Source organism: Gossypium hirsutum, chromosome D07, assembly GCF_007990345.1.
Source record: "Gossypium hirsutum isolate 1008001.06 chromosome D07, Gossypium_hirsutum_v2.1, whole genome shotgun sequence".
In the NCBI taxonomy this organism is placed as follows: domain Eukaryota; kingdom Viridiplantae; phylum Streptophyta; class Magnoliopsida; order Malvales; family Malvaceae; genus Gossypium; species Gossypium hirsutum.
In genome coordinates, this window is record NC_053443.1 from 16,257,936 (window position 1) to 16,330,024 (window position 72,089).

The 72,089-nt window shown below is 31.5% G+C and overlaps 5 protein-coding genes and 1 long non-coding RNA gene across 7 annotated transcripts; 3 read left to right on the forward strand and 3 right to left on the reverse strand.

Annotated features, from left to right (window-relative positions):
• Window positions 1-4,979: 4,979 nt before the first annotated feature.
• LOC121219430 (uncharacterized) lies at window positions 4,980-9,414 on the reverse strand. Its single transcript, XR_005916169.1, has 3 exons — window positions 6,903-9,414; window positions 6,343-6,427; window positions 4,980-5,781 (listed from the first exon to the last, which is right to left on the reverse strand). It is a non-coding gene; the product is annotated as an uncharacterized lncRNA (long non-coding RNA).
• Window positions 9,415-21,185: 11,771 nt separating this feature from the next.
• On the forward strand, window positions 21,186-24,432 carry LOC107954133 (glucan endo-1,3-beta-glucosidase 14). Of its 2 annotated transcripts, none has more exons than XM_016889604.2 (4): window positions 21,186-21,409; window positions 21,515-22,548; window positions 22,654-22,780; window positions 24,153-24,432. In XM_016889604.2, the coding sequence occupies exons 1-3, from the start codon at window positions 21,361-21,363 to the stop codon at window positions 22,711-22,713; spliced, it is 1,143 nt and encodes a 380-aa protein (XP_016745093.1). In that variant the 5' UTR covers window positions 21,186-21,360; the 3' UTR covers window positions 22,714-22,780; window positions 24,153-24,432. The 2 variants fall into 2 exon arrangements, with proteins under 2 accessions (XP_016745093.1, XP_016745094.1); XM_016889605.2 differs by lacking the exon at window positions 24,153-24,432 and adding an exon at window positions 22,901-23,765 and having other exon boundaries at window positions 21,206-21,409.
• Window positions 24,433-24,928: 496 nt separating this feature from the next.
• On the reverse strand, window positions 24,929-28,550 carry LOC107954134 (cytochrome c oxidase assembly protein COX11, mitochondrial). The gene is made up of 8 exons (XM_016889606.2): window positions 28,333-28,550; window positions 27,690-27,791; window positions 27,039-27,387; window positions 26,875-26,927; window positions 25,983-26,055; window positions 25,795-25,899; window positions 25,387-25,467; window positions 24,929-25,315 (listed from the first exon to the last, which is right to left on the reverse strand). Exons 2-8 carry the CDS (start codon window positions 27,767-27,769, stop codon window positions 25,214-25,216), a joined length of 843 nt encoding a protein of 280 aa, XP_016745095.2. The 5' UTR covers window positions 27,770-27,791; window positions 28,333-28,550; the 3' UTR covers window positions 24,929-25,213.
• Window positions 28,551-30,596: 2,046 nt separating this feature from the next.
• On the forward strand, window positions 30,597-33,040 carry LOC107954132 (rho GTPase-activating protein 5). Its single transcript, XM_016889603.2, has 6 exons — window positions 30,597-31,013; window positions 31,089-31,353; window positions 31,422-31,542; window positions 31,638-31,757; window positions 32,070-32,300; window positions 32,378-33,040. Exons 1-6 carry the CDS (start codon window positions 30,905-30,907, stop codon window positions 32,819-32,821), a joined length of 1,290 nt encoding a protein of 429 aa, XP_016745092.1. The 5' UTR covers window positions 30,597-30,904; the 3' UTR covers window positions 32,822-33,040.
• A 2,269-nt stretch (window positions 33,041-35,309) lies between these two features.
• On the forward strand, window positions 35,310-36,396 carry LOC107954131 (protein FANTASTIC FOUR 1). Its single transcript, XM_041097598.1, has one exon. It carries the CDS (start codon window positions 35,497-35,499, stop codon window positions 36,277-36,279), a length of 783 nt encoding a protein of 260 aa, XP_040953532.1. The 5' UTR covers window positions 35,310-35,496; the 3' UTR covers window positions 36,280-36,396.
• Window positions 36,397-63,141: 26,745 nt separating this feature from the next.
• LOC107954130 (uncharacterized) lies at window positions 63,142-64,112 on the reverse strand. Its single transcript, XM_016889602.2, has one exon. It carries the CDS (start codon window positions 63,801-63,803, stop codon window positions 63,228-63,230), a length of 576 nt encoding a protein of 191 aa, XP_016745091.1. The 5' UTR covers window positions 63,804-64,112; the 3' UTR covers window positions 63,142-63,227.
• Window positions 64,113-72,089: the final 7,977 nt, after the last annotated feature.

Consider the following 72,089-nt stretch of genomic DNA (forward strand, 5'->3'; position numbering starts at 1 on the left):
TCTCCAAATTGTACGTGGATGACTCGAAATGGCACACACACACTTTTTCCTTCCCTTATTCATTTGCAGAAACAATGCACCATACCCCAATGTCTTATGACCGTTATCTTTTATTTGATATTTTTCTTTTATGCTTTATTAAAAAAATATTAATTTTTTTAAAAGAAAGTAGTATGTATTCAAATCTAAAGTTGAAAACTTTTTGAATTTAAAATAGGTTATATGTTTTTACTAATAGGTAACATTTTTTTTAAAGAGCATTATGCCTACAAATAATGGGCTTAAATCACAATTATTTGTACATGTAAATACAATACTAGATTTCAATATTTTTCAATCATAATTGCAAATACAATACTGTTAATAATAACTTGTACATGTAAATGAGATAAAAGTTATATATTTTTTTACAAAATGAAATTACCATTTAAAATGTTATAAAAGTTTTAAAACTTCAATTTCATTATTAAACCAAATCTTCATTCTTCATTTTATTTATTTTGAAATTAGAAAACCTTAATTAAACTAATCATCAATAAAAAAATTAATCAATGATCAAACTTTGAACATGCTTTATTAGATCTTAAATTTCATTATACGAAATTATATTTAAATTTAAATTTAAATGTCCAAACTATCAATGTTCAAACATTGAACATGCTTTAATTAACTAACCAATATATTTATACGAAATGAAATGTTCAAACTAATCAATGTTCAAACATTGAACATGCTTTATAATTTAAAATTATAATGAGTTTAGTTATAATCTAACAAATACCAACCTTCAAATTTTAGGTCAATTAATTTTAGGTCAAATATACATAATATATTAAATTTTAATATATTTAAAATGTAATTAAATATATTCTCTTTCATTATTATTTGGGTGATTGATAAAGAAATAAAATTAAAGTTGCAACGATATCATTTAATAGATATTTTTTTGCTTCGTGTGTTCTAAATTCGTGAGTTTAGTTATAATGTGTGTTCTAAATGTTGCAGTAATGGCTCGTCTGCCTTTAATTGCACAAAGTGTGAGGCGTAAAAGAATTGGTATTGCTGTGACAATATGGTTGGAAATCTGTAGAATTGCGATTTGGTTCTTATTTAGAATGGGTGCCAGCCTTAGCCTACATAGACCAAGGATTAGGTCCTATACCTTAGATTTTTATGCAAAACGAGATTATGTGAAAAGGCTTGTATATGCTAGTGACGAGACCTGTATTGAACAAGTTAGGATGAATAGAACTGCCTTTTTTAAACTATGTGAGATGTTAGAATCGATAGGGGGATTGAAGTCGTCAAGGTTCATGCTTGTTGACGAGCAAGTAGCAATGTTTTTACATATCATCTCCCATCACCTGAAAAATCGAGTTATCAAGCATCACTTTAGAAGGTCCGGGGAAACTGTTAGCAGAGCATTTCATAGTGTTTTAAATGCTGTCATATGCTTAGAAGATGTGTTATTTAAAAAGCCGGAGCTAATTACAGCCAATTCTTCTGACAGAAGGTGGAAATGGTTTAAGGTATTGGACTGAGTTTTATATATAGCTTCAACAACATTTAGTTGATTTAGATTTAAATTAGTATTCTAACTCAAGGTTTTATATCATGTGTTATAGAATTTTTTAGGTGCTCTTGATGGAACCCACATCAAGATTAGGGTTCCAACAGTTGATAAACCTAGATATCGAACGCGAAAAGGTGACATAGCAACAAATATGCTAGGTGTTTGTACACCTGAGATGCAATTTGTTTATGTTCTTCCTGGTTGGGAAGGTTCAGTTGCCGATGGAAGGGTTCTTCGAGATGCTATTAGTAGAAGACATGGATTAAAAGTTCCTCATGGTAAAGTGTATAGTTAGAGGACTTTGAATTATTCATTAAGATCAAACTTTGTGTGCTGAATTAATCATTTTTAAAAAAAATTATTTTATAGGTTGTTATTATCTAGTTGATGTTGGATACACAAATTGTGAGGGATTTCTTACACCATTTAGAGGACAGCGATATCATTTGAACGAGTGGCGTCAAGGTTATCAGCCAAGTTCTCCGCAAGAGTTTTTTAATATGAAACATGCCTCAGCACGTAATGTTATTGAAAGATGCTTTGGCTTATTAAAACTTAGATGGGGAATACTTAGGAGTCCATCGTTCTATCCTGTAAGGGTGCATAATAGAATTATTATTGCATGTTGTTTGCTCCATAATTTTATTCGAACCCATATGAGTATTGATCCTATTGAAGCGGAGGTGGGAGAAGGATTAACTAGTAATGTGGTGGATGACGATGAACCGAATATCACAAATATTCATCCATCGGATGCTTGGGCTACTTGGAGGATGGAACTAGCCAACCAAATGTTCGATGAATGGCAAGCATCTAGAAATTAGTTTGTGAAACTTTTGTGAAACTTTTGTATTGATTTTTGTATTGTACTAAACTTGTTGAATTATAATATAATTTCTTCTCATTCAGCATGTGTTATAATTTTAAATTTTTTGTGGTATGGAGCTTTTGATTCATGATATTGAACTTAATTCCTTAGATTTTATAAAGTGTTCACCTTTTGAATCATGATATTAAAATAGTAATTAATATAATTTGTTTTTTTTTTTGTTCTTAAGATCATTATGTCAGGTGTTCCAGAATCAAATGCTTCTTCTCAAGCTTCTCGAGGAAGCAAAAGAAAATGGGTTCCAGAAGAAAATGCAGCATTAGTTTCCTGCATGGTGGACCTGCACAATGTTGGAACATTTAATGCTGATACCGGGTTCAAAGCCGGTTATTTGAACGAGTTGGAAAGAATGCTACAAACGGTTTTACCAAATGCAATGTTGAAGGCGAAACCTAATATTGAATCAAGGATTAGGTTACTAAAAAGGGAGTGGTCAATCGTCTATGACATGCTTAATGGCCAAAACAATAGCGGTTTTGGTTGGGACGAGCATAGGCAGCTCGTTGTTGCTGAAGATGCGGTTTGGGAGTCCTATTTAAAGGTAAGATTATTTCAAGTCTTTATTATCTTATTTTTACCAAACTTATGACTAATATGATTTCCTCATTTTTTTAGAGTCACAGAGAAGCCGCTCAATTCAGATATCGTACTTTCCCTTACTACGACCAGCTTACTACCATATACGCAAGAGATCGAGCAACTGGGAAAGATGCTCAAACAGCTGCTGATGTTCTTGAAGAAATAAATGCTGAGGATGTTCGTACTACAGGTATGGATGAAGAAAGAAACTCATTCTATGACTGCGAAGCTGACATCCCTTTGGATGACATGGATGTTTCTGCTGCGGAGCCGCAACGAGATAGAGACCAAGGGGGTTCCTCATCTTCAAACAAGAGAAAGAAGAAATCTGATGCTCGTGATATGTCTTCTTCATTTGATGAGGCTGCCACTTTATTGGCCAAAAACATCAAGGCCATTGGCGATCAAATCAGTAGGAGTATTGCCTCCGAGGTGATAGTTCAGCAGAAGTCAGAAGAATATCAAAAGATGGAAGAGAAAGCTTCAAATTTATATTCAGCCCTATGGTCAATTGAAGGTTTAACCGACGATCAGCGGTATGATGCTTTGAGTAAAATTCCAGATCATCCAACTCAAATGATCGCTTTCTTTAGTTTACCTTTTGTTGCCCGATTGGAATGGGTCAGAAGATTTCTTTCTCACCATTAAATATCAGTGTTCAAACTTTTTGATGTTGTAAAACTATATAACATATGGATTATGTAAAACTAGATAACATATGGATTATGATGTAGAATTTCATTTTCATCTAACATTTTCTTAATATAAGTTAATTATGTTTATGCAGAATATAATTCTCAATTTATATATTGATTTTAGTAAATTCATATAAGAACATTTTATTATTAAGAATTTTATGAAATTCTATATCATTATTAAATTATATGTAATAATTATTATTTTAATTTAAAATTTACAGTATCATATATTATGATTTGAGTAAATTCATATAAGAATATTAATTATTAAGAATTTTATTAAATTATATATTTTAATTATAATATATTTAATAATAATTATGTTAATTTAAATTTTATAGTATCATATATTATGATTTGAGTAAATTCATATAAGAATATTAATTATTAAGAATTTTATTAAATTATATATTTTAATTATAATATATTTAATAATAATTATGTTAATTTAAATTTTATAGTATCATATATTATGATTTGAGTAAATTCATATAAGAATATTGATTATTAAGAATTTTATTAAATTATATATTTTAATTATAATATATTTAATAATAATTATGTTTAAATATGATTAAATTATTTATTATTGATAATAATAATCTTATTAAAATTTAAATAACAATAACAATAATCATTTACCAAAACAAATTTATGCTAAGGGTATTCTAGTAATTTTAGTTTTTTCCATTATGCTATTACACCTCTATTCCATTCAACCAAACACAAGATTACTATTACGCCTCTATTCCATTACATTCAACCAAACAGTTGATTTGCTATTACACCTCTATTCCATTACACCTCTAATCCATTACACCTCTATTCCATTACGCCTCTAATCCAATACAGCGAACCAAACGTGAGTGTCTTAAATCGGACAACCAATGATTCACATCACAACATTAGCATATTCATTATCTAAATACCATAATTATGCCCTAATTTGGATAGTCAATGCTTCATAATATAACAGCAGCATATTAATAATTAGCTAATAACTTGTCTTAAGTTCAACTTTAACTCCCTCATGCAGTACAAACCGAACAACATGTAAGTTAACTTCAATTTTTTTATATATCAAAAGCAATAATGAATGAACATCAAACTAAATAAAATTTTAAAGTATAGAGTTCAGCAGATTAAATAACCCTTTATCACAGCTTATACTATAATCAAATATGCATAAATAAAATCTCCATTTTAATGACCTTTAAAACTATATGCATAGACACCAAAATAGGTCAAAACAAAGTAAGCCATTTTCGCATGGTTTTTAATTACATTAATATGTACTTGATCCAAAATCAACTTTCCTAATAAGCTATACATGCCATACACTCAAAATCGACTTAGTGAAATACCGAAGAAAATTGTCGATAGTGTGATAGGCTTTGCTGACGATCCCCGAATACGTAGCGATCATAAAAAAAACTATAAAACAAAGACAAATAAAAGAAAAAAAATACAGAGTAAGCTAACTTAGCTTAGTAAGTCTTTAGCAAAAACATATAAATATACGAATCACATGATTCCTTAGAAAATTTTGCTAAAGCCGCAAACCCCACATATAAACATTATCAAACATCCATTAACCTCAAGACATTTTAATCATGACTATTTAATAATATATATATATATATACTTTTAAACTTATATCTACCATTAACATAAGGCTGAATATACTTATCAATTACATATACACATACAAGTAACTTTTATATAAATATAATCGACCAATGTACTTAGCTAATCATTAAATAAGATATAACATAACACATACCTGATTATTATAATTTTGCAATCCATTTGATATTAGATTAGATTGACAAGGAACTTACGACCAATGTACTTAGCTAATCATTAAATAAGATATAACATAACACATACCTGATTATTATAATTTTGCAATCCATTTGATATTAGATTAGATTGACAAGGAACTTACTAAACACATGTCTTGAGATGATTTACCGGCACGTAGCCTGCTAGGCTTGAAGCCTGATTCAGTACACCGGCATTAAGCCTGCTAGACGTAAAGTCTGAAATATTTCACCAGCATAAAGCCTGATTATCTCAGATACGAAGCTGATTTTTCATATAATTCTTTATGATTTACATAAGTCTTTCTCAATAACCGTATCTCAATAAAAATCGAATTATATTCAATTCTTCATAAAAAACACACATTCAAACCATATATATATATAATTCACAAAATTAAATTCAGCTCACAGAGATTGAAACATATATTCGAACCACATGTATGTATATATAATTCATGACATTAAGTTCAGCTAAAAAAATTTGTAACATACATTCCAACCTCATATATATAATTCATAACATTAAATTCAGCTCAAGGAAATTGAAACATACATTCGAACCACATGTATATATATATATTATACTATTAGTTTCAACTTATTGAACTCAAAGCATACTTTGGTTAACTTACACATAATTTATACAATTAATTTCAACCTACCAAATTCAATAAAGTTTATTTACAGCTTATATACTATTAATTTCAGCTTATTGAATATATAATAGATATATAAATATATTCTGATTTAATAACATTTATTCGCTATTAGACTTACCTCGGACGGTGAAAATCGGAATAAGGCGATTAATCGACGATTTTGGTTTTTCCTCGATCCAGCTCCGATTTCTTTTGTTCTTGATCTAAATATTTTCAAAATAAACTAGTTTAAATATTATTCCATTCAATTTAGTCCAAAAACACATAAATAGGAAAATTACCATTTTGCCCCTAACATTTTACACTTTTTTGCAATTTAGTTCCTATTGCATAAAACAAAAAATACATAAAATTTGCACATACTATGTTTAGGCCGAATGTTCCTTGTCTTTATACAAATCCACACATTTCATTTATTTCATATTTTAACCCCTCAAAATTATTATTTTTGCAATTTAGCCCTAATTACTTAATTTCATAAAAAATTCCAATACAAAACATATTAATCTAAAATATATTTTTCATTATTCATCATCAAACATCACATAACACAAATGTTCATCAATGGAACAACTCAAAATATTCATCAAAATCAAAAATTCAAACATGGGTCGGATAGTATTCGAAGCAACGATCTCAAAAACGTAAAAATTATCAAAAACCGAACAAAGAACTAACCTTAATCAAGCTTCAAAATGGCCGAATATTGCTTGGCTTCTTTTCTTTTTCTTTTGCATGAATTCGGCTAAGGAAGATGATAATAACCTTAATTTTTTTTTATGTTTTTATCTATCATATATTATAATATATTTTAATTTACTAATTTTACCTTATATAAATAAATATAACTTATATATATTTTAAGGTTAATATTGTCCTTAGCCGTCCACTAATATTAGTTATGGCATAATTTCAACATAAGTGCATCATATTATAAAGACAAGTTCAATTAGGCATTCACACATTTAACTCGTTTTATGCGATTAAGCCATTTTCTTTAATCGGTCATTCAAACGATAAAATTTAAACACGAAAATTTCACACAATCAAATTCACACATTATAAACACACAAAATAATATTAAAATATTTTTTTAACTCGGATTTGTGGTCCTGAAACCACTATGTCCGATTAGGGTCGAAATCGAGTTGTTACACATTAACTTTGCGTTTATAAAAATAGTGATCAAAACTGTAAGAATCATTTGCATATCTAAAGCAATCATTAAACGAAACGGTTTGACCACTAGATGTATTTGAAGATGAAGGACCGGAACGAGGATATCTCTTGATAGGCATTATAACTAACTAGCCTAAAGACAACAGTATTTGCACTTAAAAATTTAGTTGGGGAATTTTATCAAACAACTTGTAGGCAAAGGTTTTAAAGAAAATTTTCAAAATTTTGACTAAGTTTAGGTAACCTCCTACAAGAAAATACAATATATAGGTTCCAAATAAACCTAAAAACATAATTTTCAACCAATAATTTGATAAATAGGCAAAGGGTTTAAAGAAAATTTTCAAAATTTTGACTAAGTTTAGGCAACCTCCTACAAGAAAATACAATATATAGGTTCCAAATAAACCTAAAACCATAATTTTAAACCAATAATTTGATAAAAATTCAACAAAAATTCGAAATGAGAAAAATGAATTTTACCTCAAAATTGCTTGGAAATGATGAAAATTGAAAGCAAACTTGTTGAATCCTTATATAAAATGGCAACGTTGGTTGTTTTGTGTCAAGATTTTAAAGAAAAAGTAAAAAAATTGAAGATTTATGAAGTTAGGGTTAGAGGTTTTCAAAAATGAGTTAAGAAATTTGTGGGTTTTCTTAATCTACCGAAAAAATAAGCTACAGGAGTATTTAAAACCCAACGAGTATCGCTACTTTTTAAATGAGTATTAATATTTTTTAAAAAGTATTGATAAAATAGTGCTGGTATCGATACAAAATGTTAAATTTGTTTTCCAAAGTGCAGGAAATTTTCCTAACTTGACTTGTAAGTTCTAATATGCTCTAAAGTAACTTAGAATGACTTTTTAGCAAATTCTAATGATTTCATATGCTTAAATATGTCAGATTTAAGCATGATGTATATGAAACACATAGTATTATAAGGCATGCAAAAATTGAATATTAACATCCAACAAAGTCTAATTTAGCCTATTCAAAGGCATTCTACAATAATGTAAATTAGACCAAATAAGTAAAAAAATAAACTAGTCATGCAATATCAACTCCCCCTAACTTCTTGCTTATGAGAGCCATTGAAATAATTTGTTCATACTTTTTCAAGCAAATTTTAAGACAAAGCATTTTGAAAACATCAAAGTAAAAAGAATTACTTAAACACAAAATCAAGGTAATGTGATTGTAAAAGCCCATTTTTGCCCGGGCCCATACCAACAAATAACCCAAATAATAAAATCCAAAATAAAATCTCAAGCCCAAAATCTGGCCCAAAATTAGGAAAACCCTAACCCACAAAACTTAAAAAAAAATTTCAGCTATCAAAGGAAACCCTAGCCTCCAAGCGCCGCATGTGTGCCGTGCCACCTCCTCGTCTGCCACGCCCACTCGCACGCCTCTGCCACCACTGTCGGCCACGGGCACCTGCAAAGCCAACAAAAGGCACGCAACAACAGAAGAAACAAATAGCAAAAAGACAAAGAAATAGAAATAAAAAGTTGTGTAGATCTGCTATAAAGGCCGAAAATCTCTTCCTTGTAAGGAGGGGGGATCGATAGTATTGTAGGGGGGATTTTTTGATATTTCGATGGAAGAAGGGATTGTATTTTAGGGGGGATTTTTAGAGAGGAATCGATTGTATTTTGGGGGTGATATATATTTTTTTTTCGGAGATAATACAAAGTTCAAGAGTAAATCAAGAATCGGAACTAAGTTTTGAAAGGTGATTTTTCTTTTTTTTTTGGAATTTTCTCTTGATTTGGATTTCGTTTGTTCTGTTTCCTTTTCATTTTTTTTAAAAAAACATTTTTTTTTTAAAAAAAGAGAGGGAGAGAGGGGACTTACCGACGAACTAGCGACCTTGGCTCGCCGATCTCCGATGAGGGTGGCGCAGGCCTAAGAGAAAATTTGGGAGCTTTCTCTCTGTTTTTTTTCTTTAAGGAAAATAAGAGAGGTGATGGGTAATTTTTGTTTTTATTTTTTTTGTTTTGTTCAATGTTTTAAAAATAAAAAAATAAAAAAGTAGGCTTCATTTGTTTTTTTTCCCCTCAAAAGTAGAGCCTTGGGAAGGGAAAAAGCTGACCGTGCATTAAGGGATGGAAATGTGCACATTTCTTAAATGGGAAATTTTCGCGATTAGTCCCTGTCCTGGGTGCCTACGTTCAATCAAGTCCTTTTTTGTTTTCTTTAAATGCTTTCAAATTACCCCGGAAATTTGCGCCCAGACTCCTCCCTCATTACCCACGTCTCCATTTTGGTCCCCTTGTATCCTTTTATTCTGTTTTCACTCCAGAATTTTATTTTTTAATTCAATTAAGCCCTATTTTGTTTATTTTAGACACTTTTATCACAAAATGTTTTTTGGTATTATTATTAATCTAATATTACTATTTTTTATTATCATTTTTAAATTATTTTCCTATTATTTATTATACTATTTTTTTACACTATTATTTATTATACTTATTATATCATTTTCATTATTTCTTTTCATCTAATTTGATCAATTGGAGTTAAGTTTCACATTATTATATTATTTATTTATATATTTGTTATATGCTTCATATATATATTTAAAATAAAATGAATTATTTTATGTATAAATCGTCATTATATGTATCACATTACTTGTTATATTATTTTTGTTTTACTAATAATCATTTTTTTGTACTATTTCTTTTTATATACATATTTTATAATAATTTTAAGTATAGTTTATTATACTTATTATATTTTATTTATCATGAAGACGAGACTCAATATTTGGCAATTCGCGGAATAGTGCCCTATCGTGCTGGGCTGCAATCTCCCGTTTGTCCAAAATAATCGAATATCTCTCCGGAATTTCACTTGTAATTTTCTAAATAAGGCAATATTTCGCGTTTGGAAAATCGAGAAAACGTGCCCTAACGTGCTGGGTTTCGATTTCTCGTTCGACTAAATAGCCAAATATCCTCTTAAAGCTTCAAAGTATGGTTTCATTAAACTATAAGGTGATCTTGGTTTCGATAGTTTAGGGTATCGTGTCCTAACGTGCTGGATGTGATATTCCTTCGGAACAAGAGAATCTTATATTTCAATTCACGTTATCAGAGTTTCTTTTAAGGATCGTACTTTTAAAAACTCTTCAAATTTTCAATTTTCAACACTAAGACACTAATTAATCAACTAGGTACCAATTTTGGGCGTATCGAGGGTGCTAATCCTTCCTCGTGCGTAACCGACTCCCGAACTCATTTTTCTGAATTTCGTAGACCAAAATCGTTGTTTTAATAAAATTAAATCATTTATTAAAAACAACCACTTTTTGAGGTGACCCGATCACACCTCATCAAAAAAGGATTGGTGGCGACTCCCGTTTTCATTCTTTTTTTCAAAATCCAAGTCAGCCCCGTTTTCATCCAAAAAATGGTGTCAACAGTGATAATACCTAACTCTCTTCTAAGGGTCCAAAATCTTTCTTTATCTAATGGTTTTGTAAAAACATTTCCCTTTTGGACTTGATCTCTAATGAAATGATGCCTTATTTCAATGTGCTTAGTCTTAAAATGTTGAATGGGATTTTTAGTGAGACAAATAGCACTAGGCACACTTGATAGGAATAGTATATATATCAATTCCATAGTCCTTAAGTTGTTTCATCCATAAAACTTGAGCACAACAACTATCGACGAAATGTATTCCGCTTCAGTGGTAGACAATGCAATACTATTTTGTTTCTTTGAAAACCATGAAATTAACATGTTGCTTATGAATTAGCAAGTACTGAATGTGCTCTTCCTATCTAGTTTGCAACCTCTAAAATTTGCATCCGAGAAAGCATGCAAGCTAAAGAATGAATCTTTAGGATACCAAAGTCCTAAATTAGGAGTGTCTCTAAGGTACCTAGAAATTCTCTTAGTGGCTTGTAAATGAGATTCCTTATGATAAGATTGATATCTAGCACACAAGCAAACACTAAACATAATGTCAGGTCTACTTGCGATAAGATAGAGTAAAGAACCAATCATTGACCTATATAATTTTATATCTACACATTTACCTTCTTCATCTTTGTCAAGCTTTGTAGAAAAGCTCATGGGTGTAGCTTGTGGTTTGAAATTGTCCATCCCAAACTTCTTGATCATTTCTCTACATAATTAAATATTATTTTTAATTTTTTAAAATAAATAAATTTTTGTTTTTGCTGACATGGCAGTTGAAGTGGCATTATCACGTCAGCAATTATCGCTAATATAGATCATCATTTTAACATCGTTAATGACCACGTCAATGTAATAGGCCAATTTATCCCAGGCTCACAAAAAATTAATAAACCCAAAATAATAAAACAAAGTCTAAAGTCCAGTACAAAATTATATAATTTGGCCCGATCAGAATGGCCCATTACTTGAAAAGGTTGAAGCAATCTTAGATATGATATGCAATCTTAGAAGGTATGATTTTGTAATCTTAGAGATTTAATTTGTAGATACCCTTTAATCTTAGCCGTTGATGTAATTGATCTATACCGTTGGATTTGGGGAGGCTCAACTGTAAATAGAGGCCTCTCCCTTCATTGTAAAACACTGGAGTGGGGAGTAATAATAATTCTTAAAAGTATTCACTCAAATCTCTCTCTCTCTCTTACGTTTTTATTTTCTGTGGCTTGTTCTTATTTTGTTGATTTGTGTATACTTTATTTATTGATTTGTATATTGTTGATTTCAAATCTCTTTTTCCCTTATTAATCATTTTCAAATTCATTATTTTCAAATTTGTTTACATTTTATTTTGCCTTTTTTTTATACTCTTTGTTTTAAATTCATTGATCTTTGATTATTGATGCTATTTAATCATCTATTTGTTATTTTAGTTTTTTTATTATTAAATTAATTATTTTAATATTATTAATACTATTATGTGGCATCATTAATCTTGTATCATTGTTATTTACTTTTTTATGCCTTTAAATTTCAAATTTTGTTATATATATGCATGTATACATACATATATTTTATAATATATACATATACGAACACATTTTTTAATTTTTATAAATATATATATACACATACTTTTATATATTTTCTATGTTTCATAATTTTATATACTTACTTATATTTTTTTTACATATTAAAATATGTATATTTTTATTTTTTATTTTTTTATTTTTTATAATTCACATACATATATATTTTTCTTATACGTACATATATATATTTTTATATTTTATATTTTTTTTCTATTTTCTTTGTTATTATTATTGCTTTATTGATGTTTATTTATTTATTCACATGACCATTATTATCATTATTATATTTTTTAAATGCTTTGGTTTTATTTGTTTATTTACTTGATATTGTGTATACATGATTGATTTGTTTTTTTATTTATCTTTTCATTATTATTATTATTATTGTTCTTGATCATGCTATTTATATTTACATTATCACAATTGTTACTCCATTATATAATTTTTACCCAATTCGTATAAAGAGAAAATTTTGAAAAATAAAGGCAATACTCGGTATTTGGAATCTTTGAGAGGATTGAGCCCTAACGTATTGGGTTCCAACTCTTTCGTTGAATCTGAATAATCGAGAATGCTCTTTAATCAAAACATAAATAAAAAGCTCATTATCGAGAATTCAATACGTTGTGTCCTAACGCATTGATATGACACGTCGTTTTCTCGAGATGAAGATTTTTTTTCTAAAAATAATAAAGGTAATATTCAATGTTTAGAATTTTGAGAAATTGTGCCCTAACGTTTTGGGCTGCGATTTCTTCATCTGACTTAAACAATTGAATATCCTTTTAAATTTTATTGCACGAGTTTTTTTGGACAAGCTCGTTTTTTAGGAAGTGAAATATCATACCCTAACTCATTGGGTGTAACATTTTCTCTTTTCGAAATGAGAGGGTCTTATCGAGTAACTTGTTTTATATAAGTTTTTAAAAAAAAACAAAAGACCATATTTTAAATCTCTTCAAAGTTTTCAATTTTCGATATTAAGACATTAATTAATTAACTAAGTACCAATTTTTGGGCGTTACAAGGGTGCTAATCCTTCCTTGTACGTAACCGACTCCCGAACCCGTTTTTCTGAATTTCGTGGACTAAAATCGTTGTTTTAATAAAGTCAAATCACTTATTAAAAATAACCACTTTTTGAGGTGACCCGATCACACCTAAATAAAAAGGATCGATGGCCACTCCCATTTTCATTTTTTTTCAAAATCTAAGTCGACCTCATTTTTCAAAATAAAAATGATTTTGACGGTCAGCATTATATCAATCAACATTAGTCAAAAGTCTATTTAATTAGTTTTACCAATTGAAAGCTCAATTGGATAAAAAAATTTCAATGGCTTCATTGATTTTTTCAAAAAAATAAAGTGACTTTTAAACCATTAAACTTTCTTTTTGACTTTTCAAATAAAATCATCGTAGCATGTGTTGTTATATTTATATAATAGTAGTATTTGACTCTTAAGGCTGAAGTGTAGAACTTGAAGTACGCTTCTATAGTTTTTTTAAAAAAAAAGCTAAAGATAATATTTTAATTTTGTTTTATGGAAAAATAATTAAAAATTAGGTTAACTTGATTCATATTTCGAAAAATATCTTATACAATTAAGAAATATAAAACATTTTTCGAAAACAGAAAAAAAAATCATCCCTCGTTGAATTAGGATATAGAGATGAAATGATTCATTGGTTAGATTAAATTTGAGTTGTTACTTGTAAGATCAAGGGCAGCAATAATCCTTTGGACTTACTTCAAACTGTAAAATTTATTTTTACGGGAATGGTTTGTTTATATTGATGTAAAATTAAATTTTTTTTAATTTATTTTTATATTATTAATATTTTAATGATTTAACTATTAAATTTCATATTCCATTCATATAGATTATGCATGTCAAATTTGTTATAAATTTAATATTTCTAACTATTTGTTTTATGTAAAAAAAACTTTCAACCTTCGATAAATATTAATATATACATTATTTTAGATCAATATCATAAAGATACTGAATTGGTTTGAAATTTACATGCACAATAAGTGCAATTATATCGATAAATTCAACGGTTTGATTGTTAAAATATTTTTTTGAATAATCAAACTGGGCTATTATAAATCAAACCAAAGAAATACCCAATATGTTTGGGTTATGTTCCTACGGATTACAACCAAAACAAAAGCAGAAATGGGCTGCAAAGTATGCCCAAAAAAGACATATCCTAAAAGCAAAACGGAAGATGAAAAAACAAAAGTAATAAATAAAAGAATAATAAATAAAACCCAGTCAAATCTAACAGCTGGACGCAATTAAATCCCACTTTTCCATACTGAATCGTCACATCTGTTCTGAGGATAACAGTTTCCCAAAAGATTTTCTTCCATCTGTTATCATTTTCAAATCTCTTTTCTTTTGAAAACCCTTCAATCCGGGTTCCTTGCCCATTCCTCTTGCAGAAGTTCTTCATTGCAGATCCTCTCGGTTCCGACCAGGTTCCTCTCTTCCCCTTTTCTAATGTTTCTTTTGCTAGTTTATGGGCTTGATAGTTTTCTGGTTTTTGAATAAACTGAAAAATTATTTCTTGAAATCGAGAACTATGCTTCTGAATATCTCTGATGACTGCTCCAATAATCGACTTGTCCATACCTTTTGCTTGAAATTTCTTTATGACTGTCTTCGAATCTCCCATAATTGTAACTGATCGGAGACCCATTGCTAAGCCTAACTTTACTGCTTGTAGGCATGCATATGCTTCTGCAAGAAACGGAGATGAAATATTGGAGTGGAGGGTTGTTTTCAAGGCTCTTAACTCTCCCCGCCAGTCTCGTACAAAAACTCCCGACGCCGATCTATACCTGTTAGTATCAAAAGCTGTATCAAAGTGTATTGTGTCCTGTGTTCTCGCTTCCCAATGTCTCTGAACTTCAACAGTCTTCAAGGTACGTTTTTCCATTCCCACTGTTTCAATCTCAGCTAAATAAGCCTTTATTCTGTGAACAAGATCCCTTCCTCATACAATCTTCCTCTCATATACCAATTGATTTCGTGAGTTCCATATTGCCCATAAGGCGCAACAAAACACCTTACACTGCTCATTGGTTCCTTTTTCAAAGACCCAAGTAAGCCATGTTCTAGTATTCTGATCTCTGTATGGTGTAACCCAAGTCATACTAATGTTTTGCCAAACTTCATTGCTTTTAGGACACTGCAAAAATACGTGGAGACTGTTTTCTTCCCCTGAACCACATCGAGGACATCTCACGCTTGTGGTTAAATGTTTGCAACGTAGATTGACTAATGTAGGAATGTAGTTCCAAGAAATCCTCCAGATCAAGAGTAGAATTTTTTATGGAAGTTGTAATTGCCATGATTTTCTGTAGAAATCTTTGAATTCGGTCTGTACTAAATTATTAGGGTCCAGATTAGCATCTTGTAATAGTTTGTAAGCACTCCGTACTGAGAATTCTCCAGACGGTTCACCTTTCCAAACAAGCAATTCTTCACTATCTGTAGTTGCAAGTGGGATCTGTAATATTCTTTGTGCAATGGCCAGTTGAAAGGTATGAGTAACAACCTCCACTTTCCACGTCTTATCTATTCCATCAATTAGATCTGATACATTTTCCAGCTCTCCATTTTGATGACTGTTCTGCCATATACTAGGTTCGATCCCTGGGATCCACCGGTCATTCCAAATAGAAATTTTGTTTCCTTTCCCAACTCTCCAACACAGGCCTTGAGTGAGAAGTCCCTTGCAGCCCAGATACTCTTCCAGGTAAGGGAAGGTAAATTCCCCAACTCTGCACTTAGAAAATTCTAATTTGGATAATACTTTGCTTTAAGAACCCTGGCTAAAAGCGAATTCGGATAATTAAAAAGACGCCATCCCTGTTTGGCAAGCAATGCAATATTGAATTGACTGAGATTACGAAAGCCTAAACCTCTATTCTCTTTTAAACTGCATAAATCCTTCCACGAGCTCCAATGAATTCCCCCTTTTCCCTGACCTTTTTTCCACCAAAATCTCGCGATAATTGCTTCCATTTCGTCACATAAGGATTTCGGAAGTAAGAATTGATTGTTAAAATATTAATCATACAAAAATATACGAAAAGATAAAAAATTATTTTAATTTTTATATTAGTGTAAGTGGATTTCTTCCTCTCCTCCTCTTTCTCTCTCTATATAATTTAAAGATTAATAGCATGTTTGGTTGGATGGAATAGCCTATGCATTCCAATTCTATTCAATGGGCCCATTACAAACTGTTGTTTAGTTTAACGTAATAGCCTATTACGGGCCGAATGGAATCAGCCTCTATTACTGGACAACTTGTAATAGCAATTCAGGGGCTGGGGGTCTGAATTGATATTCAAAACCACCCGCAATAACATTTTTCCTTTTTTGGACCAAAATAGCCTGCCTCTCTTCTTCATCGTTTTCACTTTCACTTCAGATTTCTTCCTCTCGACTTTATCCCCAAAGTGAACCCTAGAAATTAGCTCCTTAATCGATGACAAATCAAGCATCCATTCCCATCTTCATCTTTCTTCTAGTTGAACCTCCTTATTTATGGTAAGTGCCATTGATTCTTTTTTTTTTCTCTGAATTTTTTAGTTAAAGTTCTTTCACTTCTTTCAACTATTCTTTTCCTCTTTCGTATTTGGTTATAAACTAGCAAAGAAAATTGTGCCTAAATGAAATGCTCTGTGTATCAATTAGAGTCAATCCCATGTTTGATGCATGAATTGAAGAATCTTGGACTGCCATAATTACCATACAAATCCAAATGATTTCATCCTTTTTCTCCCATTCACTATTTACTAGCTCAAATTTTCCCTTCTTCCTTTAACGTGGTGGTTTCATACAGTTTTTATTTTCTTTTAAAGCCCCCTCTCTTTCAACATATATAGCTAGTGAAAATTTTATGCTTTTGTGTGGCTATGATTAAAAAGCTTATTCATGAGTATACCGACATGCAAAGCGAAAGGTACGTTGGGAGATAGTTGTAAGCAAGCGTTGCTTGGGTAGCTGCTATTTGTGACCCATTAATTTGCTTGATTATGGAATAACCAAATGACACAAGACAGGGTGTTTAACATTTTCATACATTTCTTGAGCAAATGTTGGCAAGTTGGTCTTTGTTTTTATGCTCTATTCTTGGCACTCTTACATGTTTAGATTTAACCTTAAATATCCAAAAATAGATCCATTTTGAACAAGAAGTATGCATATATAATAAACAGGTGTTTGCAATTGCAAGTTCTTTCTCGGGTGCAAACACAAAAAGAAACCACAACAGCAAAATAGCATGTAATTGGATAGAAAAACATTTGGTCTCGCACTTGGTTTGCACTTTTGTGTCATGCTTCTTTACATGGGGAATTTGTATATAATTTTTAAAATATTTGTTGCTTTAAGAGAACTTAATATAAATGTTTTGACTCTGCAAAATCTTAATTTTATGTCTTAGGATGAACTTTTTTAATGTCTGTCCCTCTGCTTCTTGTGTTTCCATATAAAAAAAAGTTTTGGTTGATTAAACTGGCAAAAGAGGATCATAGACTTTGCAAGAGCCTCCAAGCTTCCAAAGTACCCTTTTTCCAACGATTGTTATAGCTTACTTTAGTGCTAAATCTTCAGTATTGGACGTCTAAGAGAAAAAAGATAAGGCTAATTTTTTGTCATCACACCCATTTGGGGCTTGTTTGGTTTTATGTGAATACATTTGATGCATTTATTCTGGTATTTGAGGTGGTATGTTTGGCAACGAGCTCTTACCAATTGGAGCCTTTTTCAGCTTCTGTACCATTACCAATTGTGGCAGCTATATATTGTGTTCTCTTCAGCTTTGTCTCTTCTACTAGTCTTAGCTTTCTCTAGTTCTGTAACTTGAATAGAATAATGACATGATAGAATGTCATTACAATGTTGTAACTTTTTGATGTTGTAATATTTTATAACATATGGATTATGACATATAAACCAATGAAATCATCTAATTTTTTGTTAATATATGAATGTTATATTTGGATGTAAAATATAATTCTTAAGTTATTTATTATTTTTAATATTTTATTTTTTATTGTAAAATAATTAAATTATATGTTTCACTAATGATATTTTAGCACATTAAATATGTATTACAGTTTAAAAATATTAAAGTAGATTACATATTATTTTTATAGTATTATATCTTATGATTTTTAATTCATATAATAATTATATTAAGAATGTTATTAAATTATATTTTATTTTATTAAATTATATTTAATAATAATTATGTTAAAATATGATTAAATTATTTATTTTTTTAATAAAATATATTTAACAATAATTTTATTAAAATTTGATAACAAACAATAATCATCTACCTAACAAAATTCCTGCTAAGAATACTTTGGTTATTTAAGTCTTTTTCCTTATACTATTATAACATCTATTCCATTCATCTAAACACAAGAATTTCATTACAGCTCTATTCCATTCCATTCAACCAAACAATTGAATTACTGATTACAGCTCTATTCAATTACAGCTCTATTTCGTTACAATAAACCAAACGTACCCTAAGTCTAAAACCAGTAACACAAATCTTTTCATACTCCACAATTCTTCTTACAATAGAATTTGAAGTATGATATATTCCTTTATTTTAATACGGTTGTTACATCTTAATCTTTAGTGGTTAAAAAAATTAACTTTTTTTTATAAGGTTGTGTTAACAAAATTGAAGGTCAAAAACTTTAATACCACGTTTGATTAGTAGTGTAATAACATAATAAAAAATTTTATTTATCATGTATCTATTATAATAGTTAGATATAAAATAAAAAAATAATTAGTATAAATTTAAACTTAAAATTAGAAAGATGAGTAATAACTCTTGTAAAAAATAAAATCTCTTCAAAATAAGTAAAAAAAAATTTCTTTTCTTTGCTAAAAATAAGTCATAAGAGTAACTAAATATTACCAATTGAATTAATTTATTGCTAACTCATATACTAAAACATCTGTAAAAAATAATACTCCTACCAAATGTAACATATAAATGTTCAAATTCGAGTCCTCCAATGTATAAACTATATGTAAAGCTCTCTCCAAATTTATATCATATTATATTATATTTAATATTTAAATCCAATACCTCTAATGAAAATAGAAACAATCATATATGAATATCATAAAATTTAGACTTGTATAACGTGAAGAATATGCCATATGCCAAACATTAAATAATTTTTATGTATTACGTATACAAATAATTATATTAATTTAATTCGTGTCATTTTACGTTGATATATTGCATATACAAACAATTATATTAATCTAATATAAAAATAAATTTATGTATTTATTTCTTTAAATATGTACAGTTGAATCAAAACTAAAATTCCATGTATGCATAGGAACCACAATTCAAGTTTCATGCATATAATTACACCAAATCAGAATTCATGTATCAAATTGCACATTAAATTAAAGTTCATTTATAAAATTGATATTTATCCCATTATTTTAGCAATTAAATTTATATAATACCTTATAAGGAAAATAGTTTTTTTTTTATATAACCAAATCTTTTTTTAAGCCTGTTTTACAATTCAAGAAAACTAATCCTTTTGGGGATCTGTGCCCGCCCCTCCCAACAATTAGGGACGTCAATGGGTACAGGTTTTGTGGGTGGTGGGGCGAGGATGGAGACAAAAATTAGACCCGCCGTGGGTTGTGGGGCAGGTGTGGATATGACCTTATACCCGTCTCATCCCCACCAGCCTCGCATAATATAATAAGCATTTTTAAAAAATAAACATTTATAAAAATTTAATTTTGATAATAATACTCAACTCATATTCACTATTTTTTTTTTGAAAAAAAGGAGAGCACTCCATAATTTCTCACCCAATTTAGAAAAAAAGAAGAGTACTCAACATAGTTTCTCATATGCAGCTTCAGGTGAAGTTAAAGAGATACAATGCTCACAATTGATAGAAGAATTAGAAGATGAATGTGATACAGAAGCAACAGGAGTGACATGTATTGATTGATTTTTGGAATTGTTGCACTTGTGTTGCATTTGAAGACATTTATGATGTATTTGAGACATTGTTTGTATTTGGATATTATGTAAGGAATTTATTTTTTGAATTTTTTAAACTCTTGTTGAAGTTATATTTTATTTATTAATTAAAGGGTCACGACGACTTTTTTTTAAAATGGTGACAGTTGAAATAATGTTACATATGTGGTGGGAGTTCGGAGGACATGTATTTCATACTTTTTTCATAAAAAAATTGGTTTATATTAATTTCATTGATACTTATAAATATATTATATGAAGTGGGTTACGAGACGAGTATAACAGGAAATAGGTGGGTTTGGGGACCTATGTGAGTGATGGGGTGGGGATGGATTTAGTCTCGCGGATCGTGAGGCAGGGATGGGGATGATAATTCTTAGTTGGAATCCCTGCCTCGCCCAATTGACATCCCTACCAATTGACATCTCAACGGGAACCCCTCTTCAAAGCTATCTACTCGATTTCCTCCTGATGGTCATATGTTCATACAATTTGGCACGCTTTTTTTCTTTTTTTCTTCTCCGTCTCATTTGTTATCTGTGGCATATTGTTCTGACAGCAAGGTGGCAAAATCAAATAATTTAAACATTAAAGGTAATTTTATAAATAAATATTAATAATTTTCGAATTTAATTTTATAAATAAATTGATATTGCATGAGATTTATGCACCGGCCATACATCAAATATTATGCGAGTATATGTATGATACATTCACTTGTGTTGAATCCTCTGTATCTAAATTTTTCATGATATATATTTTCTTATTACGACAATACAGTGGTGAAACATTGGATTAGGAAACAGAGAAAGTATTATAAATTATAATGGACAGATAGAGAAACAGATTAAGATGAGTTATATGGCTGCCTCTTCTCTTCTCCTTCTTCTCTTTTTCTCAGGTTTCCAACTCTTTAGTTGCTCAACAAATGAAAACCAACTACATTTTTTTCCTTGAATTTTCACTAGTATTTGTGTTTCACTTTTGTTTTTGTGGTGTTTATCAGGTTCTCCAATCCAAATCCTTGGTCTTGGAGTTGGAATCAACTATGGCCAAATCGCAAACAATCTTCCATCTCCATCTCGAGTCGCCTATCTTCTCAAATCCCTCAATGTCAGCAGAATGAAACTCTACGACGCTGATCCTAACGTTCTTGTTACCTTCTCCCATACAAATGTCGATTTCATTATCGGACTCGGTAACGAGTATCTTCCCAACATGACCGATCCTATCAAAGCTCGAAACTGGCTTCAGCAGCGAGTTCAGCCCCACCTGCCTCAAACCCGGATTACTTGCATAACTATGGGGAACGAAGTGTTCAAAACCTATGATCATCAGTTATGGTCTAATCTCCTCCCTGCAATGCAAACTGTTTACAACGCTCTTGTTGATCTTGGCCTTGATAAACAAGTAACCGTCACTTCCGCGCATTCTCTCGATATCTTAAGCATCTCTTTTCCACCTTCCGCCGGTTCTTTTAGGCAAGATCTCAGCGAGTATCTTCACGGAATTCTCAATTTTCATGCTGAGGTTAAGTCACCTTTCTTGATCAATGCATATCCTTATTTTGCATACAAGGACAACCCTAATGAAGTTCCACTAGATTATGTGCTTTTCCAGCCTAATCAAGGGACAGTGGATCCAATTACCAACTTGAAATATGATAACATGTTGTATGCTCAAGTTGATGCTGTTTATTCAGCTATCAAAGCAATGGGGCATACTGATATCAAAGTCCGGATTTCAGAAACCGGTTGGCCTTCCCGAGGTGACGATGACGAAGCAGGAGCTACACCGGAGAATGCAGGGTTGTACAATGGGAACCTGTTGAAAAGAATAGAAGAGAAACAAAGCACACCGGCAAAACCGAATGTCCCGGTTGACGTATATGTTTTCGCACTCTTTAATGAGAATTTAAAACCTGGTCCTGCATCAGAGAGGAATTATGGTCTCTATTACCCTAATGGAACCCCAGTTTATAACATTGGAGTTCAAGGTTATCTTCCAGGGATGGTATATACATCACCCAGCACAAAGATTGTAAGTAAAACATAAACTGTATATCCCTATACCTCCCCTACAATCTTCATTAATTTTCTCAACAACCCAGTCATGTTATTCTCTGTGATTTGAATTGTGTTGCAGGCATTATCTGTTGTCTCCAATGTTCTGTTCATAGTTATAGCATACTTAATCTCTGCTTGAAAACTTGTGGATTTAAAGATGGAAGGATCATCGGATTAATTCAAATTCCAGAGAAGAGGAGTATAATGTGAGATATTCAATGCCTTATTATTATTTTAACTGTTTGAGCATGCATTCATCTATATGCTTACATACATGTGAGGCCATAATAGTATGTGTCTAAACCCTTCTCTTTAATCCTTTGAAGTCAGCAGGTAGCCACATATTATTGGACACAGTCTAGATGGTGGATACCAGTCACTCAAAATGATTCCATTAAAATTGGCTATCTGGATGATTGAGACAATTAATCTTCGATAGACATATAATATAATACAATATAACATTTTTTGTAATATTGTAAGGGTGTTCGATCATCTGGTAGAGAATTTGGAATCATTTTATTGTAAGGTTTCAACAATTTAGTATGCATGAGCAGGACACTAGGATGCTGAATGCTAATGCTGTCAACGTTACATATGCACCAACTGGCTGGTCCGTAAAACTCCCATTCATGACATATATGTATTTGGTGTATTGAAACTCTTCTTTGTCTTGAGCCGAACAAAAGTCCAAATTGGCTTCCATCAACAAAAGCAAAAGTCATAAGGAACTCCGTAAGACGGTAGCCACTTTCTCACCAGTATCCCATTTCCCCCCTTTTCTCACCTTAAAACCTCCAAAACTACAACCTGCCTCTAAACAAAGTTGACGGCATCAGCTTTTGTTGTGTATCAATGTGTCTACTCCATCTCATTTTCAACTCTTTCTCAATCAACTACCCTACCTAATTAACAATACATAAAGCAGTTTTGGGTCTTCACGTTCAAGGCAAAGTAGTTTTGCCTGTGAAATTTTTTTGCTATAAGTGTAATAATTTGTGTATTTATATAGTATGCATATTACTTTAATCTGAAATAAACCTTTCATAAAATTGTTACATATTAATAGTTATGCAAAATATATTCATATATTCATATCATTTTTTTTATATCGTGTAATATTTTAATTCATATTAAAAAAATCTACAAATCTCATGGAACAAAACCTTCTAAATCAAAATAGTTTACTTTTTTTTTTTACTAATTAATACTATACTGTTTTACTGTTTTTTAAAAAAAAACCTATACTGCTTTGAATGTATGTACATCTGAGTGTGTTTTTGAAGATGAAATTGCTTTTAAGAATTATGAAAACTTAAAATTAAAAGAGTTAGGTGGCTTTCAACTTCAGGGCCCATGGCTTTGAATTATGGAAACCTTGCATCAGCATATGAGATTTGACTGATTCATGAATTTATTTGATAATCAAACCCGAAAATAGTTGAAGGAAATAAATTCTCGTAGACATGATCCAATGAACATCAAACAGGTCCCTTCTTCGTCAATGAACTTTGCATTGTAAATCGACAGAAACCAACAACAAATCTGGGTTTGATGTATTGCTTCCTTTGTCTGCAGGGAATGAGGCAAAGCATTTATCACTTAAACTCAGTTGATAGAAGAGCATTACTTTATTAAACAAAAAGATTCAGAAGCAGATGATACTATAGTTGAATTTGAAGTTAAACATAGATTCTTTTAATAAAAGAGGAAGTGGATGAAGATTTTGCAGGGCTTAGGCGGCCTTCTTTTTTTTTTCTTTTAAAGTTCCCATCTTCCATAGTTAATAGAAATATTATTCCTTGTACCGAAATGGATTGGTTAAGTATTGTTATATATGGCATCAACAACTTCATCACACTAACTTACAAGTGTTAAAATATTAGATATAAAATAAAAAATAATTATTATAAATTTAAACTTGAAATTAAAATAATGAATAAAACAACCTACAGAAAACATTTTCTTTATTGTTGGTAATAACTAAATATTACCAATTAAAATTAGTTTATTACTAATTCATGAATTAAAACCTATAATTTTTAGTTAATTTGATTATGTTTTTGACACCTCTTTCATTTTTATCCTTTTCAATGCACAAGATTTAGGAATTATATCAAGAGATTACGACGAATATGCTCGTTTATGTACTTGGTATGATTCAAAATTCACAACGACCAACGCAGACAAACAGTGATAGGAACTCCATAGTAGATAAAACACATACAAACAGTGACATTCGCATTTACTCCATACTAGAACAACCAAGGATTTTACACAAGTTCTGCACTTCCTTGTTAGATGCTAAAACATTTTTGCAAATTTCAGTACCCATATGAAACAACGAAAGGAAATTGAAAATGATAACTAGTATAACAATAATAAACCTTTGCTACAAGCAGTTGGTTTTGTTTAGGGAATGACTGAAAAAGTTGGTATGAAGAGGGAGGAGCCTGGTACAAAAATAGACTGTTTCCACCATAAAGAGGTTGAAAGGAGACTGTAATAACAAAATAATTTCGACAAAAGAATGTTTCTTCTTCCTCTTCTCCCGGTATATGAAAACGGGATCCTAACCAATAGTTTTATTCTCATGTGAATGATATTCTATTTTCACTATGAATTTAAATATCCCCCTTCTATTCTTCGGAAACCTTGAAAAAAGTATATGATAAAATCAGGTTGTTTATACCATCCATTCGGGCATCTGTTTCAAACTCAGGATCTATGTAGAAGAAAACCTGCAAGAAAGTACAGGTTAGTTGACGATTCTACCAACAAGTTTTGCCTTTTCAACAGTAAAAAGACTTACAGGCATGTCAATCTGCTCTCCAGGAAGAAGGCGCTGCTCCTCAAAGCAAAAGCACTGGATTTTGTTGAAATAAACAGCAGCCTGAGGAGGAACACGAACAAGAAGCAAGAAACCGAGTCAAAGTTTTAAGGCTTGTGGTATGATAATGACAAACCAGTAAGTTAATGTGTTCCAATGTAATCAATTTTTTCGCCCTAAAGGTTTTTTCTCTTCCACTTTCTAGCTTATCATCTCATGACAAGTCAAACCTAAGCTAGCAAGAAAGGGTTAAAAAGCCTAACGGCTCACACAACCAAATAACGTTTGAGAGGTTGACAAAGATCTAAACAAACACCAATAACTTAACTTTAAAAATAACAAATTTCAAAGATCCAAATTTCATAATGGAGCATGAGTAAGTATCAGTACCTTCATAGGAGTGACGTTATACGTAGAGACACCAGTTATGGGTTTTGAACTTCGGTTTTCAGCAGTATAAAAAGCAAGAGCACTTTCTCCAGGCTTGACTCTCACCTAGCAGAAAAATAAAAAAATAAGGAAATAATTGATAAAAGAAGCACTCTACAGTGCCCAAAAACAACAGAGAAGTTAAGAACCTCTCTTTGAGTTGGAACAAATTTCCAGGGCATTCCATCCGCCACATCAGCATTGAATTGCACTACTATCTCCCTAAAAGGATAAGAGAAAATTTCTCAAACAAAGGCATGGAAGTACAAGAAAGATCCTATCGTGATGCAAGTCTAACAGCTTCATAATAGCATCTTTAGAAATGCATGAATTGAATTGAACAAACTGGCTGATGTGAAATGATGAATGATACTAAAATTTACCACCTCACTCCTATTTGTTACCCTCTTGTAAAAAAGTCGCATCTGTAAATAAAGAAAGAGTATAACCGGAAGGGAGTGATACCCTACAATCTGTCTTATGACACCTTTTATGGTTTTACCTCATAAAACATCCCATTCCCCTCTTGATTTGTTTCAGAAATAACATACTAAGACCATTATTGGTTTAAGTTGTTTCCCCATCATGCTCAAATGTTTCTTGCAACAAACAAGTTTCAACGTTTTCCCATCATTTTTCTAATAAGAAGAATGGTAACCGGTTTCTTATTGAGGGAATGACTTCATGCTCTAAAAGTTAGAATAAAGCCTTATCACTCTCATAGGAACTCGTTTCTGTCTCATTCTTCCACAAATCTCACTTTAAAAACAATAATAATAATAATAATAATAATAATAAATAATCATGATTACAACTAACCAAAGAAACATATACATATCTAAGCACAAAAATGTCAAAAAGTAGAACCAAGAATGTTACAAGCAGAAACAAACCCCCGAACCAGGTTTCACACATAAAACAGTACAAAAACTAAGCATTGAAATAGAATCACAATAAAATTAACAGAAAGGACATTATGATGATAATCATGAAAAATATAGATAAAGATAAGCTCTTACATCCAAAGCCTAGAAAGCGCACCTTGTTGCTACTGTCCCATCTTTTTCATGCCGAGCAATCTTTTCTTCAACACTCTAAAGAAAACAAATATATGTTCTGGTTGAAAACCAATAGAAAAAGGAAAAGAAGAAAAGCCAGAAAATAGTAAAAGGATAGGATAAAGAATAGCATAAACTCAGCTTCACCTCACGGCGTTGGACAGTACCACCATACCCAGTACCCTGGCAGAATCTTCGGTATAATGGGACGGCAGCGTAACTACTTCCCACCATTGCAAACACTAATGCAGTAAGATACAAAAGAGTCTTTTTGGATTTCCGCTCAGTGGAAGCATGGGACGCATGAGAAGCATAGTGGCGCTGACTGCTAAAGGAAGATAATCTCACTAAACATCGAGAACCATAAGGATGGAAATCAAAAGACCTTGTTAGAGGCTTTGTGCTAAATTCACATCTTGGCATCAGACCATTGTTGCCACACCAAGAAGAAGCTTTAAAGAACTTGTAACTCGAATATAAAGAATCAGGAAGAAACCTGGAGCAACAAAAAAATGTTCACTCAGGTAATCCACTTTTTAGAACAGCATGCTTGCATTAAGGTTGGGACTTGGGAGAAATATGAAATGGAAAAGAAAAAAATTTTGAACTCTGGATGTCTCCAAATTTCAGAGGATTACCCTTTAAAGGCTAAAGCAAGACTGTGAAAGAATAATTTAGATTATTAGGCTTTTACAACCAAGCATAAATACCCGTGTCTTAGTTCTTCAAGTAAAAGTTCCAAATAGTTCAAGCAAAATTAAAAGGCCCAAATTTGTATATTGGTAACATGGTGATTACCTTGATTCGTGTGACAAAATCCGTAGATTCTTCGAGTGATTCAAGAGAGAAATTCTACTTGAAATTCTTGACCATGACATGATGTTAGGCACCTATGTGTCACTGCAAGTGCAGCAGCAAAAAAGAAAGCAATGAACATTGAACAATAAATTCTAATAGAAAATCTTGACCATGACATGATGTTAGGCACCTATAGCAATTGAATTCGAATTTCAGTTTGGTTATAACAAGTTACAATAAAATCAAACCAAATCAGAAATGATAAAAGGAAGCCTATATGTATTCATTATAATCAAACACAAGAATGGCTTTTCTTTAACAAAAAAGTTTCCCAATGAAAAGTTTTTAAAACAAATAAATTAGATATAACAAATGCCAATAACTTTTCCACGCCATATATATATAGCAGACTAAAGGCAAACAACAGTCTACCAGTTCCAAATCCAAAGGAGCAAAGCAGTGTTTCAAATAAAACCAACACATGGTATGGTACCCACTATCAAACTAATCAAAAGCATCCACTAGTTTACTCAAAAAGGACCAAATTTTGAGCATGAACGAGTCGAATAAAAGTAACCCATATCAGAACTAAGGACATAAAGCTTGAAATAAAATGATGAAATTAATACCGAGAGCTTTATACCTTGGAAAGGGTATTGGCCAAAACTGAAAATGGAATCCCAAATTAGTAATTGTAGCGTCTTCTCCTCGGTTTCAGCCTTGGAGCTTCTGGGAAAGTTGGACGCTTGAAAGCGTGGGTAGCTGAAAGAAAGGAGCCGCTTTAGCCTTCACAGGAAGCGAGACGAGAGGAAAGGGAAAAATAAAACAAAACCATTAGTTGCTTAAAAGGTTAATTTATTCAAATGGCACCAAAGCTATTGAGTGTGTTATGGTCCACGTTTTCTTTTTTCTAAATGGGTTAATGTATATTTCAGCCCCTGAACTTATTAAATTTTATCTAATTGGTATCTAATTTCTTTTATGAATTAAAAAATTAGGGAAAAAATCAAATACTAATTCAATTGATAAAATGTATTTGATATATTTTTTAAAACTAAGGGCATTTTTGGATGGGTGGTGCGCTTATCTGCGGTAAGTAAGAAACATGATCAGATATGTAAATTTTAAATTATGAAATTTTTATTTCATATTTTTAAATATTCAACGTTTTTTCATCAAAGTCAAATTTCAAACATTAAATCTTTAAATATTTTCGTTAAAACTATTAATTTGATATGCTTATTTTTTTGTGAAGTATATGTTATGTTATATGAATACAGCCTAATCAACATATTAACTTGACGAATTTTAACAAAAAATATTAACAACGCTAATAATAATGTTTAACTTTTTTAAGTATAGGGACTTGATATCAAATTTTGTCATAATATAGGGATTGATGTTACATTTTAACTGTTTTTTCAATAAGGGGCCCTCAAGTTCACTTCCAAAAATTTAAGTTGTTAATGTCTTTTTAATTTGTAAATGAAAATAAATTTATTTTGATATCAAAATTTTATAAATTAATATTTTTCTCTAATTTTTTACTTTTAATGAACTTACAAAGGATTTTGAAATGTATTTCGATGTTTTTTTAAAAAAAAAAAATTGTTTAAATTAGGCAAAAAAAAAGAAGGAGAGAATGGATTGAACGCACTTAAAAAAATCTTCCATTTTTTGGTATTTAAGTTTAATATGTTTTTTTAATATGATATATATATATTTTCAATCTAGTACTTGTATTTGACAAAAATTATATATTTTAGTAGCCAAAAGTAATGATGTTACATTTTTAATGTTTAATTTGAGTTTTAGGGTTAATTTGATGAAAGTTAATTGCTAATAGTATTAAGTTTGAATTTTTCATGATTTTGTTAATAGAATAAATTTAGTGTTCATTGTAAATTTATTTAATTTTGCGTTTAATTTATCAAATAAAGTCTGATAGATGTGATTTAATTCTATTTTTAGAGTTGATTTGATGAAGTTAATTGTTAATATTATTAGCTAATTATATATTTTCATCAAATCAACTCCAAAACTTGAATTAAACACTAAAAAGCTAACATGGCTATTTTTGAGTACCAAAAAAATATAACTTTCATCATTTACAAGTACATTATTAGACCAAAAAATAAGGGTAAATTATAAATATAGTCACTTTTGTTTGCCTCAGATTACATTTTAGTCACTTATGTTTAAAATGTTACGGTTTAGTCACTTACGTTATTGTTTTGTTACGGAGTGGTCACTCTACCATTAAGTTCCGTTACCTCCCTAATAGTGGTCCTATGCGGCAGTCCAAATGGGTTTTAAATGCCAACTTGGATGGCCTACGTTGCAGTCCAAATTAAATTTATTTAATTAAAAACTTATTTTCACCTCAGCAACTAGACATCCAAGTTGGCATTTAAAACTCATTTGGACTACCACGTAAGACTACTGTTAGGGAGGTAACGGAGTTTAACAGTAGAGTGACCACTTCGTAACAAAACGATAACGTAAGTGACTAAAACGTAACATTTCAAATATAAGTAACTAAAATGTAATCTGAAGCAAACAAAAGTGACTTTTTTATAATTTACCCAAAAAATAACACAAGTACCGCATTAAAAAATATTAAACTTAAGTACCAGTTAAATAAAAAATCTTTTAATATATACAAATGAGCAAGTCGGTTGCAATAAGAGAAAAGTTTATAAATATAATAATCGAATCATTTAATTTATACCAATCAACTTGAAACCCGCACAACTAAATAATTTAAACATGAATATTAGATATGCTATATTAATCATATGTTAAATATAGAGTGATTATTCTATTATATCTAAAAAAAAAAAAACTCCTAACAAAATCCTTTGATTTCTTTCCTGAATATAACAACGAAATAACTTAAACATGACTGATATAAGAAAAGAAAAACGATAATATAAGAAGACAGAGTTGTGAGGTCTAAAGAAATTTAATTTGTTTTCCTTCACTTTCTTTCCTCCTCACCATTTCATTATTGTTCTGAAAAATAGCCAAGAAATCAGCTTCAAATTTCATCTCCCTATAATATTCAGATAGGGCATTAAACATTGTAGTTTCAACCTCAAGCTCCCACTTTTTTTTTATTTGTTTATGATCACTTAATGATTCTCACGTCCAACATTTTACCCCATTTTCTTTCAACTTGAGAAAAGAAAAATCTTTTTTTTTTATTGGCAGCCATGACGGAGGTCCTTCATTTCTCTTCACCTCCAAGCGCTGAGAATTCTTCTTCTTCTTCTTCTTCTTCTTCTTCTTCTACTACGTCTGACGATGATGATGATGATGAAGGTGCGTTATCCTGTGCACCCTAGACATCCTTAAGCTTTGCTAATGGTAATGGGGATGGCTTTGTTAATGTAACAGGTGGTGACCCAAGAGTTGAAGAAGAGGGAAAATTAAAGAAGAGAAGCAAGCAAGAGGGGGATCAATTGTCTGTGTTAGCCTTTCTGGTGACATTGTTCAGGAAATCTTGGACCTCTGGTACAGGAAGGGAGCTTTGTGGTATGGACATCGGTATCCCAACCAATGTCAGACACGTGTCTCATGTTACATTTGATAGGTTCCGTGGCTTCTTGGGTTTGCCTGTTGAGTTTGAGCCTGAAGTTCCCACCAGAGTTCCTAGTGCCAGGTTTATCCTTTTTCCTTTTATAAAACCTCCTTTATTATTATTAGTATTATTAATTATATATTTGGCAGTGCAAATGTCTTTGGAGTTTCGACAGAATCAATGCAGTTATCCTATGACTCAAGAGGGAATAGTGTGCCAGCAATACTCTTGTTAATGCAAAGGCATTTGTTTGCTCTAGGAGGCTTGCAGGTTTTGTTTCTTGCTTCATCCTTTCTCTTTGCTCAACCCCAATATGTTTACACCTTTCTGGTTTCCTTTTAAGCTTTATAATATTTGACGTGCAGGCAGAAGGGATTTTTAGAATTACTGGAGACAACAGTCAGATGGAGTATGTTAGAGAACAACTAAATCGTGGCGTAGTTCCAGAAGAGATTGATGCACACTGTTTAGCTGGACTAATTAAGGTACATTTAATCCCTCTTTCATCATATCCCTTACATACATCTTAACCTAAACGAGGTTATGGAGTTCAATGACAAGGCAAACTTATTGTACATAATTTTAATTTTGCATTTCTTTCACTGTTACTTTTCAACCATCATAGGAAACTGTTTTGAGAGATCTCAAGTCATGATCCTTGTTCATATGCATGCATGTTATGCTTACGCATACCAACATACATCCTGGAAACATGACTTTTTAACTGTACCATATATGAAGTTTAGCACTTCATTTTTCAGGTTGTAACATGCTAAGTTGGTGATTGTTATTGTTAGGCTTGGTTCAGAGAACTTCCAAGTGGAGTTTTGGATTCTTTAGACCCCCAGCAAGTAATGCAGTGCGAGACAGAAGAGCAGTGTACCCAGCTTGCAAGGCTTCTACCTCCAACAGAATATGCTTTACTGGATTGGGCCATCAATCTCATGGCTGATGTTGTCCAGCAAGAACATCTCAACAAGATGAATGCCCGTAATATTGCCGTGGTTTTTGCCCCAAACATGACTCAGGTCAGTGTAGATGGAATTTGGGTTGATTGTTGGTTCGATGACTATCTCTCATGGGCCATGGCTTATTTGTATTGCAGATGGCAGATCCTTTGACCGCACTGGTGTATTCCGTCCAAGTGATGAACTTTCTCAAGACACTTATCTCAAAGACCCTACGAGAAAGAGAGTATTCAATGGTAGAGCCTACAGAGGCATCCTATCTGGAGCCTTTTGATGATGATGGAGATCAGAGGCCTTCCATCTCCTGCATTACATATACCCAAAAAGATAATGAAGAGAAAGAGACCGCATTTATAGCTCAAGAACCTTTAAGAGCAAGTTTCAGGAACTATAGTCAAAACAATGAGACGGCAGATGGAGAAGAACACAGTCCCATACCCTCGGTCTACAAACAGATCTCCGCTGAAGATACTCCAACCCCGGCTAGAAATAATGATATTGGTGAGTCAAGTAATTCAAGTCCGGGGAAAAAAATCAATCCATACTTGCTATTGACAAAACCAAAGGAATACGCAACCTGAGCCGCATAGATTCAAGGGCAGAACGTTTCGAAGCATGGCGATGAAGGATACTCAAAAACACCAGTTAGACGACCTTAACCCATATTCTTTCAAGTTTGGTGTGATAAAGCGGTTGGGTTAACCTAGTATAAAATCATGGATGACACAATTCAATATATGACCTCCTAACATTTAACATTGTAATCTGATTGATGTGATCACTTAACTTTTGCTTTTTTATCTGCCTTCCCTCACTGCTCCACATATTCTGCATAAAAGTTAAAAAACTTTTCCCAGCAAGAATCTAAATATGAGGCTTGTTTCTTTGCTTTGATACAAAAATTATTCTCAAATTTTGGTGATGGAAAAAAGAAAAAGACGTAGTATAAAGTTTGATGCTCCAAAGCCGATACACATTGTGGTGATTGTTGAAAGAAGATCACACCACACACTCCACAGATACTTTCCAGAGGTGGTCTATCACTCTGACTTGCAGCTTCAAGATGTTTATGGATAGGATTTCCGTCTTCGTTTATGGATGATATCAATATTATATAAATTTGTTAATGTGGCTTAAAATATAAATACGAATTTACCTGTATTTATAAAATAATTAATCTAAACTGTCCATATAATATTTATTAAATTTTCAAGTATCGACAATATGTTTCATGTTTTCCTTATATAATATATCCAATATGTATTTGGTATAAATAAAATAATATATTATAAAACAAAAAAATAGAGGCTAAAATTCTGATGTAATTTTAGAAATTAGAATAAAAAAAGTATCGGAATAGAATGGATAAGTAGGCTTAGAGAAGAATAGCAGCCAATGATGTACAATAGAAAAAAGGGAAGTGGATATGCGTTATAAAGTATCTACCTTGCTGTGGTGCCATGTTGTTTATCTCGGGTTCAATCCTACAGAGCACATTTCATAGTCAACTGTTTATATTTTTAAGAAAACACTCACAACAAGAAAAATAATTACGGTTATCGGCGATTAACACATTTGTTAAAAAGAAAATGGATGATATGTTGTAAAAAGGATGGTTGAGAATATTCCAAAATGGTGGTGGAAAAAAAAGAGGTGAAAATGACCACTTACTTTGTGCCTCACTTCACTTATCTCATAACCCCTTTTTGTATTTGCCCCTAAAATCTCCACCTCTCCCAATTTGAGATTATGATTTCTTTTTCTTTCAATTAATGGTTTCAAATCAATTCTGCTAATTAGGGTAAGCTTCAATATGTATGGGAAACTAATAACAGTATTTGAAAAAGTAGTTAGTAGGAGGCTTTCATGGTGGAACCTGGTTGTTGAGAATTTTAAATCTTCTAACCAATCACTTTTTTAAGCGAGAACGAAATTTGAGATAAATAGATTGATTGAATTGAAAATTTGCAGCTATATATATAATTAGAAATAGTTAAAATTATTTGGAATTAGTAAAAAAACTTTTTAGTTATTTTTAATGTATATTCTAATTTTTTTACAAATTTCTCAATTATTATCACTTCATTTTTTAATTTCTTAAAATGATTTACCAAAAGTGTTTTACATTTTTTATATGTTTTCTCAATTATATCAGTATAAAAAAAATATGTAGATTCAAATTTATTATGCATGATTTATAAATCATTAAAATATTAAATGCATATATAAAACTAAAATCTCTACCTATATATTGAATGATGAAGATTGAGGCAGATGGATATTTGAAAAATCTGGTTAAAATTGAAGAAATAATTCAATATAGTTTGTTTGAATGTGAACAAAATAAAGAGAAGTGGAGGGTTCAAATTGTCTCACAACTCACATCATTACATCCTGGACACCACCATTTTGCTACATGGCATTTCATCATTGGCATCACGTGGCATGTTATCATTGGTTAACACTTAATTTCTAGAATACAATAATTTTTTTTTCTTTTCAGGATTGGGAAAAATATCATAAAATAAAGTCATGATGATTATATTAAAATTTAAAAAGACTAAAAATTCAATATATATATATATATATATATATATTGGTGTGAAATTAATTGTAAGTTAATATTTCATATATATGCGTTTGTCCATAAGTATATCTAATTAGGTTTTTCTTTCCTTCTAGAAAAAAAGATTATGTTAAGCTTAAAATTCTCAATAAAAAGTAATATAATGTCTTCACCAGAATAAGGTGGTAGAGTTAAGAACCTACCATCCAACAATAAGCATTCCATTTTCTCTAAATTACCAAGTTGTAAATGTTTTTAAAACCGAATTAATTAGATCGAAAATAGATTGAAGAATAGATGGTTGAATCAGTCAATTGAATTCTTTTTTAATTTTATAAATATTTTTAATAATTTATTTAATTGAATTGAATAAATTCATTAAAAACATTCCAAATATATAAGTTAAGTAGAATTATAGATGAATTAAAATAATAATAATGACCACCAAAATGAGCCCTAACTTTCTATTTTTGCTTGATCCACTCCACTAGAAGAGGTACCACACTCAACTTTCCCTCAAATTAATAGCAACTTGACCCTCCCTTTTTAATCTTTTTCAATCAACCCCATTTCGTTTCTCGTGTCCTTCCTCTCTACCTCTCCCCCTTTTCCTTTAAGCCCTCAATCAACTTCCAATCCCTTTGTATTTTCTTCTTTGCTTTAGAGAAAACAACACTGGAGAGCCCATCCATGGCTGCCTGTGGAAGCATTAAACACATCTTTGAAAACCCATTACCTGAAAACCCTACTTTGCTTGAATCCCTTTCTTCTTCTTCTTCTTCTTCATGGAAGCCTGGGATTAAACCCCTTGACCAACAACCTTCTTTCACTGAATTCTTTGGTGAACTTCATTTCCAGGAAAATTTAAGTATTTCCCACTCTTCTTCTACTACCTCTTCCTTTCCTACATTGAACGTCTCCGGGAGTATTGGTGTTTATTCCCATGGAAATGGTGAAAACAGTTCTAATTGCCATAAGAAGAGTGATAGCTTCTCGTTGAACCCTGAGAGCCTCCAGCTGTGTACCGAAGAGCTTGGATTTGAGAGCTCCTATGGTGTTGAAGAGGTGAACAATGAGATAAACCAAGACTGGGAAAGCAAAAAGACGAAAGCACCATCGCCAACAACAAAGCATTCAACAATGGAGAATCAGAATGGTGAAATGAAGAGGTCAAGAGCAAGTAGTGGAGGAGGATTTCCACCGCCGATTTCATGTATTGGGAAAAGTGGGAAGCCATGGTTTTGCTTTAAATCTTACAGGCAAGATGGCAGATTTGTGCTGAAACAGGTGAGGATCCCCACGCAAGAATTCTTGCATGCGTGTAGGGAAGATGGGCGTTTGAAGCTGCAATTTGTGCAGCCTAATGATGAACAAGTTTTGGAAGATGAAGATTTTGAGGATGATGATGATGATGATGAAATGATAAATGGTGATATTGGCGAAGAAGATAGTGAACAAGGGCAAGTTTCATAATTAATTACAATCACCAGTAACCAAAAAAAATTTACAATCAACAAATGAAGTTTATTTAGCAGATTTTCATGCAAATGTTATAAAATATAGGGGAGAAAAAGAAAAAGAAAAAGAAAATGGAGTATTTTAGTCATCAAGGAGTATTGCAAATAAACAATTAAGTAGATTTGCAAATAATTTTCTTTTTCTTAATTAATTACGTTTGGATTCACTGCCTCAACAATGTCTTAACTCATAATTCTACTTCAATTGGATAAATTTCGGAATGTTGAAATGGTTTAACCACAAAAGCAATTTCTGAATTTATTCGAGGAAACAGAAACAGACATAATATTTACTTGAAATAAACTCTAATTTTACCATTTTAAATCATCCCTCATATCCAAATATCGATAATGTATTTCTGAATTTAGAGTTTAACACTCATGATTATACACTTGCTTTTACTAATACCATTCTTCTCTACAAGTTAATACATATATATATAATTATTACTTGAATTTGTATATAAATTAATAAAAATATAATTTTTTACATAAAAAATTAATCCGAGCAAATAGCTATCCAAATACATCCAAATTTAGACACTCAGTTTGTAACACCACTAACTCATATTTGTCGCTGGAACAGGGTTACGGAGCATTATCGAAATTTACAGAACAAATAATAGACATTTCATATCATTTAGCACTCATATCAGAAACCAGTTGTAATCAAGCATAATCGAAATTTACAAAACAAATAATAGACATTTCATATCATTTAGCACTCATATCAGAAACCAGTTGTAATCAAGCATAATGTCCCTTATGTGAGCCCACGAGGCCCATATTACACATTAGAAAAAAGTCGGGACTAAACCGAGTACTCAAGAAATTTTTCGAAAAATATCAAAATTTTTCCAAGGTGCAAGGGACACACGCCCGTGTGGTCAAGCCGTGTGCTCACACGGTCAAGAGACACGCCCGTGTCTCAGGCCATGTGGACATTCGAAATAGGGACACACGGCCGTGTCCCAGCCCGTGTCCAAACTTGGGAGCTCACTGGCTTGGGTCACACGGCCAAGCCACACGCCCTTGTGCTAGGCCGTGTGAACATTCTATTTTGCATTTTAATTAGATACAGAGGACACATGGCTATGTCACTTGGCCGTGTGTCACACACGATTGGGACATACGCCCGTGTCTCTGCCCGTGTGGACGAAATAGGTCATTTTTCTAGCCACATTTCTCCCCCAATTTGTATTCAACCTACATCAACACTTTTGCACATCATCAAGGCATAATAAAGTATTCAAATCAAGCCAATTTCAAGTCTTAAATATGATATAATATCACACATAACCAAGTATACAAACTTACCTACTTACCAAATACTCATATGCATCTTTAATCCTCATTTCACTTTCATTCATTCACCCATACACACACATCAAATTGATGAAACCATATACATATATATATGTACATAAAAATGTACCAAACACTAGCCATACCAATGACTATTTTCAACCAAACATTTACATGCCATCATTGGCCACATTTAGCCTATACATGCCATTATAGCTAAAATTAATTTACTATTTATACCGAAAGGGCCGTTGGATAATATGATTTGGCTCTGACCAGCTTCCAACCTTAACAAGCTTCTAAGTACTATAAAACGAAGGAAGTAAGACAGAGTAAGCATTTAATGCTTAGTAAGTTCGTATAACATGGAAATTAACTTACCATTTAATAACATTTAAGGTAAGTATACAAGAAATATCCAATTCACTTGGCCAAAAGCCTAAACACATATCCTCATCATGTTAGCCATGTAAACACATATAATAACCATAAACATGGTTGAACATAGTCACCAAGCAATTTCCATTCATGTATCATCCTTCTCATATTACAACATATCATGTAATACCATTTCCATGTAATTTCATGTATATACTGATAACAGTTCGTATCGGATTCATATTTTCTTATAACAGAACATTGCCCTTTGAATCATTTAAAATATCGATGGATAGACGAGTAGTACACACAAAGTGTACAAATTTGTAATCCGTCAATTCATATTCAAGAATACTCATATAATCGAGAATCTCTTTCGAGCCATGTAACAAGAAGCTCATGTGAGCCATTTATCGAGAAGCTCTTGCGAGCCAATTATCAGGAAGCTCATACGAGCCATAATCGAGAAACTCAAGAGAGCCATTAATCGGGAACTACGGAGAGCCATTTATCGGAAGCTCATTAGAGCCAATTATTAGGAAGCTCCGAAGAGCTATATAACGGGATGCTCTTGCGAGATGTGGTGTGTCCGCAACATATGCAGGACCACAACCAATCGGGAACCTTTAATGACAATGTCATTTGTATCCATTGAATTTCCAATGTTCAAACGAGACTTAATACTTGTCGGATATGTGATCCATAATATACATGACATTTTATACAAATCAAACCCACAACAATATTCAATTCAAATCATACAAATATACAATTCAGTTACATAAACTTACATCAGTAAGTGTTAGTAGATTTGTAAGCTACTAATCTGATACTTTTTCTTTTCCTCTGTCTAATTCTATACCAGGCCTATCCGGATCTATACGAATGAATTTATCTCAACTTAATACAATTCACATTCAATTTAATCCAATACACATCTTTGGAAAAATTATTATTTTTCTCCCATACTTTCAATTAATTAAGATTTTGTCCCTAGGCTCAGAAAATGAAATTCATACAATTTATTCCTTATTCCAAGCCTAACTGATTTTCATGTATCACAACAGTAGCCCATGTATTTCATAAATTTTAAATTTTTCCAAGAATTTTCCATCTTTTCAATTTAGTCCCTAAATCACAATTTCATCAAAATTCTCTTTATAAAAGTTGTTTATTTGTCAACAACCTTTCATTTTCTACCATAAAACTTCTTAATTCAATTACACTCATCCATGGAAAAACCCTAGTACTTCAATAATTTTGCAAATTAATCCCCGGCATAGCTAGATTAAGCTATTACAATCTAGAAAATATAAAATTCATTAAAAACGAGACAAGAATTCATACCTAATTAAGCCAAAATAACTTGCTTGAACTCAACACCCATAACTAGGGTTTCCATGTCTTTAATTTAGGAAAAATGATGAAAAATGATGAAATTAGATTTTTTTTCTTTTATTTAATATTACTTTAATCCTTAATTTCCAAAATTAGCTTTATTAATTTGCTAGATTCTATTGATGACTAATCATCCTTATCTACTAACACCTCTAAATGGTTTATTTTCCATATAAGGACCTCAAATTCTGAATTCCATAGCTATTTAGTACCTCTAGCTACTAGAATTCAACTTTTGCATTTTATGCAATTTGGTCATTTCATCATATTTAACATGTAATTGGTAAAATTTCTTATCAAAATTTTCATACGATATTCCTATAATACTGTGGACCATACAATAATATTAAAATAAATTTTCTTTTGGGCTCAAATTTGTGGTCCCAAAACCACTGATCTGATTTCACTGAAAACGAGTTGTTACAACTCTCCCCACTTAAGAATTTTTCGTCCTCGAAAATCTTACCAGTAAAGAGGTTCAGATATTGCTTTCTCATTGTTTTCTCAGGTTCCTAAGTTGTAACACCCCTAACTCATATTCGTCACCAGAACAGGGTTATGAAGCATTACCAGAATATACAGATCATATACAAACATTTTATATTATTTAATATTCATGTCATAAATTATTCATAAAGTCCCTTATATGAGTCCTCGAGACCCAAAACATGTATTAGAAATAAGCCGGGACTAAACCGGGTACTCAAAATTTTTTTACAAAATTTCAAAATTTATCCAAGGTGTAGGGGACACATGCCTGTGTGGACAGACCATGTGGCTCACACGGCCATGTGACAAGCCCATGTCTCAAGCCGTGTGGGCATTCGAAATAGGGCACATGGTCGTGTCCTAGCCCTGTGTTTGTACCCGTGTAACTCTCTGACTTGGTCACACGGCCAAGTCACACGCCCGTGTGTTAGGCCATGTGTAAGTGTGGGGGTCACACAGCCAAGCTACTCACCTGTGTGTCAGGCTGTATAAAAAATCTTGAGCATTCTGTTTTGAATTTTTAAGATGTAGGGGACACACGGCCAGAACACACGCCCATGTGCTAGGCCGTGTGTGACACACGGCTAAGACACACACCCGTGTCTGTGCCCGTGTGGACAAAATAAGGTCATTTCCAAGTCTTATTTCTCACCCAAATTTGTCTTGCACCTACATTAACACTTTAACACATTCCCAAGCCAATTCAAAACATTTAAACCAAGCCAAATCCAAGTCTTATGCATGATATATCATCACACATGTGTTCAAGTGTCCAAACTTACCAAATACACATATATGCATATGGGCATATTTTATCAATCATGCTATCTCAAACCATTCATCAATAGGTCTACATGCTTTCTATCATTAACTATTTCAAGCACACACATCAAACATGTTTAAGTCATAATTATATATACATATCAAAATATACCAAACACAAGTCATACCAATGGCTAGTTCCACCCAAGTATTTACATGTCATCATTTGGCTAATTTAACCTATACATGCCATTATAACCAAAATTAACTTGCTTTATATACCGAGAAGTCCAAGGGATAGTGTGATGTGGCTCCGACCAAATTTCAACCTTTATGAGCTTTCGAGTACTATAAAAATAGAGGAAATAAAACAGAGTAAACTTTTAATCTTAGTAAGTTCGTATAACAAGAAATTAACTTACCATTCATTCACATTTAATGTAAGCATACATAGTACATCCATAGTAATTAAGCCAATAACCTAAACACATATTCTCATCAAATATATTAGTCTTGTATTTTATATGAATAACAAGAACAAAGATAAGCTCATCAAATATCATATTTCCATGTGTTTCCAAATATATGCGGATAACGATTGATTCAAAATTCATCTTAACTTATATCAGAATTTTACCCGTTGAATCATTTAAAATCTCGATGGATACATGGTTAGTACACATGAAGTGTACAATACAATAAATCCGTCAACTCATATTCGGAAGTGCTCATAGAAGCACAATAACGGGATGCTCATGTGAGCCATGTAACGGGAAGCTTATCTGGGCTATAACAAGAACTCGTGCGAGCTTATAACAGGTAGCTCTGAAGAGTCATTAACGGGAAGCTCCAAATAGCCATATATCGAGAAGTTCAAGCGAGCCATATCAGGAAGCTCCGGAGAGCCATTAATTAGGAAGCTCACGGAGAGCCTTTAATCGGGAAGCTCACGAAGAGCCATGTAACGGGACGCTAATAAGAGCTGCGGTGTACCCACAACACATGCAGGATCACGACCGATCGGGATGCTCCGAAGAGCTATTAACGGGACGCTCTCAAGAACCATATAATGGAGAGCTCATGAGAGCTAATAACGGGACGCTCTTTCGAGCTGTGGTGTGTCCGCAACATATGCATGAACACACCCAATACGGAAACCCTGTATCCAATCGAACTTCATTTATTCAAATGGGGTTTAATACTCATCGATCATTTTTGGATAAGTGACCAATTTCATATGTATGACAATTACATAATTCTGATTCACAACATTCAATTCAAACAAATAAATGTACAAATTTAGTTACACGAACTTACCTTGACAAGTGTTTGTGAATTGTAATTTACTAATCAGGCATTTTTTTCTTTTCCACGATCTAACTTCATATTTGAGTTATCCGGATCCAATTAAGCCAAGTAAGCTTGCTTAAGTTCTTTTCTCTTAGCTAGGGTTTCCATGGAAATAATTTAGGAAGGATGATGAAAATGATGATATTTTCTTATTTTATAAATTTATCATATTTTCATCTTTTTCTTTACAATTTCTCCCTTATCTTTAATTAAATTTCCATGGATGACTAATCATCCTTATCTACTAACCCCACTAATGGTCTATTTGCCATATAAAACCCTCAAATTTTGAACTCCATAGCTATTTAATCCTTTTAGCTACTAGAACTCAACTTTTGCATTTTATGCAATTTGGTTCTTTTATCAGATTAAACATAATATCAATAAAATTTCTTTATGAAATTTTCATATAATATTTTAATCATAATACATATCATGAAATAATATTAAAATAAATTTTCTTACGGACTCGGATTTGTGGTCCCGAAACCACTGCTCTTATTTCACTGAAAATTGGCTGTTACACTAGTAGCTTCTTCTATTCCATGTTGTTGCCAGAGAATTTTTACTAAAACTACCTTTTTATTTCTCAATTCTTACATCTCTCGAGCTAGAATTTTTTATTGGTTTTTCACTGTAAGTCATGTCATGCTGAATTTCAACACTCGTCTGGGAAATAACATGTGAAGGGTCAGATCGGTACCATTGTAACTTAGACACGTGAAAAACATTATGAATTCTATCAAGTTTTGGCGGTAGAGCTAATCGATATGCAACAGGTCCGATTCTTTCGGTAATCTCATATAGCCCGGTGAATTATGGACTCAATTTGCCTTTACGGCCAAACCGATGAAGTTTCTTTTAAGGTGAAACTTTCAAAAATACCTTGTCACCAACTTGAAATTCTATTTCTTTTCGTTTAATATCTGCATAGGATTTTTTACGATCAGAAGCTATTTTCAAGCTGTCTCGGATCACTTTCACTTTTTCTTTAGTTTCACGAATCAAATCAACTCCATGTATCTTTTTTCTCACTAAGCTCAATCCAATATAATGGAGTTCGACATTGACGACCATACAAAGCCTCGTACGGTGCCATCTTTATGCTTGACTAATAACTATTATTATATGCGAATTCGACTAATGACAAATATTTTTCCTAATTACCTTCGAATTCTAAAACACAACACCGAAGCATATCTTCAAGAATTTGAATTATACGCCCTGACTAACCATCAGTCTGAGGGTGAAATGCAGTGCTAAAACTCAACCGCGTACCCAGAGCTTCCTGTAACTTTTCCCAGAATCGCGATGTGAATCGCGGATCTCTATCAAAAATAATAGAGACTGGCACTCCATGTTGTCTGACAATCTCTGAAACATATAAATCTGCTAATCTGTCCAGAGAGAAATCCATACGTACTAGAATAAAAAGTGCAGACTTCGTCAAATGATCGACGATTACCCAAATAACATCTTTCTTTTTCAGAGATAGGGGTAACCCCGATACAAAATCGATTGTAATTCTACCCATTTCCATTTTGGTATTGTCATTGGCTGTAACAATCCTGAAGGTACTTGATGTTCAGCTTTAATTTACTAACATATCAAACATTTAGATACGAATTCAGAAATATCACGTTTCATTCTCGGCCACCAGTACATTTTTTTAAAATCATTGCACACTTTATTACTCCTCGGATGAACAAACATAGTACCACTATGAGCTTCATACAAAATCTTCTACACAAGCTCTGAATTCTTCGGTACACAAACTCTACCTTTGAATAACAAACAATCATCAGGTCCTATCTGAAATTCTGAATCAGAAGTTGACTCACATTGTACCCGTTTAGCTTGCAACTCATTATCACATTTCTGAGCTTCACAAGTCTGTTGTAGAAACATCGGTTTAGCCTTTGGCTCGGCTAATATTGAGCCATCATTAGACAATGACAATCGAGTATTTATTACTCGCAAAGTAAACAGAGACTTTCTACTTAAAGCATCCACAACTACATTTGCTTTTCTCGGATGATAATCAATTACCAAGTCATAATCTTTCAATAGCTTAAGCCACCTACACTGTCTCAAATTGAAATCTTTCTGCGACATCAAATATTTTAAACGTTTATAATTGGTGAATATATGAAATTTTTCACCGAACAAATAGTGTCGCCCAATTTTTAGCGCGAAAATAATAGCTGCCAATTCTAGATCATGTATCGGGTAATTCTTTTCATGTGGTTTTAGCTGTTTGGAAGCATAGGCTACTACTTTACCTTCCTGCATCAATACACAGCCTAAACCGTTTAATGACGCATCACTGTAAATCGCAAATTCTTTACCTGATTCAGGCTGAACCAGAACTGGTGCTTCGGTCAACAGGGCTTTCAACTGATCAAAACTTTGCTGACATTTATTAGATCATTCAAACTTCACCTCTTTTTGTAATATTCGTATCATCGGTGAAGCTATCATCAAAAACCCTTTTACAAATCTCCAATAGTAACCAGTTAATCCCAGAAAACTTTTGACTTCAGATACATTTTTCGGTGGTTTCCAATTAACAATTGCTGAAATTTTATTCGGATCAACTCTAATGCCTTCAACCGATACTATATGTCCCAGAAAACCAACTTCCCGAAGCCAAAATTCACATTTCCTAAATTTAGCATAAAGCTGTTTTTCTCGCAAAGTTTGCAAAACAATTCTTAGATGTTTGGCATGCTCAGTCTCATCTCGGAAATATACCAGAATATCATTAATAAATACCACAACAAATCTATCTAGTTATGGTCTGAAAATTCTATTCATTAAATCCATAAATACCACAGGTGCATTAGTTAAACCAAACAGCATCACTTGGAATTCATAATGTCCGTACCAGGTTCTGAATGATGTTTTCGGCACATCCGACTCTTTTTCACCCGTAATTGATAATAACTAGAACGAAGATTAATCTTTGAAAACACTGTGGCACCTTTTAACTGATCAAAAAAATCAGCAATGCGAGGCAGTGGACACTTATTCTTGATTGTTACTTTGTTAAGCTGTCGGTAATCAATACATAATCTCAATGATCCATCATTCTTCTTAACAAATAGAACCGGTGCACCCCAATGTGAAAAACTAGGTCGAGTAAAACCCCTATCAGTCAGTTTTTGCAACTGTGCTTTCAACTCTTTTAACTCTGTAGAAGCCATTCTATATGGTGCTATCAATATTGGTGTTGTTCCCGGTACAAGATCTATAGCAAATTCAAATTCTCTATCCGGTAGTAATCCAGGCAATTCCTCTGAAAACACATCAGGATACTCACAAACCACTGGCACTGATTTAATCTTCGACTCAAACACTTTAGTATCCAGTACATAAGAATGATAAGCATTACAACCTTTTCTCACATATTTCTGTGCTGATATAGTCGATATCACATTAAACAACCCGTAAAAGTTATCTGATTCAATACAGAGCATTTCACCGTTTTGACATTTCAACACAATAGGCTTTTGTTTACAATTTACCACGTCATCATACTGAGTTAACCAATCCATACCCAGAATCACATCAAATTCATCAAACGGTAATAGCATCAAATCAACCGGGAAACAATAACCCCGTATCATTAATAGATAGTTCTTACAACTTTTATCAACCATCACATATTGGCCTAGGGGGTTTGATACTTTAACCACGAATTCAGTAGACTCAATAGGCAAATCTTTATTAAACACTAAATTCATGCAAATATATGAATGAGTTGAACCGGGATCAATTAAAGCAGTTATATCAGTATCAGTAAGAGAGAAAGTACCAGTAATAACATCTGGTGCAGAAGCATCCTCACGTGCACGAATAGCATAAGTTATGGTTGGTGCTTATGCTTCAGATCTTTTTTAAGGATTACGAGGTGGTCTACCTCTTGTAACGAGGTTGCTCGGTCTTAAAGTTCGAACGGTATCTTTTTCAAGTTTCTCCGGGCAGTCTCTAAGATAGTGGTCAAATGAACCACATCTAAAACAAGCTCCACTTTTCATTCTACACTCCCCAAAATGTAGCTTATTACAGTGCTTGCATCTGGTTTTAGTATTTCTAACACTACCCGCACTTACTACAGAGGTAGCCTAAGATCTTGGACTGGAGCATCGGATACCCCTGTCTCTACCGGAGTATCCCGTAAAAGTAGTAGAACGGTCATGATACTTCTTTGATTTCTTTGAGGCTGACTAGTATGACTTTCCCGTAAATCTTTTACTTGAAGTTCAGGCTTCAATCTCAGCTTGTCTTTTCTCTTATCTCAGCTCTTCAGCTTTATAAGCTCGATCCAGAAGTACAACGAATTATTTCAACTCAAGAATCCGACCAATAATTTTATGTCTTCATTTAAGCCATGTTCGAACCACTTACACATTACGGTCTCAGTCAGAATGCATTCTCTTACATATTTACTTAGTTGAACAAATTCCCGTTCATATTCAGACACTGTCATGTGACCTTGTTTAAGCTTCAAAAAATTCTTTACGTTTCTAATCAAGAAACCTCTGACTGATATATTTCTTTCTGAACTCAATTTTAAAGAATTCCCAAGTAACCCTTGCTTTTGGCACAACAGAAATTAATGTATTCCACCACTGATACGCTGAATCTTTTAATAAAGATACTGCATATTTAAGACATTCAGCTGGTGTAAATGATAGTTCATCTAGAACTTTAATAGTGTTTTCTAACTAGAACTCAGCTCTTTCGGGATCATCTTCAATTGTAGCTCTGAATTCTTCTGCCCCGTACTTACGAATTTATCAACATGAGGCTTACCAGTTCTAATAAGTTCTGTACCTTGATGCATATTGGGGACCGATTAGAAATAAGAGGGGGTGGAGGTTGTTGTACTGTCGGATTTGTTGTTACATACTCAGTAAACCATTCATTCATCATTTAGAAGAAGGGTTCTTTAGCCTCTCCTCCTCGGCCTTCAAATATGACCTTCTACTACTCAAAGTTGCTATTTGCACAGAAGCTTGAGCATTACTTTCAGCTTCTTCGAAATTAGCTCGGTTGGATGACATTGCTATATGAAAAACATGTTTTAAAATGGTCAGGAGATATCACACTATCATAAGTTATATAATGGCATGTATAACTAGACTGTACATGCTACATGATTCTGAGAATCGACTAAACCGTATCTCTAATACCAATAAATGTAACACCCCTAACCTATATCTGTCGCCAGAATAGTGTTACGAAGCATTACAAAAATTTACAGAACCAATAACAGACTTTTCATATCATTTAGCACTTATATAATAAATCAGTTGTAATCAAGCATAATGTCCCTTATTTGAGCCCTCAAGGCCTATATTACACATTAGAAGCAAGTCGGGACTAAACCAGGTACTCATAAATTTTTTTAGAAAACATCAAAAAATTTCCAAGGTCTAGGGAACATACACCCATGTGGTCAGGTTGTGTGACTCACATGATCAAGAGAAATGCCCAATGCTCAGGCTGTGTCGACATTCGAAATAGGGACACACGGCCATGTCCCAGCCTGTGTCCAAACTTGGGAGCTCACTGACTTGGGTTACACCGTCAAGCCACATGCCCATGTGCTACGCTGTGTAAACATATTGACTTGCATTAATTAAGGTGCAGGAGTCACACGACCAAGCCACACGCCCATGTGCTAGGCCATGTGAGCATTCTGTTTTGAATTTTAATTAGATACAGGGGACACACGGCTATGTCACCTGCCCGTGTGAATGAAATAGGCCATTTTTCTAGCCATATTTCTCATCCAATTTGTATTCAACCTACATCAACACTTTTGCACATCATCAACACATAATAAAGTATTCAAATCAAGCCAATATCAAGTCTTAAATATGATGTAATATCACACATAACCAAGTATACAAACTTACCTACTTACCAAATACACATATGCATATTTAATCCTCATTTCACTTTCATTCTTTCACCCATACACACACATCAAATTGATGAAACCATATACATATATATGTACATCAAAATGTACCAAATAGCCATACCAATGGCTATTTTCAGCCAAACATTTACATGCCATCATTGGCCACATTTAGCCTATACATGCCATTATAGCCAAAATTAATTTACTATTTATACCAAAAAGGCAGTTGGATAATATGATGTGGCTCCGACCAGCTTTTAACCTTAATAAGCTTCCAAGTACTATAAAATAGAGGAAATAAGACAGAGTAAACATTTAATGCTTAGTAAGTTCGTATAACATGGAAATTAACTTACCATTTAATAACATTTAAGGTAAGTATATAAGAAATATCCAATTCACTTGGCCAAAAGCCTAAACACATATCCTCATCATGTTAGCCATGTAAACACATATAATAACCGTAAACATAGTTGAACATAGTCACCAAGCAATTTCCATACATGTATCATCCTTCTCATATTACAACATATCATGTAATATCATTTCCATGTAATTTCATGTATATACTGATAACATTTCGTATCGGATTCACATTTTCTTATAATAGAACATTGCCCGTTGAATCATTTAAAATATCGATGGATACACGGGTACTACACACAAAGTGTACTAATTTGTATTTCATAAAATTCAAAATTTTTCCAAGAATTTTCCATCTTTTCAATTTAGTCCCTAAATCACAATTTCATCAAAATTCTCTTTATAAAATTTATTTATTTACCAACAACCTTTCATTTTCTACCATAAAAATTCTTAATTCAACTATACTCATCCATGGCAAAACTCTAGTACTTCAATAATTTTGCAAATTAATCCCCGAGATAGCTAGATTAAGCTATTACGATCTCAAAAATATAAAAATCATTAAAAACGGTACAGGAATTCATACCTAATTAAGCCAAAATAACTTGCTTGAACTCAACACCCATAACTAGGATTTCCATGTCTTTAATTTAGGAAAAATGATGAAAAATGATGATCTTATATTTTTTTCTTTTATTTAATATTACTTTAATCCTTAATTTCCAAAACTAGCCTTATTAATTTGTTATATTCCATTGATGACTAATCATCCTTATCTACTAACTCCTCTAAATGGTCTATTTGCCATATAAGGACCTCAAATTTTGAATTCCATAGCTATTTAGTACCTTTAGTACTTGAATTCAACTTTTGCATTTTATGCAATTTGGTCCTTTTCATCATATTAAACATGTAATCGGTAAAATTTCTTATCGAAATTTTCATATGATATTCCTATCATACAATAAACCATAAAATAATATTAAAATAAATTTTCTTTTGGGCTCCGATTTATAGTCTCAAAACCACTGTTCTGATTTCACTGAAAATGGGTTGTTACACATTTGCTTAGATTCATTCCAAATGTGATTTTAATAAGTTTATATATTCTTAATTTTTATAAAATATCATGTTATTTACTTTTTTTTGTTTTGAAATTAAAAATATATACAATTTTGAAAATTTTAAAATATATAAATTAATAATAAAAAATTTAAATCAAGAATGAAACTGAACAAAAGGGTAAAACTAGACAAAAGGTGTTTTTTAATAATTTATATATTTATAGTTTTATAATTTTTATTTTTTTATATATTTTTTATTTTGTATAAATGTATATATTATATTTTTTAAAATATTATAGTTTTTTATATATTTTTAATTCTACTTAGTTTATATTTTTATAATTTTATATTTTATATATTTTTCAAACTAATAATAACCTAAAAAACTAATATTTTGTAAAAAGAATTAAAAATATATAAACTTACTAAGAAAACATATTAGAATGAATCCGGATAAATATTTGTTCAGGTTTATTTTTAATGTCAAAAGAATTTATATTTTTTATTAATTTATATATTTTTAAATATATTTTTTTTTTATTTTTATTTGCCACGTAGCATGTTAAGATGCTACCACTTGTTACCATCGGATTGGCTACTAGTGCCACATCAGCACAAATTAATGGTGTTAGTGTTGATATACCAACCTGAGTGAAGGAATAAAAGTTCAAGTGCCAACTAGTTAGAAAAAAAATTAGATACCAACTAGGTACTTTTGGATTAGTATAGAGGGCAAAATATATATTAACCTTCTCTACATCTATAAATTGTCCCTTTTTTTGTTTATTTGTCTCTTTTAATCGTTTGTAATCATAATTATTATGCTTTCAAAATTAAAAATTTGTTTGATACTTTGACTACTAAACTTGTTTAATAAAAATAATTATACCCAACAATTGATCCCCACATAAAGCTCACCTCACAATTAGATTCAATTAGCTTGATGAAGCTTGCTTAAGACAAGGTCATCTTCACATGACCTCACCTTTTTAACCTTAAAATAACTATAGTCACATTACGTCACACCTTAAAACTCCAAGACCAATCAAATCATGTCACTTCTAGCCGCATCCTAAAAGAAGTTTCTTTTGATTCTAGAAGCAATTTAAGCCTATAAGGTAATTATCATGTAAAATAGACCTACATCAAGTTCCTTCTCCTTTGTATAAGCTCCTCCAACCATCAAGAAGGCTAAGAGCTCTTCTCATATATTAATACTTTTCCCAAGTCTTGACTCTTCTCCACTCTTCATAAACATTAGTAGTGGCTCGTGGCACTACCATGGTGTGAACCATTCACAAACCCCTCAACAGATTTGGCATCAATAATTGGCGTTGTCTACGAGAACTCAAACAAGAATTCATGGCTTTATCAAAACAAGATATCCTTAGAGAGTACAAAAACGAAACCAACTATGCCCAACATCACCAACATGACCAAAACCTCTATGACAAGGTGTTCCCTGATTTCCTCCATTGCAATAATCGTTACTTTGAAAAGAGAATGGGGCAGGTAAATGGGGCCTTTGCTTCCTTAGGATTAAAGAATAACCTTTCCCCTCTTCATTGTTAGAAGTCATCAAAACAACCAAAGGAATATCAAAATAAGCTACCATAACACTAAAACCTTCACATATATTTGCGACTTCCCCAACAAGACCAACAACCACATTATTATAATTATCTGTCATACTCTAAATCTTCATTTCTTTAGCAAGTCTAACAACATGTTATATTGCAACAATTGTAAAGGAGCTCGCCCCGCTTATCTTCTTAGGCTTCTTGGGTGACATAAGACTTGGTCCAAATGAAGAAGTAGTTCAATAAGCTCACTCACCATGATGACAATGTCAGTGTGTTCCATCATATGTAACTAGGATATAACAACATTTGCAGATCTTATCTTTATACATGTTACAAAATTTTGAGACACTACTGACTCAAAATCAACGCATGTCTCAACTTGCAAGTAATGATATGGTAGACTACTCCACTCTAAATTCGTCACCATTTAGGCTTAATGGTTGCTTGCTTCTAGATAAGAATGATGTTAGAAAAAAAATCTGGTTTGAAAATTATTTTCTTGCACAATAGAAAATTAAAATTTTGAAAACCGATCTAGTTGTGATATTTATAACAATAAACCTTTACAGAAATTGAATATGTGTTTTCGGCTAGACGGATCCTTGTTCTTCTCGGCTTTTAACCAAATGACCTTCTCCGTTATTCAAGTACCACAAACTACTTTGAGTATGGGCTCGAACGAATTCGAATCAAACAAAAAACAAGAAATTATTTACTTTACTTTTAGTGGGAAAATAAATCTCACTTCAATAAAAACAGGAAGGATTGTTATTCGGGAAAGTAGAATTTATACTTAGAAAAAAATTCTCACTATTTTCCGGTAGAATAACAATATTTCAAAGTTATACGTATAGCCTTACCAGGGCCATCTATTTATAGAGAGAAGAAGTGAAACCCTTGTTGAATTAGTATAAATCTATTTCAATAGAAAAACAAAATCCTAATCTAACTAGGATTAGAGGGCGGCAACCCTAGTTAATTATACTAGGGTTTGTCATCCCTAGTATTAACATAGGGGCTTTTAGGCCTCTCCCGTATTGTGTCCAATTATAAGTACTTCTTGGACTTTTAACCAGTACTTTATAATTCAACCCAACCCAATACATTTTTTTTCTATTTCTTAAAATAAAATTAAATTTCTAATTAAATAATTTTATCAACTCGATTCTAATTTCATTAAAATCATGATAACTTTACTGTAAAATAATTTATGAGAAGATATTTTTAATATTTATACATTCAATGGATTCACAATGACCAATTAATTAATTCTATTTTCAAACTTCAATTATTCAATTAATAATTTAAAAAACCATAAATTAATTTTTCAGGTCATTTAAATTTAGAGAAAACCACATTTATTTCCAAATGTTTCTCATTTCTCTAACTTTACCATTTCTATCCATTTTTGTACATTTGATCTAACATTCAATTCATTTCTAGTTTCAACGAGCTAGTGAAGAGACTGATTGGACATATGTGATTAGGGTTCAAATTATTTATAATTAAGTTCTAGCTTTTCTCTTATAAATTATAAACTCATTTAGTTACGAAGTCATTCCACTATAGTATTATGATTGAGCTCTCCCTAATGACATACTATTAAGAAAGCTACTCAATCAATGTTCATCCAATAACCTTGTCATAAGTATGTTACCCTCATAGGATATCATTAATCTCTTTGAGATAAATCCGCTCTCCCAAATATGGATCCTATTTTATCTCATGGTAATCATTACATCTTCCTTAATGAAAAGTCAATTACTATCAAATAATAATCAAGTCATCCATTACAAAGACGAACGATCCATGGCAATGTTTACTTTTAATCTATCATGTAATGCCAATTGGAGGATATTATTTACCCGTGTCTTGAGCTATGAATTTCACAATTTTGAATGATGCTACATATTGTAGAAGTCGTATACCCAATACACCAACTTTCAGTTCCTTATCTATTTGAACTCAGGCTTTTACTTACATTAAATTTTATGAGTCACGCATACATAGTCCATCATCCACTCATGTAACATCTCTAACCAAATCCGTCGCCAGATTAGTGTTATGAAGCATTACCGATTAAAACACAGTTCAGAACAATTATTCAATACAATTCAATCACAAAGTAATATAATCTCATTTACAAATTTTTTTACAAGTCAAATTCGTATATTTGAAACACTTAGTCAACCAAAATCAATCATACTTTTCTAGTCATTTCATATATATGAATCATGCTTAATATTCAACTATATCAATATCATTTATCTAATCAAATTACTAACCAACCAACAATCATCAAAATCATAGTGCACGTGCTTCATAAATACAAAGTTCGAACCATGTGACCATCAATTACATGGCATTCGAATACCTAAATCATAATCAAACATAATTCATCTCATAAACTGAGCATACATTAAGACATCCTTTAGTATAATTTCATGCCATTAACTAAATACTAAACATACCAATTCCACCATTCAATGTTAAGCTAAACATAATATTTCATAACCTAATACAAACATCAACATGTCACTTATAACTATATATATAACCAATGAAACATACCTAAAACATAGTCATTAGTCACCATTTAGAATCGTACCTAAATAAACAATACACAATCAATATATATATTCATCATATAACCTATAGGAACATACATCGTAAGTCAAAAAAAAAAATACATCCATCATTTACCTCATTACTCAAACCAAATTATTTGACCATTCACCACACAAGATATACCATATAACATACTTCCAAAAAGAGCTAATTACATGGCCCAATATACACGCACATTAGCATCATTATCAAGTCATTTTCGCATGGCGATATATATACAGATCAAAATGAACCATATCGAAATTAACCTATACATGTCATACGTCAAAGGTACAAACTCTTAAAGTACCGAAATAGCGATCGACAGTGTGATAATGTTCCTTGATGATCCCCGAACTCGAGCTAGCTTTATATATCTATAAAACAGAAAAAAAATTCACAAAGTAAGCTTTGAAAGCTTAGTACGTCATAAGAAATAATTCATCACAAGAACATATATAATTCAATTCGAAATAGGCCAAATTTAGCTAATCTCATATACATATACAGTTATTTTTCTCATAGAATCCAAATTACCACATTAAGTAACTTCACTTACCTTTTTTTTAATGAACATATAAACCTCATACGTATCTGAATCATTTAGCTCAATTTCACATTCGGACTCGTTTTAACATTTCCTATTGAACCATTCGAAATCGTTAAGGATACTCGGAAACACATATATCACATACAATGCCATACCCCAAATATGGTCTTACATGTTATCACATATCGATGGCTCTATCCCAGACAGGGTCTTACACGAATCATATACGGTGCCAATGTCCTAGACATGGTCTTACACATAATCTCATATCGATGTCAATGTCCCAGACATGGTCCTACACGAAACCACACCTCGAAAGTCCTAACATCATGACATACGTATCCTATACTATTCCTGTGGTTCATACGGGCTTTCGGACGTCGTAATTCAATCAATTCAAGCTCGAAACAAGTCATCCCATGCTCAGTTCAATTCGGAAACATATATATTTGTATATACAATTTAATTGAAGAACATTTATTTACTTATGAACTTACCTCGTTCGGAAACGAATGGATCGGAACGACTATTCGACAACTTTCGAGTTTTCCCGATCTAACTCTGATTTCTTTCTTTCTTGATCTAAATCAATTAAAATTTAAATTATTTAATCACATATCCATTTAACTTCATCCAAAAACACATAAATAGGAATTTTTCACGTTAGCCCCTAAAATTTCACATTTTTTCAATTTAGTCCCTATTTCAAAACAATACAAAATACACATAATTTCATTAAACCCATGCTTGGTCGAATCTTCCCTAGGTCCCTAGCAGCCCATTAATTCCATTTATTTCACATTTCAACTCCTTAATTTGCAAATTTCACAAATAAATCCCTAATTTAGATTTTCATCAAAAATCACTTTATAAAATATGAAAAATCTAACATCAAATATTCACATTTCATCATTAAACATCAAAGACCACATAAAATCCTCAATGTAAACTATCGAAATCTTTAACAATTTTGAAATCGAAGACCTAGGCTAACTAGTTCTAGCTGCAACGATCACAGAAACGTAGAAATCATTAAAAACGAAGTTAAAACCGTACCTATTTGAGAAAAAAAACCATGGCCAAATTTCAAGCTCTTCAATGGCTATTTTAAATCCTATTTTTGATTTTAAATGGATGGAAGATGATGATATTTGGCTTTGTTTTATTTATTATTAAGTTAATTACCTATTTACCCTTTTACCCTTTAAAAACATTAATAATAACACCAATTGTCACTTCACTATCATCCACTATCTCATAAATGGAATATTTACTACATAAGGACCTTCACTTTTAAGTTCTATAGCTATTTGATACCTTTAGCTTATAGAACACAACTTTTATGCTTTACGCGATTTAGTCATTTTTACCGAATTAAACACTTAAACGAGAAAATTTATTTACGAAAATTTCACACAACTCTAATATCATTATTTAAATATTAAAATAAAAAAAAATAAATTTTAAAACCTTAGATTTGTGGTTCCAAAACCACTGTTCCGGTTTAGCAAAAATTTGGCTGTTACAACTCAAGATTAAGGTATGTTACAATTTAAATATCACAAGTGAATAAATCCATAAATGGATTCATAATATATTCTTCTTGGGTCCAATCCGATGTAATGTTATTCTAGTCAGTCACATCTATGTCTCTATCTTTTGAGAGTTATCCGCTTCAATGCCTAAAACAAGGCATCTCCCCAATTGGATTTGATATGCGACATACTAATCTTTCAATCAGTTTACTAATTTTCAATTAGACTAAGGAAATGTGTAGGTTTGTCTACTAATATAAGGACATGTTTAGGTTCATCTACCAATATAAGTTGTCTTTTTGTATTACGATCCGACCACGTCATACCACTTTGTATTAGTTTAAACATTAGACAACCAATGAGCCAAGATTTTTCTTTATTTTGCTTTACATGCAAAAACCACATGGAGACAATATACAAAGGATATTAATGTAATTCATGAATAATTTTATTAACCAATTTGTTCGAAAAAAATTACGAGTGTAAATAGACAAAAATATTACACTTAGGGCATTAGATCCAACAGATGACTCCATAACTAATTATTAAATGAGTTTTCTTTCTTTACCTATCATATTTTTAGTTCTTTTTTATTTTTTTTATTTTGTTGTATAGATCATGCCTTTCTCACATTGAGAACAATGTGGTTTTAAGTTTAGGAAAAGAAGTACACTTTCATTGTTTTTTAATTACTTAAGCTGCTTGTTTTCAAGTGTCTTTTTTTGTTATTTTCATTCGCTTTTGATTGTTTAAAGTTAGGATATTTTTAGTGAATAAAAGAAAAATATGTAAGAAAAAAGAGAAATCAACTAGTTTTAATTCGATGATGATACACCATGCCATGTTTTAAGATTAAGAGATAGTTTTGCATTATTCAAGTTTTATATTATTTTTCTACAATTGATTTCCCTAAAACTTTGGGCACTTATTCAAATTAGTAGTTAGCTAGAGATTGATTACATGTGTGTAAATGGTATTAAAATTGAACCTAGAATCTGTCTTGAGGTGAAATTTAATCGAAGGAATGATTTAAGCTATCTTTGGATCATTTGAGATTTCAAGCTAACGTTACATATATAAATATCCTCAGTGCTCATGATTTGAACATTTATAGGCCCTTTTCTTTGTTTATTCACCTATTTGTTTAAATGTTTGATTTATAGCCTAGGCAAATTAAGGCTTAGTGCTTAACCCTTCTCAGTCCCTTTTTTTTTACTTTAAGTATTCAGTGCTTGAATAGATTCATTATTTTAGCTTAAAGTGTCAATTGGACTAGCTAGAGACATGAATATGGATTTTTGTGTGTGTGTGTGAAAGATGATAAAACATGATTTTTACTTTTCCTTTGTAATTTTTTTCTATTTTATTTCATTTGATTATGTATATTCATTCCATTAAAAAGAGGGAAAAGAATAAAAAGTACAAAATAAAAGAGAAATAGAAGTGAAAGCACATATTATTATTAGAAAATCAAAAGTAAACAGTTTCATTGTGTCTTTAGATGAATGTTTCTTTTATTTAGTTAGTTTCTTTTGAAAATTCATTTTAGTTGTTTCGTTTGTATATCATGCTTTATTTTAAAGGTTGGAGAGATAAAGAAGTAAGTGAAAAAAGGGTGGAGTCGAAAATGAATTGAGTGCTTAATTTAAGGAAGTTGGAGAATGACAATTTTAGTTGATATTCATCCATGAGTAACTAGTGCTTAAGATTTCAGCCTAAATCAAAGTTTTATACATACTTTAGCTTGAGCCAATTTTACAAGCCAAGTGAAGTGCTATTGATCTTTAACTAAGTTTTATCCTACATTAATGGAGACAGATTGAACGACAAGCTTATAGGACTTTTTATTTGGCATAAATGTTGAAAATACCCTCAATGTTTTTGGGTTTGAGCCCTTAACCTTTTTTTAGGATTGACACATTCAATGTTACGATTTTTCAGAAATCAGACCAATTTTAACAGAAAATGTGAGTTGATCGCCAATCAAATTACAGGTCTACTAAGTAGCCTATGTGGCGTGTCACATAAGCACAAGGTGACGTTATCTATAAACAAAATTGTTAACCATTTTTTTCATTTTGTTTCAATCTTCTTCTTTCTTCTCCTCTTTCTCTCTTCCCCTCTAACTACTGTCACCATTATGTCCAACCTCCACCGCCGCCCCTTTCCTTCTCACTCCTCACTGTTCCAACCCCCACTACCTTTCCCTTCCCTTTCACTCCCCACCTTTGTAAAAAGCAAAAGGAGGACTAATTGTTGTAACCCCTTTTAAGGTTTTGGTTTTCTTTTAAATTAATAAAAAATCAAAAAAATCAAACGTTGCTTTGTTTGGTTTAAGGTTGCTTGCTCTCTATATACTTGATACCCTTCTTTACTTTTCAATTAATCTATCCATTTATTGTTTCACCTTCTCTAATTTTCTCAGGAACCAAACAGGGGAAATTTGGGTTCTTGTTCTGAAAATTTCATGACTTTCAATAATGATAACAATGATGATGAGGGATGAGAAGTTGAGAATTTTACTTACCTTTCTAGGGTTATTGGTTGTTGTTTTTCTCAAATGGGTTGGCCCTTTTTTCATGGATAAGGTTAGTACCTTTTTTTCATTTCCAGTTTCATGCCTTTGTTGCATTGCTCTGTTTATGATCTATGTGGATTGTTAATGGTTAGGTTTATTCTGGGTTTTCTTTCTTTTCCTCAAATTTTGTCAATAGGATGAAAGATAGGTGCACACACAAAAAGCTTGTTCCGATGGCAGTTGATAAGGTAATGGAAGTGAAAGGGTTTCCTAGTAGGTGGAAGATGATAATTTTGGAACTGGAACGACTCCCTTCATGCTTATTGAACTTGTTGACCCATTCTTGCTTTTCGAAAAATGCTCTTTGTAAGTAACAATTGCATGTTGTTTCGAAGACATTGAAGGAAGTTATTGAATTGGTGGATTTGTGCTTGAAAGAGAAGTATGAGGGGAAGCTTAAGAAGATTGAAACAAAATAATAATAAAAATGTTAAACAATTTTGTTTCTAAATGATGTCACCTCGTGCTTATGTGACATGCCACATAGACTACTTAGTTGACCTCCAGTTTGACTGACGGTCAACTAACGTTTATCATTAAAATTGAGTTAATTTCTGAAAAATCATGACGTTGAAAGTGTTAATCTAAAAAAAAGAGATTAAGGGTTCAAACCCAAAAACCTATAAATGTTGAGGATATTTTCAAAAATTATGCCTTTTTTTTTATAACATTTACCTCATTGTAATGTTGCTCAACTTAATTACTAAATTTGAAATGTTTACACATCGAAGCTATCAATTGTAAGAGAAAATTTAAAATTTTGAAACTGCTTAACTTAATTTTGATATGAGAGGCTTAAGGTAATTCCTAAAAGCATTAAGGACCAACAAATTTAAGATGCTCTAAGGTTTCATTTGGTTTTAAGAAATTGAAGTTGTTATTTTCTTGGAAAACTAAAAATATTGAATAAAACGTTGGAAATTTTAAAAATAATTTTTAGAAAATAAAAATATGTAAAAATTAGAAAATAAAAAAAATTATATTTATTGTTTTCACTAAAAAAAGCTACGTAAAACTAAAAATGATGAAAACAATAATTTTTAACTTTAAATAAACTGATTCTAGTTCAAACTCGTATAAATATACACAAAAAAATTCTAACAATTTTTAAATATTAAAATTTTCATATATCGATTATAGAAAAATAGTTAGCAGAAGTGTTCTCATTATCGAAAACATTTTTTATATTTTTATTTATCAAATATATTTTTTAAATTTTTAAAAAATTGAAAATGAATTATTTTTTTTTCAAAAATCAGATAGAGCCTAAGTTTGGGATGTGATCTAATAGTTTGGACTTTAGCACTAATGATTGTTGTCGGATAATGTCATCATATCCTATGTGTTTGACATTTTAAAAGAACACATTTGAAAAATAATTAAAAAAAATAACAGCATTTAGGGAAAAATATGAACAATAATCCATTAAAAATCTCTTGATTCAATGCTAGCACTTACAAATTTTCATTCATCTTAGGACCTATTTTAAGTTTTGGTTGGACTGACATATGAGGAGGATGTAATTAACTGGAAAACATAAAATAAATAAAATATCACATGGAATTGATATGAGAATGGATTGTTGGTTCACCCCATTTGAATGAATGTTCCATTTTATAGTGCAATGATAGCATTCCTTTTTCATTTGATTTAGGCATTCCCAATCTGACTTTGCTTTTCTCAAGTTAGATTTGGCTTGCCATCTTCATATTTACAATCGCTTATGCATCTCACATATGTGGGTAAAGTTACTATGGAGGTGCTTGTATTAAAGGCTGTTTGCTTTACCTAATTTTAGATTACATTTCATAATAAGATTTTGGGAATGCAACATTATGGGTGGAATGTGAGATTATCTTGTTTTGTTCATTTGGCTGTAATGTAATATTTAGGTGTTTGGTTGATGAAATGTAAGATTACCTATAACAACATTTTATTTAATTGTCATTGTTATAGATTTTTTTTAAAAAAAATAAGTTTAATTTCTTTAATTTTTTAAGTCCCAATTTCCAAAATTTTTTGATAAATTGTTTCAATCTTTTTTTATTACAATTTATATATATTAATTAGTAAATATATTGTGTTGAAATAAATTTATAAATCATAATTGTAATAATTTATGAAAAATGATTGCAACACCAACCATAACTAATATATTAATAAAAAATTATTAAATAAAATATAATGATTAAAATTGTATTGTATGATATCTACTTGTTCACTATTGCCAATTGAGTCTTAACTCGACTAGCATTGGCATTGTTGCCAGTGCAGGATGACATGGGTTGGAGTGTGCTAAAACACATTCTCCTCTTATTTAAGAGTTGGGGAGGGACTATGGGTAGTTCTAGCAATTGTATAAAAAAAGTAGATATGATAAAAACTTATAATGATATTGATGTTAAAAAAAAGACTTGTACACTATTAAGAAAAAATATTTTTTTAATTAGTCTTAACCTTTATTTAAGAGAAAAAACTAAATTGATTAGAATGATAAAAAAAATAAAGGGCAAATTGGTCTAAAATTTAATATTACACTCATAATCTAAGATTATCTAAGGAATGGACCGTAATAAGATGACATAGTATATTACGAGATAACCGAAAATTTGAAATTCAAACACCATAATCTCATTCCAAAGTGTATCATTATAGGTCGTAATGTTACATTCAACGAACCAAACACCTCCTAAGTGTCATATTGCATTTTGCTTCTTCTACTCGAAAAAAAAGAGAGTAAATGTCCCTGTACAATAGATCAAAAAGTAAATTGGTCATTTTTGTTAAAATTTTCATCCATTTCTATTGTTAATAACTGGCATAACTGACAGAATAACCAAATAGTGACATGTGTTGTGCCACTTATACCTTATGTTGACGTACAGATGCTAGTTTTTATCAATGGAAATAGATGAAATTTTTAACAGAAGGACAAATTTACTCTTTGATCTAATGTATGTGACTAATTTGCTTATTTTTTTAGTAAATAAGACAAAATGTAATCCGATTCATAATATAAGTACCTCAATAATATTTTTAGAGATGAGTGCTTATTTTTATCAATTTTCTTGCTTTCTTTAAATAGTAATAAATTTTAATAATGTACAGAAAAGACAGTATTAATTATAGGTAGAAATTTGCAAGATCAAAATTTAAGGAAAAAAAAAAAGAAGAAGAAAGAAGATGACATATGAAAGAACTTGAGATCTTCATCATGTGATATCACCGTCTTTTATTTCTATTAAGGTAACTTAACAAACGGTGATCCGACTATTCTCGTGTTATTATTTTGGTTATTTAATTTTAACTTTTTTTAATTTAGATATTAACGTTTGAATTCATTCTTGTTTTTCCAGAGTTAAATTAATAAAAAAAATTTCTAACTAGTATAATAACACATTTAGTCCTTAATATTTACATATTTTATCAATTTGATCCTAATTCTAAATAATTTAATAAATTTAACCATTTACATTTATAAATTCTATCAATTTGACTCTCAAACTTCCTAACCAAAACTTTCAACTTTTAAAACAGAGGCGTTTGACATCTATAAATTTGTAAAATGCCCAAAAAAAAAAAACAAGAAACACATAATCTAGCCCGTGCAATTTATCCTAATAGTTGGATATATAATTAATTGATACACGAATTTGATTATATAAATCAATTAAAAATATATTTGTATGATTTTGTATAAATTTTATAATTGATATTATATTTAAGTTTAAATCATTTTATATATTTTGTAATTCAATATCTTATTTGATAAAATTAATGTATTAAATCATTATTATATATGATATATATAATTTCCTAGATTAAATATATATGAAAAAACGTTTATAAAATCCATTAATTTTTTATTTATGAAATCTATTTATAATAAACATTTTTTTATAAAAGTCTTTATAAAATTTGTTTAATTTTTTAAGAAACTGTTTTAATTTTTTTTAAAAGTTTAATTTTTATTAATAAATATTTTTGTTTTACATAGGTTAAATTTAAATTCAAGCATTCACTTAAAAATTTAAATTATTTTAAATTTATTAATTGTTGGATGGCTACCAATGTAATTATTCTAAAAAAACACTTAGAAACCATATCTATAAACTACAAAATGATTAAATATATTTTGATTAATAGTCGCATATTTAGCCCATGCATTGCATGAGTATATTTTATTGTACGGGATATAAAAGGGTGTCTTTGTTTTCTTGAGATATCCCTTGTATTGCTTACGAATCATATGGATTAAATGATAAAAAAAATTTAATATCTAAAATTTTGAATTTGAGCGTTGTAAATTAGAAAAAGAAAATGTTTTATTGGGTTACTTTGATACCAAAATAGAGCCTCTTACCATTTGTTTTATTGGACAAGTGTTTTTTTTTTTTGGTAGGGGGTGGTTTACAAATTTATTGATGTAGAGTTTCTCTCTTTTAAAAGTTGAAATTTTTTATTAAAAGTTTTGAGAATCAAAATTTGTAAATTTGTTAATGTAAAAAGGTTAAATTTATTGAATTATTTAAAATTAGGATCAAATTGATAGAAAACATAAGTATTAAGGATTAAATGTTTTATTATAACAATTACAATAAGATTTTTCTGCAGGTACCATACCAAGTTAAAAAAAAAGGGTTGAACTGTTACACCAAAAACTTACTCATCTTAATCTCCACCTTCGACACGTGAATTCTGAAACTAACACCATTTTTCATTCTTTTCAGTACTGTCCAATGCAACTCCAACATTCAATATATCATCATAGCTCCCCTGCTATACTTGATAAACAAGGGGATTTTTTACGCCACACAGATGGCAATGATTATGAAGCTTATACATTTGATTCTCCACCCAAAGTTGGGTTATTTTCAAAAGATATGCTTCAACAACAGAGCTTATCCATGCCTGAATATGACAACTCAATAACTTGATGTAAACTTTTTATTACCATAAATCAAAAGCAGAGACATTGTAAGTTAGAGCATATACAGCAATTAACTACGAAGCAAGGAAAAGCTCCAATTGGGATTCATTTTCTTGATCAATCACATCAAGGAAAACCGGATCAACGGTAACATGACACTCCACGTGGACTTTAAACCTATGTTCCCACCATAACATCTTAGCGGTGCCGCTAATCTCCACCTTAGCATCCAGCGCCATCTCTCTTTTGGCCACGTCCGCGAAAAACTTACCCGCGTGGTGAGCCAACTCTACCCCGTCCAGACGAGCCGGTAGCTCCAAGACCCGGCAAGAGCGGGGCGGTTGGGACCCGGCTTTGACATGAGCTTCCCCAAGGAAGGAGCCGTCGTAGAAGATGGACATGGTGGTGGAAGAGTAATGGATGGGGGTGATGTTGGGGTTGGTGACGTGGACGGTGAGGGTTAGGTCGGCGTTGATGTTGGAGAGGTTGATCTTGAAGGAAGTGAGTTTGATGGAGATGAGGTGGAAAGTTGGGTCTTTGGGTTTGGCACTGATGAGAGCAGCGGCCGCCGTGGCCGAGGCTGCTCCGATTAACGCGGAGGTCCAACTCCAATTTACCTTTTTAGCCGTGGGTTGTGGCGCAAGCTCCATTGATTGGAGTGAGGGATTGGGGAAGGTACAGGGCGATGGATGTGCGTGAGGTGAAATGACGTAATTATCCACACAAAGGTTGGCTGGCTTTTCTTATTTATCAGGGTCTTGGATTTTCATGAGGAGATGGAATCAAGTTCCGCAATTATCTCATCGATCCTGGAGTTTTTAATTGAATCTTTTGTAATTTAAATTTAATTTATTAGTAGTAAATCTAAATATTTATTAAATTTATATATAATTTTTTGGTTATTGATTGAAATTTTGGAAAATGTTACAACATTATTTAGTTATAAATTTTAATTGAATCTGTCGTGTGACCAGGTCGTGTGACAGAACTTAGACCGTGTGGCTCATAAACATAGTCATGTGGTCAAATCATGTACAAATCGAAATATGGGTCACACGGTCGTGTTCCAACCAATGTTTCCGCCCGTGTAAGTATTCGAAATAAGGTCACACGGCCTTGTCGCAAACTGTGTGTATATTCGAAGTAAGGTCATACGACCATGTAACAGCCTGATGCCATGTGGAAAAACCTGCACATAAAATCAATAAGACACATGGCTGTGTTATGAAGTGCCTAACTAATATCATACACATTATACAATATCTTTACAACTATGCAATTTAACACATTTTCATTAATAATCATTCAATCATTTGATTCCAATTCAAATTCACATCTCAATAATAACATTTCAAAAGGCTAACTCACCTTATACATAAATATACTTTACCAAATGATGCAATGTACAAAAGCAACATTTTAAATAGTTTGGATTATAGAAATACAAATTGTAAACTCCGAGCTATTCGTCAACGACATTGTCTTTTCTTTTCTTTTTTCGAGGAATCTGGGTCGATGTTAGCTACAGAATTAAACAAACAATACATTTCATTAATACACAAACAATTTCACATTCAATTGCTAATTTATATAACTTTTGCACTTTAATCAATCTAGTCCTTAAATCGGGACTAGCCTAACTTCCACATTTAACCTCAAATTTTTAGACAAATTTCACTATAAGTCAAATTTAACTCTCTATTTCTTATTTCTACCCCTAAACTTCAAAATTTTCACAATTTGATCTCTATTCCCCAAAATCAACAATTAATTTCACAATTTAGTCATTTTTCACTTCTAACCTAAAAATCTATCAAATTAGTCCCTAAAGTTTTAACTACTCAACAATGGTAACATCTGAAATCTTAAGCAGTACTAAAAAATAGGACATGGGTTATCTAACTCATAATATCGAGATTCCAAAAACATAAAAATTACAAAAAAATGGACTAAATTGACTAACTAATTCAACCTTAAAAAATCAAAACCCTAAGTCATTTCTCCCATGTTCTTATTCCCATCTTTGACATGCAAGAAAATGGAAAAATGCTAAGTTGTTCCTCTTTCTCCCCACTATGCTACTTGTTTTCATTTTATTTTTATTTCATTTACTCATTATTATAACTAAGTATTATAATATAATATTTATTACATATACTACAAAACATAACCAGCCATCATTAAAACAGATCAATAATGATATATTTATTTTACGAGTCCTAGATATTCAATTTCTATTTACAATTTCTTTAAAAATCTTACTTTATTAACTTACACGATTTAGTCCTTGTACTCCAATTAAACACTATTTCGTCAAATTTACCTATCCGAAAATTCAATTCACTTCTAAGATATCTTTGAAAATATTTAATAAAAATATTTACGAGTCAGTTTTACGAAAACGGAGTCCTGTAACCATACTTTCTATTACCACTGACTTTTGGGTTGTTACATCCATGCCATCATGTCCTCATTTCGTGGAGATTTGCAATAATGCTGGAACTAGTGGTGATCTCATGGTGAAACAATTGGTCCGGTCACTAAAAGGAAATGTCTTCGACTGATACACTAACCTTGATCCTAGAACAATTGACAATTGGGAACAACTTAAATGTGAATTTCTCAACAGATTCTACAGCACTTGTCGCATTGTAAGCATGATTGAACTTACTATCGCACAACAGTAGAAAGATGAACCAGTCATTGACTACATCTATAGTTGGAGGAATCTAAATTTGAACTGCAAGGAAAGATTGTCAGAATCTTTAGCCCTCGACATATGTATCCATGAAATGAACTGCGATTACGCTACATTCTTCTAAGCATTAAGCCAAAAACCTTTGAAGAGTTAGCCACTCAAGCTCGTGATAGGAAGTTGAGTAAGGCAATTTCTGGAAATCTAGAGCCTTCATTCCAAGATCCGAAAAAGGACAATAAGAAGAAACTCACAAAAGGGGACAAAGTAAGCAATCTATAGCTATAAACCCTAAGCCTCTCAAAGTGTCTTTGAAATCCAAGCAATCTTCTTAATCTCAAGACAAAAGCAATCTTCCCATTAGGTGGTTTCTCATTGCCACCATTCTTATCATTTTCACCATTACCATTTTTATCTTATTTTTCCTTATGGTCTCTTCTACTATTGCCTATCTCTTTAGGCTTAGAATACTAGAACTTGTCTTTTCTTGGGCCAAGCTCGACAAAAGACTCCGCCTCGACCATGGCTTTGGTAAACTCTTTGACCCCTAGCCGATACAGCTCTTGTTTTGCCCAAGGCTTCAAAACTCATCCTTGAACTGGTAAAATGGCTCATTCTCACTCAAATCAAAGATTTGGAGTAACAACTCAATGAACTCCCAAACAGTGCCTTATTGCATAAGCCGGTGCAACTTATCCCGAGCCTTTTCCTCGACATATTATGGGCAAAACTACTTCCTAAATTCATCCTAAAACTCCACCAAAATCTCAATAGTGGTATCGCTTCGTCTCTCATCAGTGAACCTACGATGCCACCATAAAAGAGCGAAATAAATAAAATATCTGTAACACCCTAAACTCGATCTAAACGTTATGACCGAATCTGGTGATGTCACATTGTAACACCCCTTACCCGTATTCGACACCGGAATAAGGTACGAGGCATTACTAGAAGACAGACATTTGCATACGTATTAAACCGAGTTACAAAATTTCATCCGAATTAAAACTTTTAAATTATTAACCTGATTTTATAATTCTTTACAACATATCCTTGAAATATTATATTCATAACAAATAGGGCCTATGAGACCTGATATTTACTCATGTAATTCAAAGTTTCATTTCTATTTCATTCAATTTACAATTTCTCATGTTCACAATTCAAATCAATTTCTCAATCCAATATATATATTTCAATCATCTAAGAATATAATTCAAGTTACACGAACTTACCAGGCTAAATTGCAGAAATACTAAAATTTAGGGATATTTTGGTAATTTTCTATTTTCCTCGAATTTCCACCCAATCTTAATATAAATTAATATTTCATTCAATTTATTAATTTAAATAATAAAACAATTCATTTCATGCAATTTGGTCACTTTTTGACATTTTTACCAATTTACCCTTAAATATTACTTTTATTCAATTTAGTCCTTGAACCTAAAACATGCAAATTGGTCATTTTTAATAAGAACTCGTGCTAGTTGAATAATCATTTATTTTCCTCCTCCTCTCCATTCCACATCCTTAATGTATAATATGCTTATATGTAACATTATCTGTAATTCCACCATTTATTTATATATTAATTCAAAGCTGTCCACTTGAGATATAGTCACTAAATTATTTATATCTTGAGATACGAAACTCCAAATTAAGATCTTCTAAATTCCTATGAAACTAGACTCACATATATTCTTACCATAAGATTTTTATAATTTTTGGTTTAGCCAATAAGTACAGTTTATTCTTTAAAGTTTCCCCTGTTTCACTGTTTGACAGTTTCGACCCCTCTTCATTAAAAATTAATTATCTCTATGTACAGAATTTGGATGATGTTTCTGTTTTTTTTTTTCTATTGAAAATATACTCATTCAAGATTTTAGACATATAAATTTAAGCCTCTAATTATTTTTATTCAATTTTTGATGATTTTCCAAAGTCAGAATAGGGGAACCCAAATTCATTCTGACCTTCTCTCTCAAAATTTATTATATCTCATTATTTACAATTCCATTACTTACACCGTTTCTTCTATGAGAAACTAGACTTAATAAGCTTTAAGCACATTTTTTTTCATCCTCTAATTCAATTTTCACAATTTATGGTGATTTTTCAAAGTTAACCTACTACTGCTGTCCAAAACTGTTTTAGTGCAAGATGTTGATTACTAAGTTTATAACTCCTTAATTCCCTTTCTTTATAATATTTCCCATCATTTTCACTTATTTCCCTTCACTAATATATCAAGAACATAAGACTTTATTTAAGAAAACTCTACTATAACATCATTTCCATGCTTTTTCAACAATAACAAACTTAAAAATATATTGAAATCTTGATGTTCTTACCTTGTGCTATTGATTTCAATCTTTAACTTGATTTTCTCTCTCCTCCAGCTTCTATTTCTTGAATCTAACTTGACATTCTGGCTCCCCATTGTCTCCTTATTATTTTTCTCTCTTGGAAGCTATGGAAATTCTTTTGATTTCTATGTGAAAATAGTGAATTTTTGGTGAAAGGACCAAATTGTAAAGAAAGCAAAACTTTCTTTCTTCTCTTCTCTTCTAACATTGGTTGCATGAAAAGATGATAATTTTTTCATCATCTTTCCTCCCTTTTATATTAATCATTTAATAATAAAATAATACTAAAAATCTTAATAAAACATTAATTAAATAACATTTATCTAATTAATTAATTAAAAATATCACAAACATCATCATTACCTTCTAGAATTCTCTCTCTCTCTATTTGATCATTTTGCCCTTTATAATCTTTTGACATTCCATCCTTGAGTCATCACTTAATTTGGTAAGATTACAATTTAGTCCCTCAAAATTCTTCACCTTTTCAATTTGGTCCTATTCATCCATTTTCCTTAGTTTCTAGATTATTCCACCCTTAAAATATTTACACTATTGGTCTTTCAACTTTTTTGTATTTACACTTTAACCCCTCAAATTTTGAGTATTTACTCTTGGGCAACAAAACTTTTCTCACTTTTGCAATTTAATCCTTTCTTGAATTAATATTTCATAATATACTTCTCAATGTTGACATAACTCAATATTACCCTTTTTATCACTTTATTTCCTTATTTTACTATATCAAGGATATTATTTTACTTTCTTGCTGTATTAATTTTCTGAGTATTACAATATCTAGTAGTAGTATTTACCTTAGCATCTTCATCCTTGATGCCCACGGCATAAAAATATTGTTCCATCTTCCACAAGAAGTTGTTCACTTCCTTCGCGGACCTTGCCCCTTTAAACTTCTCTAGTTTGAGGACATCTATCTTGGGGTTTAGCATTGCACCCAACACCTATTTACCTACAATGGCTCTACACACAACGAGCTCTCCCTCAAGCTCCTCAATTTTCGTGTTCAAAGTCTTCTTCATGGCTTTAGTTTCCTCCAAAGCCACCACCGTGGGCTCGAGAGCATTGTCCCTTATTGTCAGCTTATCCATTGTGGAATTGAACACCCGTCACATTCAGACTGGAATCGAGAGTCTCGAACACAAATTCCCTTAGTTGCTCTTCCATCAAGTCCAACTCTGAAGTGCGTCCCTCAACTACCTCGAGTGCCTCTCTTACATCCCCTATGGATTCCTCTAAATTAACCACTCAATTTTCTGAAGCCAACACCATATCCCTCGACCAGCTAGTTTTTCTAACCCTCCTACGAGTCTCTATTGGCTCAATCTGATCGTCTACTCCTTTCGTTATCTCAATAGGGGCCTTCATACCTTATCTTGGATACCAATTATCACGGGGCTAGAACTTTAGGCTCACAATCCGTGTGACCTTAGGCGATTCCTTAGCTTCGAATCTACCTAAGTTGACCTTTCTCTCAAAAGATGAGAATTCTCAAGAAAAAATTTTCAATGCACCAAAAATAAAGTGGAAGCAACTTAAAGACAAAAAAGTAACGAGAGAACAAAAAAAACCACAGGAAAGTAATAGCATACCAAGTGTTTGAGTAAATGCTCTCAATAGTATTCAATTACTATCAATTGGATACAATGGGATGATTACAAATGAGGGGGAAGATTGAGCTCCTCCAGACCTAACGATACAATTTATTTTACATCGACGGTCAAGATTAAAGTCAATCTACAATTGAGATTCTTAAGGGATTTACACAATCCTCTAAGACTACAAAATCAAATCTTCTAATATTACAAATCTTTTAAGATTAGTTTTCATATTTACCATAGCAACCCTAATTTTCCTTAAGTGCTTCACTAGGCCCCAAAGCTTCAAGTAGATAGACTTTTCCACATGTTCCACGAATTGGGACAGTTCAAGTTCATCGAATGAGTCCCATTTAATCAATTGGCCTCAATGAGGCGATCTTTTTACATTAGTCACTGGCTTTGGTCCGCAACCCGTGACACTTTATGGGTGATAAAAGGTCACCCAAAATTTGTTCTAAAGACTTCATCACTTACAATGGCGAGATATTTAAACTTAAATAGACATATTTTAATAAATAATTTTGTCATTAGATTTTTTAAAATTAATAGATATTAAAGCATAAAAAAATTAAATGAGTTTTTTAATTATAATTGAAAAAAAAAAGCAATTGCAAATATACTAAATACTAATCTCCTACCAAAAAATAAAAGAAATTAACAAATTTTTTAGAGTTAGAATTTAAAGAGAAATTATTCATCTAAAATTCCTTCTCAAATTAGAAGTATTTTAATATATATATATTGCCATTCACCTTAAAAATCTATCTGCAAATGAATTTTATGATCGATAGTTGAATCACACCCTACCAAAGGAACATCACCACTATAATACAATCTTAAAATAACCTAATATGATATTTAGAAAATATGATCCTAAATTAGATATTTAGAAATATAGGAAAAAGAGATAGGCAAAGAAGGCCAAAATGGAGGGTGCTACCTGCACCATTAGAGCCACGGGAATGATTCATGCCCCCTCCGACAAACACAACTCTGCCTCTGTCACCTGCGCCTCTTCCTCTAGTGATATTTTGCTTATCACCTAGTTTCACTGGCATTGGCAGTCCCTTGGGTGCACTTCTATTTGTAACGTTTTGTTCTTCATTGAAACATTAGAGTTAAAATTAGCAACATGCATATTAATGGACAATCAAAATGTATATATAAGACATATGCTTGTCTGTCAACCTAGATGCTCAACATGATTAAAGCACAGTTTACGGATTGATCCTATAATTTTGGGGATATGCATGAACACCCTTAATTAATAACCTAAATGTTGGAGTTCTCTATATATCAATGCAGGAGAAAGAATAAAAAATAATAAATAACAAGAATATTACAATAGAACCGTAAAAAAGAAAGAAAGAAGATTACATAATAGGAATGGCATTATAGTCTAACCGTGACTGCCTATTTATTGTTTAGCAACTAATGAGGAATCTTCTTGTAAGGCCAGATTTTTATTTTTTTTCTTTTACTGTAAAAGCTGGCTTCCTTCACTTTGGGTATAACAAGTCTGTATTGAATGGGCTAACCCACCTTGAGAACTAGTGTGACTTCTCTTTTTTCAATTAGATTTTTTTTTCACTTATTTTTTTGGGTAAAGTTTAAAATTATATAAATTTTAATGTGATATATAAGTTTTGATTATTTAATATAATTGTTGATGTATAATTTTAATTTTGATTGATAATTATATTAAATCCAAGTTTATATACAATATTATATATTTATATTAAATCAAATTTTGTGTTTGATTTTTTTTTAATTTCATAAATTTACTTTCTTGAAGTTCAAAATACAAAAGCAAACAATAGACATCCCAAAACCCATACCCAAAATCAATCATTAAATTATGATTGGATTCATAATTGGTATATACCTGGACCTGGATAAAATAAGGTTTTGTTTACTATTGTTTTTCTAAGTACTTTTGGAAGGTTTATTTTATAAAATAATTTTTAAAAAATTTAAATATAAAAATGGTATGGGAAATAGATTAATTATGAAATTGAGATGCTTTTTATAATGAAGGTACCAATGATTTTTTTCCTAATTTAAAAAAAATGATTTTTTTTATTTGTACCGCCTAACACAATGGTAATACCGATATGTATTCTTTAAAAATACATGTATTTTTAATTGTATAGCTTAAAAATATGGGGAAAATATTTTTTTATAGGTGTTGCCTAACGGATTGGCGGCACCGGTTTAATTTTTTTTTTAAATGGCTAACACAAAAAAAAA

Coding starts and splice junctions, on each gene's coding strand:
- LOC107954133 (XM_016889604.2), top strand. CDS start 21,361: ATGAGTTATATGGCTGCCTCTTCTCTTCTCCTTCTTCTCTTTTTCTCA. Junction 21,410..21,514: donor CCTTCTTCTCTTTTTCTCAG/GTTTCCAACTCT, acceptor GGTGTTTATCAG/GTTCTCCAATCCAAATCCTT. Junction 22,549..22,653: donor CATCACCCAGCACAAAGATT/GTAAGTAAAACA, acceptor ATTGTGTTGCAG/GCATTATCTGTTGTCTCCAA.
- LOC107954134 (XM_016889606.2), bottom strand. CDS start 27,769: ATGTCATGGTCAAGAATTTCAAGTAGAATTTCTCTCTTGAATCACTCG. Junction 27,388..27,689: donor ATTTTGTCACACGAATCAAG/GTAATCACCATG, acceptor TTGTTGCTCCAG/GTTTCTTCCTGATTCTTTAT. Junction 26,056..26,874: donor GATGGGACAGTAGCAACAAG/GTGCGCTTTCTA, acceptor TTATCCTTTTAG/GGAGATAGTAGTGCAATTCA.
- LOC107954132 (XM_016889603.2), top strand. CDS start 30,905: ATGACGGAGGTCCTTCATTTCTCTTCACCTCCAAGCGCTGAGAATTCT. Junction 31,014..31,088: donor CGATGATGATGATGATGAAG/GTGCGTTATCCT, acceptor TTAATGTAACAG/GTGGTGACCCAAGAGTTGAA. Junction 32,301..32,377: donor TTGCCCCAAACATGACTCAG/GTCAGTGTAGAT, acceptor TTTGTATTGCAG/ATGGCAGATCCTTTGACCGC.
- LOC107954131 (XM_041097598.1), top strand. CDS start 35,497: ATGGCTGCCTGTGGAAGCATTAAACACATCTTTGAAAACCCATTACCT.
- LOC107954130 (XM_016889602.2), bottom strand. CDS start 63,803: ATGGAGCTTGCGCCACAACCCACGGCTAAAAAGGTAAATTGGAGTTGG.